This window comes from Phocoena phocoena, chromosome 3, assembly GCF_963924675.1.
Source record: "Phocoena phocoena chromosome 3, mPhoPho1.1, whole genome shotgun sequence".
Classification (NCBI taxonomy): Eukaryota; Metazoa; Chordata; class Mammalia; order Artiodactyla; family Phocoenidae; genus Phocoena; species Phocoena phocoena.
Window position 1 is genome coordinate 170,045,289 of NC_089221.1, and position 69,272 is coordinate 170,114,560.

At 55.0% G+C, this 69,272-nt stretch overlaps 2 protein-coding genes across 2 annotated transcripts; one reads left to right on the top strand and one right to left on the bottom strand.

Annotated features, from left to right (window-relative positions):
* The first annotated feature begins 2,733 nt into the window (after positions 1–2,733).
* On the top strand, positions 2,734–14,308 carry UBXN6 (UBX domain protein 6). The gene is made up of 10 exons (XM_065874732.1): positions 2,734–2,846; positions 6,120–6,283; positions 6,738–6,802; positions 7,836–7,964; positions 11,367–11,464; positions 12,022–12,097; positions 12,802–12,886; positions 12,995–13,345; positions 13,494–13,642; positions 14,149–14,308. Exons 1-10 carry the CDS (start codon positions 2,764–2,766, stop codon positions 14,272–14,274), a joined length of 1,326 nt encoding a protein of 441 aa, XP_065730804.1. The 5' UTR covers positions 2,734–2,763; the 3' UTR covers positions 14,275–14,308.
* Positions 14,309–16,654: 2,346 nt separating this feature from the next.
* On the bottom strand, positions 16,655–43,184 carry CHAF1A (chromatin assembly factor 1 subunit A). The gene is made up of 15 exons (XM_065874524.1): positions 43,024–43,184; positions 40,270–40,320; positions 38,096–38,961; positions 32,489–32,545; positions 30,054–30,274; positions 29,862–29,922; positions 29,458–29,526; positions 26,569–26,795; positions 25,880–26,048; positions 25,641–25,721; positions 25,155–25,247; positions 24,160–24,412; positions 23,003–23,493; positions 17,710–17,806; positions 16,655–17,137 (listed from the first exon to the last, which is right to left on the bottom strand). Exons 1-15 carry the CDS (start codon positions 43,073–43,075, stop codon positions 17,037–17,039), a joined length of 2,889 nt encoding a protein of 962 aa, XP_065730596.1. The 5' UTR covers positions 43,076–43,184; the 3' UTR covers positions 16,655–17,036.
* Positions 43,185–69,272: the final 26,088 nt, after the last annotated feature.

Genomic DNA, 69,272 nt, shown 5'->3' on the forward strand with positions numbered 1-69,272 from the left:
GGACGTTTTATTACATAAGTGCGATAGTTTTATCACAGCAAAGAAAATTCATACTTATGACAAGATATTATTTAATATTCAGTCCATTTCTAATTTTCTTCATTGTTCTAAGAAGTTTTTGCAGCTTTTTTTCTTAACAGGGATCAAATCAAGGTTCTTGCACTACAAGTAAAGATTATATTCTTCTAATCCCTTTTAATTAGAATCTTGTTTATTTTTCACAACGTTGATGTTCTAGAGCAAACAGATCAGTCGGCTTGGAGGATGTCTCACAGTCTGGATTTGTCTATCTCCTCATGAGGCTGGTTTTTTTTTTCTTTTCTTTGGCGGGGGACGGGGCATGCCACTCGGCTTGTGGGATCTTATTTTCCCGACCAGGGATTGAAGACGGGCCCTCAGCAGTGAAAGTCCCAAGTCCTAACCACTGGACCGCCAGGGAATTCCCTTGTGAGGCTGTTTTATTCTTTGTCTATCCCTTGTAATTTCCATAAATTAGACCTAGAGGCTTAATTCAATTGTCTTTTTTTTTTTTTTTTGGCTGTGTTGGGTCTTTGTTGCTGCGCGTGGGCTTTCTCTAGTTGCGGCGAGCAGGGGCTACTTATCCTTGCGGTGGTGCGGCTTCTCATTGCGGTGGTTTCTCTTGTTGTAGAGCACGGGCTGTAGGTGTGCTGGCTTTAGTAGTTGCGGCCCGTGGGCTCAGCAGTTGTGGCTCATGGGCTCTAGAGCACAGGCTCAGTAGTTGTGGTGCACAGGCTTAGTTGCTCTGAGGCATGTGGGATCTTCCCGGAAAAGGGCTCGAACCTGTGTCCCCTGCATTGGCAGGCAGATTCTTAACCACTGTGCCACCATGGAAGTCCCTCAACTGTCTTATAGTTTATTTTATTTATTTATTTTTTCTTCTATTAGTGGAAACTAATGCGGAACATCCCTGCCCAAGAATCAAACCCATGCCCCTGCATTGAAAGCGTGGAGTCTTAACCACTGGACTACCAGGGAAGTCCTTATTTTATTCTTAATTTTTTTTGGCTGCACTGCGAGGCATATGGGATCTTAGCTCCCAGACCAGGGGTAGAACACACACCCCCTGCAGTGGAAGCACGGAGTCTTAATTATTGGACTGCCAGGGAAGTCCCATTCGTCTTGTATTTTAAAATATTATTTTCTATCATAAAAGTCATAGAACCCCATTAAAGAAAACTTGGAAACTAGGGGGAAAAAAGGAGAAAAATCCTCTGTAATCCCCCCAACCCAAATAACCAGTGTTAGAGTTTTGCCCTTCTTCCCTGCCTTGTTTTTCCATAGCATGCTTTCTACCTACTGTAAACCAGTGGGCAGTGTCTCATCTATTGCAGTTTTACTCAGTGCTCTAGTGTGGTGGGCAGGCTTCAACCTGGACCCCAGTGATCTCCGCCTCCCGGCATTCACATTATTTTTTAAATTTTTATTTATTTATTTATTTTTTGGCTGCATTGGGTCTTCGTTGCTGCACACGGGCTTTCTCTAGTTGCAGCGAGCAGGAGCTACTCTTCGTTGCGGTGCCTGAGCTTCTCACTGTGGTGGCTTCTCTTGTTGCAGAGCATGGGCTCTAGGTGCACGGACTTCAGTAGTTGTGGTACATGGGTTTAGTTGCTCTGCGGCATGTGGGATCTTCCCAGACCAGGGATCGAACCTGTGTCTCTGCATTGGCAGGCGGATTCTTTTTTTTTTTTTCTTTCTTTCTTTATTGCCTGCATTGGGTCTTTGTTGCTGTGCGCGGGCTTTCTCTAGTTGTGGCAAGCGAGGGCTACTCTTTGTTGCGGTGTGCGGCCTTCTCACTGCGGTGGCTTCTCTTTGTTGCGGAGCACAGGCTCTAGGCATGCAGGCTGCAGTAGTTGTAGGCACGCGGGCTCAGTAGTTGTGCCTCATGGGCTCTAGAGCGCAGGCTCAATAGTTGTGGCACACGGGCTTAGTTGCTCCACGGCATGTGGGATCTTCCCAGACCAGGGCTGGAACCCGTGTCCCCTGCATTGGCAGGCGGATTCTTAACCACTGCGCCGCCAGGGAAGTCCAGCAGGTGCTATTCTTATCCCCATTTCATAGATAGGAAACTGAAATTCAGGAAGGTTAAAGTTTGGGCGGCACCAGGTTCTTCCATTCTTCCTTAAACTTCGTCAATGCTCTGAGGATAATCTCCCGATCTGCTTAATTTAAACCCCTTGGGGTCCGCCATCGTGGGTCCCCAAGCCCCAGCTCTGTGCATTCTCTTCATTCTCTCCCACACTGTGTGCGTGGGGGACTACTAGGGCGGACCACCGGGTTGGCTTGTGGGGACCTTGAATGCCCCCACATTGAGTTGGAACCTTACCCCGTAACCGCCGGGGAGCCAGGAATGGTTCTTGAGGAGGGAAACGGACAAGGCCAGCGCTTTCTCCGTGGGGTCGTAGGTCTGTCCCTCCCTCTCCTGTCACTCACTCCTTGGGGAACGCGGTGGAAGGCGCCGAATCACAGCCTCCCCCTGGAAGCGCCCTCGTTGCCCCTGGCAATAGAGTCCAGGGGAACCACCGAGACCCGGCCCGACAGTGCAGAGCGCTCACTCCGGGCCAGCAAGGCTCGGAGATCTAGAAAGCGGAGCCTGACCGATTGTCACGTGGGCTGCCCACGGGAAGGCGGGACTTCCGGCGGCCCAGTATTTTCTTTCCGGTTGTTGGCTCCTACCGGCCCCTCCCTTACTGGCCCCTGCGCCCCCCTCCCCCCGCGGCCCCCGCCGCCGGGCCCGCCGCTACCATGAAGAAATTCTTCCAAGAGATCAAGGCCGACGTCAAGTTCAAGAGTGCGGGGCCCGGGCAGAAGCTCACGGAGTCGGTGGGGTGCGTGACACGCGCTGAGGCTTGAGGCCCGGGGGCGGAGATCAGCGGAGGGGGAGGGGCGGGGAGGCCAGTGAAGACGAGAGGCGGGGAGGGGCTGCATAGAGTCAGAGCGTGGGGAGAAACCTCGGGGGGCGGGGCAAGAGGGAGGGAGTGGGAGTAGGGGAGAGGGGAGGCCTCCGGGGGCGGGGCAGGAGGGGGCGGGGCTGCAGGAAGTGAGGGGGGGGTCCCTGGAGAGACCTTAGGGGGTTAGGGCGGGCGGTAAGGGAGAGGCCGGCGATGTGGAGAAGGGGCCCAGAAGAGGCATCGCATAGGGTTTGGGGGAATCTAGGTGACCAGAGATTGGGGACTGAGCCTGGAGAAACAGGTAGAGCTGGGGTCGCAAAAAGTCGTGAGGCTTAGATTCTGTGGCGATAGGGGTCTGGGCCTTGGTTCTGGAGCAGGAGGGAGGACGGGTTGAGGATCTGGAAGGCCAGGGAGCCTGAGGTGTTGTTGGAAGGGTGGTCAGGGACTTGGGAGGTGCGGGTGAACTGGGTGGGTGGTGGGTGCTGCGAGGAGCTAAGGTCTGGGAGGAGAAGGAAGGCAGGTGGGTGGAGATGGGGAGCTGGGGGAGTCTGCTACTGGAAGGAGGTGGGGGGGCCTCGTGGGTGATGGCTGAGTGGCCTGGAGGTTCCGAGGGTGACCTGGGAGGGGAGGAGAGGTGGCCTGCATTTCCAGGCCTCTGTGACTTATCTGGGGAGGACTTGGAGAAGAGAAGGGCCTGGGGCCACACTGGAGACTCCATGGGCAGGTGTGAGGGGCCAATGCTGTGCAGAGGATAGTGAAGAGCTGGAGCAGGTGAGGATGCCAGACTGAGGGCCGGTGGGCTGAGAAGGAGGCTCCACTGGGGGGGATGGGATGAGAAGAGGGAGTTCAGGAGGGGCTGGGGCTGCTACCAGGAGCTACAGAGGGGGCTGGGGGACCCAAGGGGGTTTAGGATGGGGAGTGACTGAAGAAAGAGGTCAGCCTGGGGAGGGTTCTGTGAGGCATAATGGAAGGGATTGTGAAGAGGTCGGGGCTGGGAGGGGGTCAGAGGAGAGGCAGGGAGGCAGGAAGGGGTGGTGAGGGCATCATGAGGTAGTGGGGGTGGGTGAGGGAGAGTGGGTGCGTGGCAAGGACATCAGGGCATCTGTCACGAGGACTGGGGGCCCCTGGGGTTCTTGGGAGGGGACAAAGGAGTAGTGGGACAAACGAGGCCCATGAGGGTCAGATCCATGAGTACGGGAGGGAAGTGCAGGTCCTGGGAGCCTGGGGCGGTGACAGGGAGAGGAGGCCACCTTAAGAGGGGCCCAGGGAGAGCCGTGGGCCAGACAAGGGGGTCCATTCATTTGTTCATCAAGTAGTGGGTGGAGGTGGGGGGCTGGTGCAGCTGGACTGTGTGTGACAGGAAGGAGGTGGGGGCTGATGGCTGTGTCAGACTGGAGGCCTGGGAGGACAGGAGAGGGGAGTCACATGGAGATCCAAGCTTCTGTGATGTGCCTGGAGCCGGACTGGGGACTCAGGGTGCGTGCAAGGGTGTGTGTCCAGCACTGTTACGGCATGAAAATCCGTGCCCTCTCAGGGCTCACGTTGTAGTGGGGAGAGGTGGACAAGTAGAACAATAAATAAACGATGAAAGATCAGCCCTGAAGAAAAATAAACAGGGTCCAGAGAGTGAGCCATGTGGGTGACTGTTAGGTGGTCTGGGAATGCCTCTCTGAGAAGGCGACTTGAGCGAGAGCTGGATGAGGTGAGACTCAGCCGTGTGGAAATCAACCCGTCTCTCTGTCTCTGTCACACACACACACACACACACACACACACACACACACACACACAGTTGAAGCGGTGCCTGTCCCTCCCAGGCAGAACACTCCAGGCAGAAGGCACAGAATATGCAAAGGTCCTGTCATAGGAGGTTGGGTCTGTGTGAAGAACAGGAGGGAGTTTAGATAGGAGTGAACAAGGGAAAGGGGCAGGTTGTGAAGGGCCTGGCCTGTAGCGTGCGGAGGCTGCAGGATTCTGTCCTGCATGGGATGAGAGGGCTTTGTGCAGAGGAGTGACTGGGTTTTAGAAGGATCCCTCTGGCTGCCCAGAGGAGCCATGAAGCGGGTGAGTGAGGGGTCTTGGAAAAATGGCGTTTTTATGGAAAGATGGGGCTAGGGTGACACTACGTGACTTGTCTTTTCTTCGACCTGAAACTCTCAGCTGTTGGGAGGGCTGGAGAGAGGGGCCGGGATGGGCAGGAAGCTCCCAGAGGCCTGGGGACAAGAAAAGAGGGCTGCCCGTGTGTCTGAGCAGAGCGGGAAGCATGAGGGCCATGAACTCAGAGCCTTGGCTCCTGAGAAGGTTCTAGAGATATAGCACAGATGATTCCAACTACTGGCATCGGGAGAGGGTCCTGAGGAAAGGAGGAGGATGAGGCAGGTGAGTCAGACCCTGGTGGGAAGAAGGCCATGTCTGCTGGAACGTCAAGGCCAGGTCGTTCTCGAGCTAGGTTGGGTTAGGAAGCTGCCCATCCTGTGGGATGATCATCCTGCCTACTTCCCAGGGTGGAGGGGAGATTAACCAGATCTTTGTTTGGGGTTTTTTTTGGCCTTGCTGCGCAGCATGCCGGATCTTAGTTCCCTGACCAGGGATCAAACCCGAGCCCAAGGCAGTGACAGCACCGAGTCCTGACAACGGGACCACCAGGGAAGTCCCTAAACCAGACCCTTGTAACACACTCCACGCAGGGCCTGCGTGCGGCCTGGCCCGCTGCCCAAGCTTCCGTGACCCTCTGGTGCTTGTGAAAGGGCGTCTGGAGCTCTCGCTGGGAGGCACGTTGCCATGCGTAATAGACGTGCTGAGCGACAGCTAGCTCCTGGTGCGCTGTCTGGCACACAGTAGGTGCTCAGTAGCTGAAGCCTCCATGTCTCATCCTGGTAGAGAGTAAGGGTGGAGCCTCTCGCTCAGGGAAGGGGGTGAAGAGCATCAGCCCCTGCGGATGGTAGGTGTGCTCTTACCTCGCCTGATAGATGATGACTCCGAGGCCCAGGCCGGTGCAGGATTTGTCCAAAGTGGCAGGCAGGGCGGGGAGCAGAGTCACCGTCTGCCTCCCGAGGCTCCTCCGTCTGCGTTAGACCCGTCTGGTGGCCGTGGTGGCCCCTGGGGCAGAGGCCCATGTCTGTCTGTTGGGGCAGGAGCAGAAGTGGGAGAGGGACAAAAGCTCTTCTGTCTGCCCCCATGTCACCTCACGGTCCCTCCGCATCTCCTTAGGGAGAAGGGCCCCAAAGAAAAGCCCAGCAAGCCGGCGCTCTGGCAGCCCCGCCAGGGACCTACCGATGAGGCGCAGATGGCGGCCGCGGCGGCCCTGGCCCGGCTTGAGCAGAAGCAGCCCAGGGCGCGGGGCCCCACATCACAGGAGTCCATCCGGAGCCAGGGTGAGCCTTGGCCGTCCTTGGGCCACGGGGTTGGGTATGGGGGGCGGTGGAGCGGGCCTCTGCCCCTCTGTCCTCGAGGCTGATCCTTGACTTTTCATGCGTTCCAGGTCCTGTGCTTGGCTCTGGCTGAAAATAATTTCATAGCCAGCGACTCGGGGTGGGAGGAGGGTTTAAATCACAGCTGTGAGCCAGTCCACAAAGGGGCCATGCAGGTGGAAAGGCCAAGGGGGGCTGCTGTGGTCTGGGTGGCACGGATGTCAGGGAGGTTGCGGAGGGGAGGGTTGGGACTCGGAGGGGGGGAGCACGGTGGCCTGGCGCAGCCTGGGGGCATGGAGAGGTTGGTGGGCTGGGAGGACGTTCAGCTGGAAGGACTAGAATTTGACCACACGAGGGTCCATGCCGGGGAATGGTGTGCCTGGCTCACACACTGACCCGTCCCTGCCTCTCCCTCCAGTGAGAAAGGAACTTCAAGCTGAAGCGACTGTCAGTGGGAGCCCAGAGGCCCCAGGGACCAACCCGGTAAAAGCATCACGATGGAAGCATGACACCCAAGGGGTGGCCTGGGGCGGGCAGGGGAGCTGGGAGCCCTTAGAGTGCCCGCTTGGGCTCTCTTCTGTGTTTGGTCTGATTGGTGCCCAGCCCTGGGCGGTAAGCATCTGGTGCTGGAGAGATGCAGAAAGGACATCGGGGTGGATCGAGGTCATCTCTGGCCTCAGGACGCTGGGGATCCCCGTGGTTTAGGGCGGTGTCATCTGGGACCTGTGTGCTTGGCACCTAATGACACCAGGCCCAGGGGGAGGGACTGCACCTCCGTTAAGTCCCCTCCCTCCCCTGTAACCCCATGAAGGTAGGTGCTGTTACAGTTCCCACTTTTCAAAAGAGAAAACAGGTTCAGAGAGGTGAGGCCTGGAGCCCTTGGTCATGCACTTCGAAACCAGCAGGGGCAGGACTGGAACCCCAGTCTGTCTGAGTCCAAAGCCCTTAGCCTTAGCACTGCCCTCTGCTGCCTTCCTTGGATACAGGAGGGCACCATGGAGACTGGTGTAGTCAGGGAGGCCTTCCTGGAGGAGGCAGGCCTCAAAGGAGAACTTGGCAGAAAGGGTGTTCTGAGCAGCACCACCTGTGAGGCCTCACTGAATTTCGGAATGGAACGGACCCTGGATATTACCTAGGAATTGAAGCCCAGAGCAAGGCTGGGACTCATCCAGGGCACCGTGACTCCTCACTCTCCCACCAAAGCCCCTCCCTCACCAGGTAGGGGGGCGGGCAGAGCAGGAACGATCAATTCAGCACTTACACCGTGTCCGGAGCTGCTCCACACTTTCCGTTCCTTACCTTGTTGAATTCTGAGGTGGTCCCTCAAGGACATCTTATAGACCAGAAGACAGGCTCAGAGGGGCCACGGGGTCCCATGGCTAATAGGTAGAGGGGACAGCATTGGGACCAGGATGTCTGGCTCCCAGGGCCACGTTCTCAGGACTGTGGCACTCGGGCGGCTCGGGGTGGCCTCTGTCCACAGTCTAGGCTCAGACACCCTCACCCATCCTCCCAGGTGCCCAAGCCCAAAGAGGAGGGCTCGACCCACCTGGCAGTGCCCGGAGTGTACTTCACCTGCCCGCTCACAGGGGCCATCCTGAGGAAGGACCAGCGGGACGCCTGCATCAGAGAGGCCATTCTCTCGGTGAGTGCCAGCCCTGGTGCAAGAGCCGCCCCCCGGGAGCCTGGGTGGCACAGAGCATATGCTGTGGTTCTGTTTTAACCTCTCTAAAGAGGGAATACTTACCTGAGGGACAGAATTCAAGATACAGAAGGGTAGGCGGGGAAAAGCCACCTCCCACTCACCTCGCGGCTATTCTCCCTGAGGCAGCAGCTGTAAGTAGTCTAGGCCCCTTTTCAGAGATGCTCCAAATATGTACAAACTACCAATACATCTATATCTGCCACACGTGCTGTGTGTTCGTTTTACGTAAAAGGTAATGTACCGTTCACGCCTGACGTGGAAACTGCTAGGTATATCAGTGCAGAAAGAACTTCCACATTTTTTTCCCCCTTAAAACTCTGTATTTGGAAATAATTTCAAACCTAAAGAAAAATCGCAAGGAGAACAAAAAGAACACGTGAACATCCTTTAATCAGGGTGGGAGTGTCCTCTTACTGTTCTGACAGATTACTACGAACTTGGTGCCTCCAGACAGCATGCCTCTTATAATTCTGGAAATTAGAAGTGGGACTTGGGTCTCACGGGGCCACAGTCAAGTTGGCCGCAGGGCAGTGTGCCTTCTGGGAGCCCTAGGGGAGTCAGGCTGTCTGTACTCCATGGCTCCTTCTCTGTCTTCACAGCCAGCGGTGCCAGGCCAGGTCTTTCCCAGCTGCCATCTCTCTGCTTCTCTCTCTGGCTCTCTCTTCCCCCTTTTAAGGGCCCTTGTGATTCCATTGGGCTCACCTGGCTAATCCAAGCTAATCTCTAATCTCCCTATTTTAAGGTCCACTGATCAGCAGCCTTAACTCCATCTGTCACCTCCACACCCCCTGACCCATAACATACTCCCAGGTTCCAGGGATCAGGTCACAAATATGTATGTCATTCTGCCCACCTTACTCACATTTGCCAGTTGCTAACATTTTTACCCCATTGGCTCTGTCACGCCTCTCTGTTTTTTTCTGAGCCGTTCGAAAGCCTGCATTCTCCACAGTGACTGCGTGATGACTCACGGCAAAGAGTTGTTCCCTGACTCTTTAACCAACCCCATGTTGGTGTTGATAAGCGCGTAGGAAGTTCCCAGTCTTTTGCTAGTGAGGACAATATTTATGATGAAAACCTTGTCTGTGCATCACTTTGAGCTGTAGGCTCCATTCCAGAAGCAGAGTTGCTGGGACAGAGGACAGCGTGTAGGGCTTTGGAGAGTTGTCACCAGATGAACCTCCATGTGGGTTGTCCTGATTCACACTCACCCAGCAGTGTGTGAGAAAATACCCATTTCCCTGTCCCCCGTTGTCACTGTGGGTTACCAAACATTTTTTGTCTTTACCAAAACTGATTGGTAAAAATAATATCTCAGCATAGTTTTAGTTTGCATTTCCTTTTTTAGGCTTAGGCTGGCTGTGTTTTCATATGAGAATGCATCCTTTGCCCATTTTTGTGTTGGGTGGTGTTTTCTTTTCTTATTGATTTGTAGGCACTCTTTACATATTAGGAAAAACTAGCCTTTTGCCTATGATCTGAGTTGTGAATATTTTTCTCCAGTTGTTTACTTTTTAGAGTTGGCTTATGGTCATATGTCCATGTAGAAATTTCTAATCTCTATGTAATTCAATGTGTCAGTCTTATTTTATGGCTTCTGGGTTTTGTGACCTACTTAGGAAGGCCTTCCCCACTTCAGGATTAAAACAACTCTTCCATGGTTTTTCTAGTGCTTTTCTGTTTTGCCTTTTGTTGTTTGCTTTGTTTAATGTTTAAAGCTTTGATCCCACTAGAATTATACCTGTGTAGAATAGGACGCATGGAGCTAGTGTTATTCCTTTTTTTTTTCCGGATCGTTATCCAGTTTTCCCCAATCCTCATTTATTGAAACACCTGTCTTTTGGCCACTGTGAAATCTGCCATTATCACAAAGTAAATCCCTACATGGATTCCGTTCCTTTCTGGATGTGTCTGTTCTTTTGTCCCCTTGTCCATTCGTGCGCCCTGGTCCTAATTTAAACGAGGCTGCAGGCTGCCTGGGAACATCTGAGAACAGCATTTGGAGCTGCAGCTCTTCCCTGGGTGGGTGGGTGTGCTTGTCCTGAGGAGGCTGGAGTAGGGGGCGGTCAGCCTGGCTCAGCCTTGTCCTGAGAATGCCCCCCATCTTACTGCTGCTTCTCTGCAGACCCGATTTCTCTGCCCTTCCACGTATTTTTGTCCTACCCTGGCAACTTACTGGCAGACTGGGCTGGGTCCCAATTTGAAGTTCCCAGGAGAGCTGGCCCAGTTCAGATCAGACAACTAAGTGACACAGTGTGGCTGCTGAAGGCTCACCCCAGTGTAGCTGAGGGATGGTAGCTGGGGCAGGGTGGAAGCCCCACAGCTGCCTTCCAGGAGCTGTGGCTGGGCTTCTGTAGGGCTGCCCAGGGGTAGATCTGAGGGGGCCAGGTCTTCTGTGCTCTTGATTCATCACCTCTGGTGACCCAGATGTTCACCCCCACCATTTTTTTTTTTTCTTTTTGGCCACACCTTGCGGCATGTGGAACTTCCCCGACCAGGGATCAAACCCGTGGCCCCTGCAGTGGAAGTGCAGAGTCTTAACCACTGGACCGCCAGGGAGGCCCCACCCCCACCATTATCCAGGCAGAGCAAATGACTCTGGGGCTGACGCGGGTGCCAGCCCCACTCGCCATGTAACTAGTGACTTTCTGGGGCTGCAGAGAAACACCACCATACGGTGTGGCTGTGTGCAGTGGCTGTCCACAGCGTGAGCAGATCTGCTGCCCAGTCTTGCCCCTCGCCTTAGTTTTCCATTCTTAGCCTCTCCTCGCTGGGGTGCTGTTCGCAGGGTCCCATGGGGACCGGTCAGTGATGTCTCCACTATCTTGCCTCCCCCAGGAGTGATCAGGCAGCCACAGGTCACAGACCTCTTTTGCGTCCTGTCTCTGCCACCTCCGTCTGTTTCTAGAACGTCCCTCGTAGGGATGGGGGATGAGGAGGGACGGCAGGTCCGCGGTGGCTGGCGGGTCCCGGGCACTCAGCTGCTGCGCCCTTGGTGGCGCTCAGTGCTGGCGTTGGGCACCAAAGCCAGAGCGGTAGGCAAAGGTCTGTGTCACGCGGACACAAGGGGTGGCGTAACAAGGGCTGCCATCGCCCCCTTTTCCCTAGACGTGAGGGCAAGGCTGAGGCCCCAGGCTGGAGTCATCAAAAGGGCTTTCCTCCTCCTTTTTCTGCTGTTGAGTTTGCTTCCGTCCCACGCTAGGGCCTGCTGTGAGACAGTTCTTACTGTTGTCACCGGTGTCACTGCTGCCACCTGAGTGCTGAGACCTGGCTGCTTGGCTGGCATGGCCTCCAGGCCCTGAGGTGGACGCTTTCTGACTCAGCTTTCCTCCCTCCTCCCAGCACTTTTCCACCGACCCAGTGGCCGCCTCCATCATGAAGATCCACACGTTCAACAAGGACCGGGACCGGGTGAAGCTGGGCGTGGACACCATCGCCAGGTGAGTGGGTGGCCCCCTCCCACTGGGGTGCCAGCTCCTGGGCCTCCATCGGGATCGGCTGAGGGGCCCCAGAGGGAGCACGGCCCTGGGAGTGAGGCCAGGCCCCATCCTTCACTCCCCCTCGCCCTTGGGGAAGGGCCTTGGCCTCTCTGGGCCTCATTTTACCAGTGTTTAGAATGAAGAGGTTTACTGAATCGGGCGTTTCCAACCCTGGCTTCCCTTTGGGATCATCAGAAGAATGTGAAGCAGGCAGGGTCTCACCCGCCGCCGACAACTCCTCTGATGGGAGCAGGTCGGAGGCGGGGCCAGAAGTCTGTTGCTCAGCAACCCCCAAGCCAGCTCTGGGGACCCATCAGCTCTGGCTCTGCCTGCTCCACCCCCACCACGGTGGCTCCTTGGTGCCCTCAGGGGGAGGCAGGACCGAGGAGGAGGCCCAGTGTCGGGGGCACCAGGGGTTGGGCTCTATGGGGTATACAGGGTGTGATGGCAGCCTTCCCGGGGGGTCACTCTTAGCACGAGCCGGTGTGGCTCTGAGCTGCTCTCCCCTGTCCGCCCAGGTACCTGGACAACATCCACCTGCATCCCGAGGAGGAGAAGTACCGGAAGATCAAGCTTCAGAACAAGGTGTTCCAGGTGAGGGCTGCCACCAGAGTGACTTAGCCTGGGGTGGCCGGCGTGGCCGGGCCTGTGAGGCCACCCAGGACCCAGGCTGGCGGTGGGAGCAGCTGGGCTGCAGCCAGCCAGTGGTGGCCAGAGCCAGCTGCAGAAGGGCCCCTGCAGGGCTTGGGAGTTGAGGTGGGCAGAAGGTGCCAGGCAGGGAGGGAGGGCTTCGTGAGCGCAGGACGAGCACAGTACGCGTACACTGTCTGCTCTCGCCACCAACCCACGGTGTGACTCGACTTTTCTTTGAATTAGCTGGGAACACATCGGCACTGGGGAGATTTTTCACGCAAACGCAGACTTCTGGTTTCTGTGGAGAAATCGCAGGGTCCTAGCACTCTGGCCCGTGGTACCCGTGCAGCTGGCGGGGCCCTGCTCTCTCCTGGGGGTCCCCACCCACATCCAGCATCCCAGGGCCTGCCTCCCCCGCTTCTGGGGACTCCCAGCCTCCGCTGTCCTTTGGCTCTTCAGCCTCCTTCACCCTGGTGTTGACCTTTTGGGATCCCAGGCCCTCTGTGAGCTCACCCCTGCAGACAGCTTTTGGGGTTCATCCTGTCCAGGGGCAGTGGCCGCTCTGAGACTGGGGACTCTGGGCCAGAAGGGCGGGGTGGGCAGTGAGGCCGGTGGGGCACGAGGAGGCCTCAAGGGTCCCTCATGACCTCTGGCTCCGCTCTCAGGAGCGCATTAACTGCCTGGAAGGGACCCACGAGTTTTTTGAGGCCATCGGCTTCCAGAAGGTGCTGCTTCCGATCCCCGACCAGGGTAAGAGAAAAAGAGAAGGGCCGTGGCTGAGCCCAGGGGCAGGGGTGGGAGGGGCCTGGCTCGGGGGGTCTCCCTGCTACGGCAGAGTGACATGCCCACGTGTCCCAGAGGGCCCCGAGGAGTTCTACGTGCTGAGCGAGGCCGCCCTGGCCCAGCCCCAGAGCCTGGAGCAGCACAAGGAGCAGCTGCTGCGCGCCGAGCCCGTGCGGGCCACACTGGCCCGCCAGCGCCTGGTCTTCCAGCCCTCGCCCCTGGCCTCCCATTTCGACCTGCCTGCGGACTTCTTCAGCCTCACGGCGGAGGAGCTCAAGCGAGAGCAGCGGCTGCGGTCAGAGGCCGTGGAGCGGCTGAGCGTGCTGCGGACCAAGGCAATGCGCGAGCGGGAGGAGCAGAGGGAGATGCGCAAGTACACGTACACGCTGCTGCGCGTACGCTTCCCCGACGGCTGCCTCCTCCAGGGTGCGTGCTGGGTGCTGGCTATGCTGCCTTGGGTCTGCTGTGCGCCGGCAGGAGCAGGCTGCTCTGGTCTGAGCTTGTCCCGGGGGAGGAGGCTGAGGGCTCAGGGGGGCTCCCACGAGCTCCAGCGCCACACTTGTGCCCCCGCCAGGGACCTTCTACGCCCGGGAGCGGGTGGCAGCACTGTACGCGTTTGTCCGGGAGGCCTTGCTGATCGACTGGCTGCCTTTTGAGCTGCTGGCCTTGGGAGGGCAGAAGTTGTTGGAGGACGAGAACCTGGCCTTCAATGAGTGCGGGCTGGTGAGTGACGGGCTCCCCGCACAGCGGAACTGGGTTTTCTGGGTTCTTGGTGAATCAGCACAAACCCCCGAGGAGGGGGATGCTCTTCAGTTGGAGGTGGCATTAGGGGAAGGGGTCCTGGGGCCAGGCTCCCTGGGTGTGAGTCCCACCTTTCCACTTCCTTGCCATGTGATCTTGAGTAACTTCTCTGTGTCTACAAAATGGGAATGTGCCCAGTGTGTAAGAGTCCTCTGTGGTGCAGAGCCAAGGTGGCATTCAAAATGCAAGGAATTACTGGGGAGGGTGTAGGCGGGGGCTGGAGGGTGGTCAGACCCTGATTCAGGGAGGCCTGGACAGGAAGTCCTGACTTCCGGGGAAGTCCCTGTTATATGAGAATGGACTGAGTGCATGGGTGTGCCGTCAGCGGCGGGGAGCAGTCCCGGCTCCAGCAGGAAGATTTGAATGTGAAGCGGGAGCTCTGTCACATAAAGGCCAGAGCGAGGCTGAGGCTTCTTACCCCACTGCAGGTGCCCTCGGCCCTCCTGACCTTCTCGTGGGATGCAGCCGTGCTAGCAGACATCAGGGCTGCGGGGGCCCAGCCAGACTCATCTGTCCTGAAACCCGAGCTCCTGTCGGCCATCAAGAAGCTCTAATGAAATAAAAGCAAGGTTGGCTTCAGCCCCTGTGGGTCTGTCTCATGCTCTCTCCCTGCTTCCTCCACATTCCCCTCGTCCCCAGTCCCCCCACCACCCCAGGGCCTCCCAGCCTCCTCCGGAACCTCCTCCTGCCCACGGGCACCACAGGCATGGAGAGGGGTGCTGGTTGGCCCGTGGTTGCATGCCAAGACTGCCACCTGGATGGGGCAGCCTCTAGTAGCCTGCTTAGAGAAGCCCGGGCCCAGTCCCCATGTGCTGTGGCCTCGGTGGCTGTGGCTAGCCCTGAGGTGACTGGCACAAGAACGAGACACTGGGCCTGTCAAGACATGGTGTGTAAAATTCTAAACCTGAATAAAGTTTCCCGGTGGTAGGTTGAGGTCGTGGGAGGCGGTGTAGGGTGGCAGCTCTGCAGAGCCACCAGCAGGTGAGGCCCGGCCGTGGCTCCCGGTGAAGTGGGGCCAGGCGGACACCCTGTGGCCACCTGGGCACCCAGGAGCCCCTCATGTCCGAGGTGAGCTCTTCACTTCCCGCACCTTCCTAATTGTTGTCCCCACCGGCCTGATGAGCCAGCCCTGCTGAGCGCTTCCCAGGGCCCCGGAGCCTTGCAGGCCCCACAGGGCAAGCTCCCCCAGATGTCCACATCCTCCTCCCTGGACCTGTGAATGCGTTACTTTATGTGACACAGGGACTTGGCCTGTGATTGAGGATGAGATGGGAGGTGGCCCTGGGTTAACCTGGTGAGTTCTAATGTGTGGAGGAAAACAGAAGGGATGGGGAGATGTGGAGGAAGGGGCCACGTGCCAAGGATTCGGGTTGGCCTCCAACAGCTGCAAGAGGGACAGAAACAGATTCCCTCTAGAGCTTCCAGTGGGAACCAGCCCTGCTGACACCTGATTCTGAGCCAGTGAGGCCCTTGTCGGACTTCCGCCCCCCAGAACTGCCGGTAGAACAAGTCTGGCGGTTTGTTGCAGCAGCCGTGGGGAGCCAACGCAGACAGGGGGACCAAGGCCTGGAGGGTGTGGGCACTCGCCCCCGGTCACACCTCTGCCGGGAGACACCTGAGCCCCTGCTCCTGACCGCTCATCTGGATCGTCCCCTCCCTCTCACCCGCAGCCTGGCCCTGGGCTGTGGCCCCTACTGGACCCTTGCCTTCACAGAGGCCAGTGGTGGCTGGTCCTCTGGCCACTGTGAGATTAAAGCATCTAGGCCCCAGATGTGGTTAAAACAAAATTCCCTGGTAACGCCGTCAGCCACACGTGCTTTGTCTCCCACCTGGGCCGCCGGCAGCTCTGTTCCCACGTGCGGGCAGGACCTAGGCCCATCCTCCTTTGCCGCCTCATCTCCGGAACCCAGCACTGCCTCGGCTTGATACCCTGCTCTCGACTCCCACTAGGAGTCGACTGCAAATTGTCAGGTGGCAACTAAAACGGTTTAAGGCGACGTGACCGCCGTAGGTAGTCACATCACAGGTGGAGTCACACCTGCGTCCTTTCCCTGTGCCGGCACTCAGCTGCACCCCACATGCAGCATCTCGTCCTGGATGGGGCCAGGGTCCTCGCCCCACAACTGGGGTGCTTGTCAGCCCCACCCGTGCAGAGCTGGAGAGGAATGGGACCCCTCCGGGAGGACTGGGGTGCTGCCAGGAGAGGCAGGCCCGGCAGGGACCTGGCCACCACATGGTGAGCTCCCCGTGGCTGGGGTCATGTCGCCCTGTCTCGGGTGCATCCACAGTCAACACTGAACCATTCTTCACAATGAGATGCCAGCCGACTCTTCTCTCTCGGGAACAGCGGCAACAAAGACAGCATGATGTTAAGGGCCGGCAGACAGGAGCCCAGTTCCGATGGAGTCTGTGAATTCTGCCAAAATCTCATCTGCCCCAGGCCCTCAGAGCATGCTCGAACGCCTCTGCAGGGCCTATCACAGCCCCGTCCGAGGGCTGCTCCAGGGCCTTGGAGGCCAGGGCTCAGCAGGCGCCGTGGCTGGCTCCACGCTGCTCAGCTTCAACACTCCTGAGGGGTGGCCTGACCCAGAGGTCGGTTCTGGAAGCCAGGATTCAGCTCCTGGAGGTTGGGAATACCTCTGCTCGCCTACCCGAGGGGCAGGAGGGATTAACCGGCGTAAACCACCAGCCGAGAAGCCCTCACCTTGAACTAGGTCAGTGGGGAGGTTGAGGATTTCACAACAAAGAGGTGGGACAGCGCTTTTGCAAACCGTAAAGCTTTATAGACATGCCACAGGTCTATGCGTGGCAGGGACGGGGGCAGCGGGGTGGGGAGTGGACACCCGATGGCACAGAGCCCCGGGCTTGGGCCCAGGGCAATGGACGCACCACTCACAGAAGTGACGTGTTTGAAAAGACGACAGACATGCTAGGTCAGTCTAGACGATAGTTTATACACATCCATGTCAGGTCCGGGTGCCACGCCGCACCCAAGGGGCTCCAATTCATTTACAAGCATCTCATCACAGTGCCTGCCAGGGGTCTGGAGAGCACAACCAGGGTTTCCCCGTGCAGGTCATCACATCACAATAATGCTTTATTAAGGGACAGAATAATATGCAGCTTTGGGGGGGAAATTTTTACAAATATCAAAAAGAACTAATCAAGCATCCTATATAAAACTTTCCAACCTTCCAGGGAGGTCTGCAAAGCAGGACAAAGTGCTCTTTACACAGGAATCGGGACTTTCAAGTATCTGAGTGGCATTGAAAATACCCTAACCATTCTACGTACATACACGGGCCAGTCGGGGCGCTCAGGAGGGGCCGAGCGAGCTGGAGGCCACGAGGCTCTCACTGGTGTTCATTCCCACAGACCCCCCAGCTCCAGTTGTTGTTCCACACGGGGCCTGGATGTCTGCAAAGCAAGAGAGGGAGGAGCTTCAGCCGCCGTGTCCGCTGTGGGGCCGGGCAGGCTGCCCGCTCCTCACTAGAGCTTCGGCCGTGTCCACCTCGAGCCCGTGTGCTTCCGTGGCACTTTCCAGCGGCTTTACCCTTGACCCTCCTGAGCAGGGGAAGCCCGTGGCAAAGATGAGGAAAGTGGGCAGCAAGGCCCAGTGGCTTGCTGGAGCTCATGCTGCCGAGGATGGCTGGCCTGGGGCTCACTGCCCCTGGGAAGCTTGGTTCAGAGGCTGCCCCTCACCAGTGCCGGTGCCCTACCCCGGACCCTCCCTCCCTGACATGGCTCATCACCACCAACCTTCAGGTCTCTGGTTTCCTAAATGCAGCTTTCAGACCAGGGCAGGCGGCCCAGGGCCTGGGCTGGCGCCTACTGCCCGCACCACCATCAGACCGGCCCGCCCAGCGCCTTCCAGGGCCTCCTCACTCAGTCCCCGTTAGTCACAAGAGGCAAGCGGGAGAGTGACCGTAACCGTTCTTCCCTTTCCTGCCAGCCTGAAGGAAAAGAGGAGGGTTTGGGACCCTTCTCACCCCCAATATCCGAGATGTCCATGATCACACAGTCGCCTTCCTCCTCCTCCTCCTCCTCTGTGTCCGCCTGGAAGCCATCCAGGTCCCCAGCTCCGACCTGAACAGACAAAAATGCATGGCCGTCAGCAGCAGCAGCAGCAGCAGACAGGGACAGTGTGAGCCCTCCCGCCATCCACTTCCCTACTCCTGACCTCCTCTGCCCATCTTGGCAACAAAATTTGAGGAGTCTGTTTGATGGGTTATGATCCAAGGAAACTTTGGGGGAGTTCTCTCAAATGAACTAATTATGTTCAGATTTCTGAAAACTACCCCAATCGTTATTTACCTGATTACAAAAATAATTTATTGTTTTTGAATTAGAACTCTGGGTTTCCGGTTTGGTTTGAAAGAGAGATGGATAAAGCACACACTTTCTCTGAATTGTGATTTGGACTAAGTGGCTGAGAAATTAGTTGGTCAGTGTTTTCTTCTCTGCCCAACAGCTTCATCCCCTCTGCCTGATGCTTGGTACCTCTCCCTCTGATTGAGGCTCCGACCAGTTCTGCCCGTGAGGACACCATCTGCACCCTGTGGACAGGGGTTGGGAGGGGTGGGAAGGCTCTACGGAGGGTGGGATTTACAGTGAGATTCCCAGGCTGTTTTCACTGGCTTCCACCAGAGGGGACAGAGAGACAGACTGTGGAAAGTAACAGGACCGACTTTATACATCACCCATCCACACGCGGCTCACACTCTGTACATGAACAAAGAGCCAGCAGAGGCGGTGGAGTTGGGGCTACTTCCGCGGGGAGGCTATTTCTCAAAACACTCCTGGAGTTCCTCTGCTACAGAAGTCTCCGTTTGCCTGGAAAAGGGACGACAGCACACCGGGGCTGTCCGCCTTGCCCACGGTCCCCCAGCCTGGCCGGCAGAGGGGGCTCAAGCTCGCAGCCCCCTCAATGCTAGTGTAGAAGCTCCACGCTGGGATCCTCGGGCTGGGAACCACCGAGGCAGGAATAGCCCCAGGCAGGCAGGGGCACCACTGGGGATGCCGTGGGCAGTTTCCAGCTACCTGTTTCAAGATAGCTGACTGGCCAAGATGAACAGACAGCGCAGCTCTCCCCCGCGCTGCCCTGGAGGCACTGGTTTGGGTCGGGTGAGCGATGGGACAGATGTGTCTCTTGGAGCTCTCACCAGCCCCCGGGCCCTCCAGACAGGAAGCCAAGGGCAGACAAATGAGGAATTCTCGGAGGAACCACCGCCCACTGCCCTGCAGGCACGCGACAGGTTTCAAGCCTCTGAAGTGAGGGTTCAGGACGTCGCCCCAAGTCCTGCTGCGCTGAGGGCCATGGGACAGCTCGCCACGCTGCTGTCACTACTGCAGGGGAGGGTGCAGCGCCGGAAAGTGAGCCTCCGGAGTAGGAAGACACTGAACCACAAAGCATGGAGACTGGAAAGGGCAAATGCAGCCCCTGCCCATGTAAAAATAAGACCAAGGCCGAAGGGTTGAGCTGCCGTGGGGCTACACACACACTTGGTGGCAGAACTGGCACCTGACCTCAGCCTGCTCGATTCACTAGATCATGGTACCTTGTAAACCCATAAGGTAGCATGGCTACTTTGAACTCTAAGTGAAAAGAGTTTAGAATTCCCACAAATTGAAAAAGCCCAACCCAAGCTAAACTATTCATATGCATTTATAGTTTAGCAACAATTACCCCCAAGCGTGCGGAAGGATCAGTTAGTGGCTTTATCAAAACACAAAGAGAAGCATTCCGCATGCTCCCAGGCCTCCTCCAATCCCGACCTCAGAAACTTCCACCCGTGGCTCCCACTTTATGCTGGCGCCCTGCAGCACAGGCCCTGCTCAACGCACACCCAGAGCTATCCTCCCACCCGCCCTTCCAAATCAACCAGCATTTTGTCGGTCAAGGTCTCATTGAACCAGCCTCTCTTGCAGCTGGGGTGGCAATGCCAGAGCATTCCAGCCAGAAAGATAAGGTGGAAGTCTGCCTCCCCTCCAGCCAAACGGGAATCCTCCCCAGGGTGAGCTTGGCCATCCTCGTCTTGCTGGCTAGAGATGCAGCAGCCGTTCTGCCACCATGAATACAAGGCCACAAACTAAAGCAGGAGGGAGTGCGACAGGAGGTGCTTGGCCCTGGACGACAACGTTCACAAGCTCCGGACTTCTTGTTGCTGGAGACAAACTCCCATTAGTTTAAGGTGACGCAGGGGGCTTTATCCCTGAGGCCTGCACAGTCCCAGGGGACCAAGTGCTGTCACAAGCAGGGTGTCCCACCTTGAGCACTCAGAGGAGCAGCTGGGATGACTCCCCACCACCCTGAAGAGCCGGCGCTCTGAGCTTCCCTTCCTGAGATGCACCCATTGTGCTGGCCCACGCTGTGGTCCTGGGGCCTTCCCACGGGATTCCCTGAGAAGGGGCTTTTAAACTGCAGACTTTAGCACCTACCCCACACCCACTGAATCAGAACCGCTGGGGCCAGCACACCCAGAACCACCAGCTGTGTAGCCTTCCATGCGTCCCCGCCACACCGCAGAGCCTCTTCAAGGCCTGTCAACGGGGAGAAGCCGCACTGACTGCTGTTCACGTGTATCTCGTGGGATGAAAGGCGTCACTGACTCTCATGAATCAACCCCTCTCACCTGAGGAGGGGCACCCAGTTTATGTGGGAGCATCTTCTCGTTCCTGGTAGCTCAGTAAACAACGAAGCACCAATGAAACGTAAGAATCCACGTCAAGTCCCTGGCATGAGGAGTAATAAGGACTAAACAGTCGTTTTCCACGTGAAGAAACACAGGCAATGAACACGCGTGGGGACTGCCACACCAGGAGAGGAAGAGCAGAGAGGGGCTCAAGAAGACAGCTGTGTCTCTTGCGAGAATCTAAGGGAGGGCTGATGGGGGCAGGAGCCCACGAACACTGCTTGGATAAGGACACTAAGGAGGTCTTCCAGACCCAGCCGCTTTCAAACGGGCTCTCTGGCCAGTTTCAGCCAGAGCAGCCACACTCGCGGTCCTGCTAAGATTGTCTGGCTAATGACATCGACCGTGAAAAGGCTCTGCGGCTTGAACACAGCTTGAACACATAACGGATTGTTTTGGGTCAAGGCCCAGGGAGGGAAGTGTTTGTGGGGCTGGGGCCCCCAACTCCTCACCAGGTGGGCTCCCCCAGTACCAAGCCGTGTCCACAGGCCTCACAGGGACAGGGGCTGGGGAGTGGCAGGAACAGGCGGCATGACCACACCGGACGGTTCTGACGGTCCCTCTTGCTGTGACAGTTTAGGAAGCAGGTTTACGTCGCACCCGAGACCTCATTGGTCTGTGGGCTGCAGGGAGAAGGCTAAACATCACTCCAGGAGCCGTTGCCCCCCGGCCCTGCCCCCGGCCTCCTCACCCCAATGGCCACACACTAACAGCAGAGGAGCAGGGGGCGGGGGGGGGGGTGGGCAGGGGTGGGGTGCACACCGGCTCCCCTCTGTCTCCGTCACCACCCTTCAGCACCTTCAGCAGCAGCTCCTGGAGTGGCAGTGCCCCCGAGGAGAGCCCGGGATGTGAGCGGAAGACCCAGCTCCTCCTCGTCAAATCAAGTCTCCCCACATCTCTAGGTCTGTGAGACGCCTGCTTCAAGTGAGGACCCGGTGGGCTTCCCTGGTGGTGCAGTGCTTAAGAATCTGCCTGCCAATGCAGGGGACATGGGTTCGAGCCCTGGTCCGGGAAGATCCCACATGCCGTGGAGCAACTAAGCCCGTGAGCCACAACTACTGAGCCTGTGCTCTAGAGCCCACGAACCACAACTACTGAGCCTGCGCGCCACAACTACTGCAGCGTACATGCCCATGCTCCGTAACAAGAGCAGCCCCCGCAATGAGAAGCCCTCGTGCCACAACAAAGAGCAGCCCCCCGCTCACCCCGACTAGAGAAAGCCCATGTGCAGCAACAAAGACCCAAAACACAGCCAAGAATAAATAAGATTTTTTAAAAACTAGAGGCTTCCCTGATAGTGCAGTGGTTAGGAATCCACCTGCCAATGCAGGGGGTACAGGTTTGAGCCCTGGTCCGGGAATATCCCACATGCTGCGGAGCAACTAAGCCCGTGAGCCACAGCTACTGAGCTTGTGCTCTAGAGCCCATGTGCCACAACTACTGAGGCCGCGCGCCTAGAGCCTGTGCTCCACAACAAGAGAAGCCACCACACTAAGAAGCCTGCCCACTGCAACGAAGAGTAGTCCCCGCTCACCGCAACTAGAGAAAGCCCGCGTGCAGCAACGAAGACCCAACGCAGCCAAAAGTAAATAAAATATAAGGAATAAAATTTATCTTTAGAAAAGAAAAAAGTGAGGACCCAGTGCTCACACCACAAGGTTTCCAGTAAGAGTAGCTACAAGATGAGACTCATTCACACCCACATTCCAGTAAGAGAAAGAACAATCAAACGTGGACCCAGGCCGAGGCTCGGGCCCCAGCCTCTGGGTGTCCAGGCAGCACTGGAGACTTCACTCTGGGGACCAGCGTCTCTCAGGAAGCCCGCCCACCACCAGGCGAGGGCAGGCCTCTCGCAACACGTGTCCCCACGGGGCCACGCGCTTCCTCTTCCACGCGCTGTCAGGCTGCAATCACGTGGCTGGCTTTCCGCTCCACCGACGCCCATTTCTGTCTCCCATTAGATGGTGTTTTGCTCACCACTGTCTACAAGGCCTAGCAGGGTACCTAGTGCAGAGCCAGTGCTTAATAACTGTGTTAAATGAGTGCAAAAACTAAATAAAAGCCACGACCTGGAACGTTATTCAGCACTAAAAAGAAACGAGTTCTCAAGCCAGGACAACACAGGGAAGAAGTTTAAAGGCACACAACCAAGTGAAAGAAGCCCATGGAAACACTAAACGGATGAGTGGCTGCCAGGGGTTGGAGGGAGGGAGGGATGAATAGGCGGATCATGGGGGTTTTTAGGGCAGTGACGCTATTCTGTATGACACCGTAATGCTGGATACAAGTCCTCATACATCCGTCCAAACCCACAGGATGCACAGCACCAAGAGTGAACGCTAGTAAACCACAAAGTCTGGGTGACAGTGACGTGTCCACGTAGGTTCATCAGTTGCAACTGCTACACAGCTCTGGCTGGGGACACTGATACTGGGGGAGGCTGTGCGTGGCTGGGGCAGGGGGCACACGGGAAATCTCTGTACCTTCACCTCAATTTTGGTTAGTTTTGTCACCTCAATTTTGCTGTAAATCGAAAACTGCTCTAAAAAGAAAGATTGTTAAAGATAACAAAGCCGCTGCGGGGTCTCACCTGCCCATCATGCCGGCGCTTCTTCATGAACTGGGTGATGCACATGCTGCCCACCGACTTCCTCTTGAGCGAGACAGGCGTCCCCTGGCTGGGCCCTGCGGCGGGGACGCTGCCACTGTCCTCCCTGGTGGCCGAGGGCACTGTGGTGACGTAACTCCACTGGCAGGGCACGGGCAGGTGCTCCTGGGCAAAGCTCTTTAGCACCTGTGGGTGGACGTACCAGCACATCCTGTAGTCGGGTCTCTTCTCATACACCGAGTTCTCAGAAATAATCCGCTTAAGCCTGGCCTTGGAGGGGACGGCGGTGTCCTCGCCGGTGGTGGGGGTCTGTGGGCGGGAATGGCCAGGGCTCGGGGGGCTGGCGGTGCTGAGCTCAGGGCTGCCGGCGTCCTTGCTGAGCAGTCCTCGGCGGCAGCACTCCTGGAACTCCCGGATGATCACTTTGCTGCCATTCACGTTCCCATGCAGCAGCGGGAGCAGCTGGGCTAAGACTGGCAGGGAGAGGGGGACACGTGGATGAGACTCGGGGCGGGATGGGATAAACGTGGCACCCGGGTTCCCCAACCTGTCACCGACGCCCAGAAACATGGTCAGCTTCGGGTGGCCTTTTTATCCCTTCTGGTTTTATTGAGATATAATCAACACACAGCACCGTGTAAGTTTAAGGTGAGCAGCAAAATTCTTACTGACATCACAAAATGACCAACCACGATAGGTTTAGTGTGGGTGGCTTTTTATGGGTGGACTTAAGACACATGAACTTGCTCCAGAAGAGATTCTGAGAGGCCCAAGCCCCAGGAGGCAGGACTCGTTGCAATAAACTGTCATGTTTCACTTCATGCACCTGTTTCCTTAGTAACAGTCCTCACGTTCTGCTTCTGAGTGGCAGGCCCTCCCCAGCTTTGAAGAGCTAGGGATGTGTGTGCTGGTTGGGCAAACAGGCCGACTGAAGTGGCTGCCCTGTGCTGCTCCCGTGAGTGTCACAGAAAGGACACACGTGCTCAACAAGCGCTGGCTTTGGCTATTTATTTGAAGAACTTCTGAATTACCACGCCACGTGCCTAGGAAGTCTCCTGCCTGCCCCGGGCCTGGAACTCCCTGGGCCTGGAGGAGGTGGGAGCCCGAGCCCTCCGTCCCCACCCGTCCCCGGCACTCACTCTGCTGGTCCTTCTTCTCTCTCTTGGAGGCCTTGGGCGTCTGCTCCTCCTCGGGGGGCGCGGTCTCCAGCAGGCAGGCCGTGAACTGCTGCAGCACCTTCAGGTCAGCTCCACTGTCCCTGTCGGCCGCCCAGACACAGCCGATCTTCACGGGCTGGAGGATGCGGAACCTCTTCCCCTTGGCCAGAAACTCGTCCCACTCCTTGGCCTTCAGTTTCTGGCGAACCTTGTGGTTCTCTGGGTCGGCACACTCCTTGCAGGTTAGAGAGGAGCAGACGCTTGCTCAGGGTCCCCCTCCCTGGCACCCGTGGTCCCAGCCTCTGGGGCAGTGAGGGCACGTGCAGGGGCGGGCCGGTGACGAACGGCGCCCACCCAGCTTCCAGCCCCCGACGGGTGATGAAACAGGCAGAGAGTATTTTCGGATTGAATGATAACTGGCACTTTCCCCCATTTGGTGCCTTAGGTGCGTCTGCCCCCTCTGGCCATCCCTGGGTAGTCACAGGTATTTTTTATTACCTCGCCAGTAGCCTCTTAACGCCACTGTGGGTTTTCTGATTAACATGTGATCCTGAAGCTGAAATCACCATGCCCGGCCCTCTCCCACCCCAGACTGGTGCCACTGTCTAAGGCAGATACACTGCGGGCCCAACGAGACCTGTCTGCCTCGTTGGCTGGGAACGTACGAAGAACACAGGCCCCACAAGTCTGGCTCTGAGACAAGTCACTCCCACAGTGGCATCAGCCCTGTCAGCTTCCCCACTACCCAGACACCACTACCTGGCAGGCCTTCGGAGCCCTAGAAATGGCTCCCTCAACAGTCCCACCATCTGGCAGAAATGAGAAAGCTGGGGTGGGCGGGAGTGCTGAGCCTCTGAGGCTGTGGGGAGCGAGGTCTACGCGGAATCGGCCGTGGGGGTGGGCTGAGACCTATGTCACCACCCCCAGGTCGGCGGCCACCAAGCTCCGGACCCATCCCCTCCCCGTTCACCCCTCACCTCGGTTACTCCTTCATCCTCAGACAGGTACCCATGGGGCACGAAGAAACCATCGTCCTCATCCTCATCCTCTCCCACCTCATCGTCGTCATCCTCAAGAAGAGAAAAAAGTACGTTCATGTGTGGAAACAACACATGCTTCACGTAAAATTTTAACCTGTGAACATCTAAGAAAGAAAAAGCCTCCTACTGCTTCCAGTCTCATTGCTGTGCACACCCTGAGGATCAGCCAAAATCCCATTACCCAGCCCCCTCCCCCATCGTGCTCCAGCGGGGGTGGGGGTCAGGCAGGACACAGATAAGCACGGCCCAGACGTAAAGCAGTGGGAGTGGTGGGCCCCTCGGTGAGGCAGCGAGCAGAGGGGCCCGTCCACCGCCAGGCAGGTTACTGCCACCCAGTAAGGTTTTCCCAGAACAGCCGTAAACCCGGATGCCGTGTGTGAGGGAGCCCGGCCCGGAAGCCGTAAGCAGCCCGGCCGCGCTCACCCCTTCGCTGTGGGAGAGGGACTCCCCTGGCTCATCCTCCTCCCACTCCTCGTCGCTGTCCACCTCGTAGTCAAGGAGGCTCTGAGGGGGCAAACACGCGGTGGTCACTGTCGTCTTCAGGGTGGAAGGGGAAGGCAGAGCACGAAGGCTAGAACACTCAGGGAGTTCCCAGAGCCCAGTGACAAGGGCACACTGGGAACGAAGCGCAGAGGGTCGGGAGCAGCTGCCCGCACGCTCACCCGGTCCTGGGCCCAGGGGTCCCTCGGGTGGATGACCGTCGTCTTCCTGTTCCACGTCCCCCAGTAGGCCGGCCGGTGGTTCTCGGAAAACTGCAGCAGCTTCATCCTGCCAAACCTCCTCCTTTCGGGGACGCCGTCCACTTTGCTGCTCTCCAAGATCACCACGTCGCTGAGGGAAGACACCCCGGCTCAGAGGCCCTTCTGTGGCTCGCGCACCCACCACCAACGACCTTCCCCCCAGGGCAGCAGGCGGTGACAGACAGCCCCAAAGCAGAGGCATCACCTGCCCCGAGGCAGGCTAGCATTTACTCCAGGGGCGTGGCGCGAGGAGAGGGAGGAGCCCGACTGTCCAGCAGCTGCCCCACAGCGCGCACCAAGCCGGCGTGTGACGGGTAAGCTGGCAAGAGCGGGGAATGTCCCTGCCCTGCTGGGAGGCCAGCACACACAGCCTGCCCTCCAAAGCAGGGCTTTCTGCGAAGCCATCGCACCCGGGAGACTCTGGAGGCTCAGGGGAAGCTGGAAGAGAGAGGTCTGGGGAAGCAGCCGAGTCTGGGGCCTGAGGCCCGGGAGGGAGAGGACCGGCCAAGGCCACGGGACACAGGAGCGACCAGAACGCAGGGGTCTGCCCGGGCTGCCCAGGGCTCTCTGACATCACCAACAGGCAAACGGCAGTCTCCGCCTGCACTAACCTGTTAAAAAGTTCTGTGTTCTGGTTACAAACCACGGTGGGTCCGGACCTGAGGGGCCGCCGGCTTTTCAGATCTTTCAGGAAGGAGAATTCACCGCTCTGCTGCCGGAGGAGTTGGTCTAACTGGTCACAGAGGTCTTGGTCGAAGGCGGTCCGACAGCGAGGGGCGAGGACCATGTGCTCTTTGATTTCAAAAGGGGCAAACTTCCCACAGGAACCGGCCAGGGTCTGAAATGGAAAAGGGGCATGATGGCACCTCTACTGTGACAGACCCGCACACAGCAGCGGTGAGGAGGAGCCGCCGGAAGTGAGGCCTGGTGCTTTCGAGTCGTCCAGGTTGGGAGGTCAGAGGAGACGCGTACACAGGCCACACGCTGCTTGATGGCATTTAGGTGGGTTTCTGGAAAAGGCGAAACTACAGGGCCAGAGGCTGTGTCGGCAGCCGCCAGGGCTGAGGTGGAAGGAAGGAGCCGTCTCGGGGGACGGAAATCCTCTACATCTTGATGACGGAGGGAGCTGCAGGGCCCTGTACATCGTCAGAACTTGCTGATCAGTACTCCTGAAAAGGACGGATCTCACTGGATTTTTTTTTTTAAGGATAATTAGACCTTGATGAGCAAACAGAGACCTAGGAGAGTGACCCGCCACACTGTTACAAGATGACTCGAAACAGAGCTGAAGCCTGATGTGAACCTGAAACATGGGTGTCTGTATCCTAAGAATCCTCCTCAGTAAACCCTGGTAGGTTTTTTTTTTTTTTGGCTGTGCCGGGCAGTATGTGGGATCTTAGTTCCCTGACCAGGGATGGAACCTGTGTCCCCTGCAATGGGAGCACAGTGTTAACTACTGGACCTCTAGAAATTCCCAACCCTGGTAGGTTTGAGTTCCCTTCTTAGAGCTCCTTCAGCATCGTGAATGTCTGTGTCAGCGGATCCTGAGGGTGGCAGCAAGTGAGCACAACATGGGGGGTCAGGAGGAGCCTGTACGTCTCTGAGGTTGGGTATAAGAAGGCCAGCCTTTCACGCCAGCAAGAAAACAACAGCTGAGGCCAGCACCCTCGCTGTGGGTCGCATGGCAGGGTCACCCAGGAACTGTTTAAAATCCTGATGCCCAAGCCAGGCCCATCAGGTTCTCTGGGATGGGATCCAGGCTCCAGTGATTTTTTTTTTTTTTTTTTGCGGTACGTGGGCCTCTCACTGTTGTGGCCTCTCACCGTCACGGAGCTCAGGCTCCAGACACGCAGGCTCAGCGGCCATGGCTCACGGGCCTAGCAGCTCCGTGGCACGCGGGATCCTCCCGGACCGGGGCACAAACCCGTGTCCCCCGCATGGGCAGGTGGACTCTCAACCACTGCGCCGCCAGGGAAGCCCCAGGCTCCAGTGATTTTTTAAAGCTCCCTGGTGAGTCCAACACACAGCCGAGGCCAAGAACCAGCAGACTGTTCTCCTCACTAACAGCTGCTGGGAACATCGGGTATCCGTACGGGGAAACATTAGGGCCACGCCCCAATCCACGGGCACAAAGAATTCCAGCTAAGCTAAGGAACTAAATAAACATAAAAAAAACAAAACTTAAGCTAAAAAAAACTGGAAAAAATTAAAACGTGTCTATAACCACAGGATACATAAGGCTTTCGAAGCAAAAGCCAATTACGATAAAAGAATAAAAATGTTCACATTAAAACGAAAAATTTCTGTACAACGAGACACCATCAACAAGGGGGAAGGAATGGACTGAAGGAAGTATGTGCAGTGTACCCCACCAAGAATGAAAACACAGACTATATAAAGAACCAGAGATAGGGGAAAAAGCCTATCCTACAGAAACATGGGCAAGAAACAGGAACTGGCAAGTCACAGAAAAAGAAATAAAATGGCAAGCAAACATGAAAAGATGTTCAACTGCACTGAGAATCAAGGAAAAACGAAGTGAAACAAAGATACGTATTTTTCACCCATCAGGTCGGCAGTTATAAGAAAATTTGTCACACCCAGTGCTGGCAGTAAGTAGGCGGAGAGGACATATTTTGACACACTGTGGGGACGGGAGACTGTCCATCAGCATTTCCTGCTGGGAGGGCACTTGGACAATACAACTCTGTCAACGTTGTGTCCCCCGGACATAGTGGCAAGTCCGCATCCTGAGAGGTGTGCTGGTGACATCCATGCACCGCTTGGGGGGGATCAACAGGGGAGGGGGATATCAACGATGATGCCACCCACACCACGACACTTTATGCAGCAACGAGAAAGAATGAAGAGAGGCCAACATGGCAAGAATCCAAGATAGGGCTAAGCGAACAAAGCGGTAACATAATAAATTCATGATTTGTTACCTACATAAATACACAAATATACGAAGGGATGCACGCGCCCAGAGAAAGATCTGGAAGGACACCCTTGTATCAGAGGGGGTGGGTCACACCTCTGGAGCATGGAGGGATGTGGGGGACGGAGGTCTGGGGTCTCCACAGGCAGAGGATGGCCTAGAAGGTGACCGGATGGCAGATGGGGAAGCAGAATCCTGTGCTGAATCCCACATGTTTTATGCTCAACCTTGTCTCCTATGTTGAGCAGAAAATCTCCGAGGCTGAGGACCAGGTCTTCCTCCCTTACACCTTCCCACACGGCTCCCAGCACAAAACTGTTGACGAAGCAACCTCTAAACGCTTGGCAGTTTCAGCAAACGTGCCACTTTTTGCCTTTTTGAGCACACAGTGAATGACAAGATATCGAACCTCCAGATCCTACCAGAGATCAAAGCTCCCTGAGCAAGCAGAGGCTCCTCTTGATGAAAGCAGAGTCAGTGGGTCAGAAGACGTCTTTTTATTTTTCAAAAGGAACAGCCTGACAAAGGCCAAAAGTAAAGCCAAAGGAAGCCAGTTGCTCACCTTGGGGGCCTGTGGAGTCTTTGGTTTCTGAAAGAACCTCGTGATTTCCGCCTTCTCGGCTTTAATGCGCTGCAATGTAAGAGAAGAGGAGGATGAGGAAGAAATGAAGAGAAACTGTTTTAAAACATGCAAAAGCCCCTAGAACTGAACCCCAAGCATTTTTAGGTTGAAAGCATTATTTTGATGTTAGCTCTCAAAACCCACAAGCGGGTACCAGGCAGTCTCAAAAGGTCAGAGCTGCAGAAGGACCGGGATGTCAAGCCAGCAGGCACGTGTCAGTCCCTGAGCCCCCCACCCCGCTTCCCACTACCTCCGGGATGATATCCGATATCCAGCAGTAGTCAGGCAAAAGACCCCACTTCTCAAACACAGAGGAAGATGCAAGTCCTGGGAGAACATGCTACCTTTTCTTCTTCTCTCAACCGTTTCTCCTCCTCCTTTTTCCGCTTCTCCTCCAGCTTAGCCCTAAGAGACATCAAACTCAGTTTCACCAACCAGCACAGGCCCGGCCCACAACCGGCAATCGTCCGGAGGCCAGGCATGGGGAGGGGGAGGGCAAGGGGAGGGGGAGGGGGAAGGGGGGGCGGGGCACACACTCCAGGGCCTCCTGGCGCTCCTTGCGCCGCTCCTCCTTGCGCCGCTGCTTCTCTGCCTTCTCCTTCTCATCCTTCTCCCGCTTCTCGCGCCGCTCCTTCTCCTTCAGCTCCTTCTCCTCCTCCCTCTTCTTTCTGGCCTCCTCCTTGGCCCGCCTGGCCTCCTCCCTCAGCTTCTCCTTCTCGGCCCGGAGCTTCAGCTGCTTGCCCAGGTGCTCCTTATCCTGCACGGGAGACGGTCCACAGCTCAGCCCCACGGATGCCACAAGGGCCGCACCAGCGTCCGGGGGCGGCCGTGCGCAAGCGGAGGGGAGGCACAAAGGAACCAGCCCCGGGAGCAGCCTGTTGGTCAGCGTCCTTACAAAGAGGGGGCTTTTCAGTCCATTACATTTCCTTCTGTCATGAGAAAGGCGATGAGCGTTAGCCGACTGCCACAGGACCTTCTGGGCAATTCAAAGTAAGATGCGTTTAAGACACCGTCTTCAAACGTGGGATGAGGGTCAATTTTTACTTAATTAAAAAAGACTAAGTAAGCACCTCTAGGCTGCCTACGCCGGGTACCTGCTGTTGGATCTGAACTGCATTTCTGCTCAGAAAGCTGTGGTGAAATAAAGACACAAAAACACCCACAGGTTTTGCCTCCCTACCTTCAAAACAAAAACATTTTCCTTCCCATCCCCCCAAAACTATCCCAGACAATAGGGTTTCTTTTCTTTCTCTTGAAATGGGAGAGTGGGATGAGACAAGGAGGGGGAACCTGACGAGCAAGTCTTAAAAACAGGGGGGAGGAACTGAGACTTCCCTGGTGGCGCAGTGTATAAGACTCCGCGCTCCCGATGCAGGGGACCTGGATTCAATCCCTGGTCAGGGAATTAGATCCCACATGCATGCTGCAACTAAGAGTTCACATGCCACAGCTAAGGAGCCCGCCTGCTGCAACTAAGACCTGGCGCAACCAAATAAATAAACTAATTAATTAAATATTAAAACAACAAAAACAAAAAACAACAGTGGGGAACAGATGAGAACACATTAAAAAATTAAAAAAAAATTTTTTTAATCTTTACAGCCATTTCTCAAAAGAAAAAATTCTTTTTATCTTTAAAACCATTTCTCAAAAAACCAAACGAACAAACATTTCTTGGGATCTGAAAAGGTCAGATGTTAAGAAAGGACCTAGAGTGATCTCTATGACTATGGCAGTGCCGTTTCATCACCAGCAGGAGGAAACAGCTAGTTTCTTGGATATTCTTTAAAGCGGGAACATCTTTAATTACATTAGTTCCTCATTCCAAATAATTCGTATGTGGCCTGGGGCGCTGGGCTATTATATAATTTTGATTTTGTATTAAACAAGTTTCACCTCCCAGACTGAAGGGCATTACCTTCTAACATAGCGCAGGGTAATTCTCAAGGACAGGAACCACCAAAGATGGGCTTCTTCACCTTTGGCAGAAGCCCGACAACTCAGCTTTTGGTATGGGCCTATGATCACGCCCTCGTCCCTAGAGAATATCCTACCCTCTGCCCTGATCAACCTTTGCTTGCTTCACAAGAGCCATGGAGGCATGCTGGTAGAGATCTGAGAAAGTCCTTGCCAGGTACCCTCCGCACGTGACTCGTGGGATACCTGAAGAAGGGGCTGGTCTGGATCGAGTAACTGAGTAAATAACGAGACCAGCCACAAGTGCCGGGTGGTGAGGAGGAGTCTCCCCCTGCTAACAACGAGGACAGGAGGCTTCTGGAATCAGGTCCTCCCCACTCCCGCCCCACAGGTGCCCATCTCTGAAACTACAATGAAGAATGAGATAAACTCTAAAATCAAACACAGCCATGAGGCAGACGGCACAGGAAGTGCCTGGTGAGTGCACAGCCAACTGTCATCAGCGCCCCTTCCGTGAGCTGGTCGGGGAAGAAGGCCATGGCCTTCTCTGCAATTCATCCAGTAAGGAAGAAGGCCCCTGCACTGCTGGGTGTGAAACGTGGTGACCTCCAGATAACAGAATGGAAGACTCAGCAGGGAACCACTAAACAGTAATCACCCATCTGATGTAGGGGCCACCATGGTACAGCGCCTGGGAAGGGATGGAACTTCAATCTACGCGCGTAGGAGGCTGGGGTGCAGGGAGAGCCACTGGGTTCTTTTTAAGGCAATTTTAAACTACAGTGGGGCTGCCCAACTATTACGACACTCAGAACTAATTATAATAAGAGCTTAGAAAAGCCTACGTGCAAAACCTTAGGATTCAACAAACCTAAAACTGATGCAACCCATAAGCACGAGGCCCAGTTATGCAAAATGAAGCAAGAATCAAAATAATGCTCAGAACAAGCAGGGGAGAGTGAAAACGGGGCCAGAGAAGGGCAAAGGGCTTTGCTTCCTATTTACTGCAAAAAGCGCACCCGGGGAACTTTCTATTTCAGGGGACATGTCTTACTCTTTGCGGTCTCATCTTGTTCTTCTCTGCAGAACCTCTGACCAATTTCTTACTTATCTGAAAGGAAAGACATTGATCTGTAAACAAGGGTTGTTTCAATCACTTTAACACGTTTAACATACCGCACAGTCCTTGGGGAGGGCAAGGAGAAAACAATGTAAAACAACAACAGTGAAAACCTTTCCGGGCACCAGTTCCAGCAAACAGAACCAAAACTTCTTAGCTGGGTCACAAACTCCAACGCATGTGGGGATAAAAGGGGAGTCTGGGAGGCAGATAACCAAAAAACGTAGGAGGCTAAGCTGGAAATAAGAAGCCACAGCCAGGGGCCTTGGTGTCAGGGAGACACAGAGTGGTAGGTCTGTAGGCACCTGGAGAGGAGGCGCCCTGGCCACAGAGGACGGAGTCTTACAGGCACGCAGCCCAGCACTGCTGCTGCCCCTTCTGCTTCTCCCCGGAGAGGCTGACAGTGGAAATTTCCTGTGTGAGTACAGGCACACCAACACAATGCCATTTTCCCAACAGCATTTGCTCCCTTTGTGGCTCTGTGTCACATTTAGGTAATTCTCACATTTCAAACTTTTTCATCATTATTATACTTGTTATGGTGATCTGTGGTCAGTGATCTTTGATGGTACCATTGCAAAGATAACGACTTGCTGAAGGCTCAGACAACAGCGTTATTTGCAGTGAAGTATTTTTTAATTAAGGTATGTTCTTTTTTCAGACATAATGCTACTGCACACTAAATAGACTACAGTACAGTGTAAACATCACTTTTATATGCACCGGGCAACCAACAGATCCACGTGACTCCCTTTATTGTAATACTCGCTTTACTGTGGGGGTCTGGAACCAAATCTGCATTATCTCCAAGGTCTGCTGTAATGTCTACAAATCAACACCCCGTGAGTCAAGTAAGACACGTTTACAGGCTGGATTCCCATGTTTGTACCCCCTGCCCAGCGCAGCCCTGCTTCTTAGAACACAGAGTAAACGCCCAGGAAGAGAAGTCAGCTGGCCAGAGGTGGCAATCTCGTCTAGAACCCCTGTGTTCTAGAGCACAGCATTCTCTATCACCCTGCTTCAAATTGAGCATGGGCTACAAGGACTGACCAAGACGCACGGCTGGACTCCCTCACCATGCTGGCTAAATGGTCCCAGGTAGGAATACGCACAAGGAGTCCAGGCTACTGGCCTAAGCTACCTCCAGAGCAGGGAATCCTGGCGAACAGACCATTCATTGCATGGAAGACCAATGGGGAGAGTTCAGGCTGGAAAGAAATACCCACCCGGGCTCATTTTAGACTTGAGGAGGCAGCCAGAAAATGAGACGAGGTGAAAAACCGAAAGCCCACTTCTCTTGAAATTGTCTGACATGCCAACAAAACTATGTAAAAACAGTGCTTCCTCTATCTGGGAAAGCCTTGCCCTAAGACTTCCTACCAAAGAAAACTACAGATTAAGACATCCTTCTTACTCAGGACGCACTGAGTCCTTTCTGGACTAAGCCTTCCCTCAGGAGAGGGCCGCACACCGTCATGTGAAAGCCATGTGATTGGGAGAGCGCACGCAATCCCATCTCACTGCGCAGGCGCGCACAGAAACGCCAAAGCCGTCTTACCAAGGGCTTAAGAAAAAGTATCTGCCTCTCCAGCATCCACGTGGCCTGCCAAGCCTGCGGACTTGAGCCCCACAGGAAAGGATTTAACAGCAGGACTTGTAAGGTGCTGTGTCTATATCGTTGTCCTTTGTGTTCAAAGATGGTAGCACCAAACGTGACTGCCAGACCGCTATATGAGGGTGTTCGGGGAGCAAGACGCATCTGTTCGGTCTTGCCCATACTTGTTGAATTTCAGCTGCGGAATCAGTGCCTTTCACAATTGTCCCCTTTGCTGTGAGTCCAGGAATGAGAGAGTTGACGTGACTACCAAGAGCTGGCTTAACAATATCCAACAACCAGAGCAGTTACGATTTTATTTAAAACTAGTATCTCTATTGCTGTATCAGGCACTCGGATAGACCTTACTGAACAGATATAATTTTAATCTTGACCTTTGGCCCAAGTATTTATAAAACTCTCTCAAAATACAGGCCACACATTTTACCGACCTGGAACTCAGTTACCAAAAAACAAGATCCAGGATTCCACGGTGAGGTTGAAACACACACATCAACTACCCCAAAGAGTCAAGGCAGATATAACCACGTCTGTGAGGTAAAATTCCTGCACTTTATTCGGGAGAATCCTAGGGCCCACTCACTCTGATGTGATACATAAGGAGGTCTAATTTCTAGGCCCAGAGCAAGTAAGCAGCAGTAAGTGAGGGGGGGAGAGGTGGCTGTGGACAGGCCCCACAGCAGCTAGAAACCTGACAGCAGGGGAGGGACAGCAGGCAGAGGGGAGTCACGACCCTAACTGGTCCAGGCATGTGGGGACTGAGAGCAGGCAAAAACTGACACGCCCGTTCCTGTGAGCCTGCAGTTCCACTTAACAACTCAGGGAAGCTCATGACAATTATTGTTTGTCAAGGCCAAGAATTAGAGACAACAGAAATATCCATCAAGGAGAATGACTATGCAAACTGCCGTTTATCCACACCATCACGGGATCATCAGCGTATGATACAGCAGTTAAAAAGAGATCTTTCCATCCCAATGTAAAAAAATTGCTAAGACACCCTGGAATGAAAAAGAAACATATTTACCCTATACGGCCCATGTAAAGAAACAAAAACATACTGTTTATTCCTAGGGATCTCTCACACACATACCACACAGAGAAATGTAAGATGAAGATAGTGGCAACCTGGGGGACAGAAAAAAGCCAACGGGGGCTGCAATGTTTCAGTGATCTTTTTTAAACATGGAGAATTTAATACTTGTATAATTTAAATTATCTGGGAAACAGTTCCAGCGTCTGTACAGAGGCAAGCCACAGATTCCAATAACACCACCATATCCACACAATCCTTTATGGAACAATAATCTTGAGTCATCAATAATGTAGGCTGAATTACACATCTAACTGCAAACAAACTGGAGAAATGGTTCTATCCTAGGTGGTAAAAAGCTCTGATGACAAATAGCCACGTTCTGGCTAATCAAGAGACCCTGGATTATCTCAAAAAGGTGTTCCTAAATTGTTTTTCAAAGTCGGACGCTAGATACCTGGGAGTACTTTAAAAAACAAAACAGGGACTTCCCTGGTGGCACGATGGCTAAGAATCCGCCCGTCAATGCAGAGGACACAGGTTTGACCCCTGGTCTGGGAAGATTCCACATGCCACGGAGCAACTAAGCCCGTGTGCCACAACTACTGAGCCTGCACTCCAGAGCCCACGAGCCATAACTACTGAGCCCGCGTGCTGCAACTACTGAAGCCCGCGCACCTAGAGCCTGTGCTCTGAAACAAGAGAAGCCACCGCGATGAGAAGCCCGCTCGCCACAACGAGAGAAAGCCTGCGAGCAGCAACGAAAACCCAACGCAGCCAAAAATAAATATATTAAAAAACAAAAACGAAACAAAGCTCTCTCAGGACACACACGGACACACACACACACACACACACACACACACACACACACACACAATAGAGGACCAGCAAATGCTTAGGCGTTCCAAATGCAGAGATTTTACGATTCCAAGTCCAGAACTAACGGAGCCCAATAAAAACCACACACGTGACATGGTAATAGGAAACAACCTGTAAGCCTTCAACAAGTGTCTGCCTACAGTCTGGAGAGGAGGAGGAGGAGACAGAGAGGGAAAATGGAAGAATAATAGTATTCCCCACAGTCACAGGGGTCAGGAAAAACTTGGGCCCACAGCAGGGGAAGGTGTGAAAGTCAGGTACCAACCATGAAACCAACCAACCAACCAGGAAACCCAGCACTCGCGAAAGGTGAGGAGCTAAACTGGAAAGCTGAGTGTGTGAGGCTCGGGGTGGGCTGTCTCCGCCAGGCTCTCAGGCACCTCCTGGTGATCATTCCATTTTGCTCTCATACCTGTGTTGTCACCCAAAGTCATGGAGCTCTACTCCCATCCTATGGGTGACTGGGGCAATTTCCTGCCACAGGCTGGGTGGCGGGGGTGGGGTGGGGGCCTGAAGCCTTTGCCACCTGCAGTATGAATCATCTGCAAAGCTGTGCGGTAACACTGTCTTCTAGAACATCTCAAAACTCCAAGCCTGTGTTCAGACCCAGATTGAGTGTCTCAGAGGCAGGATTTCCTACCCGCAGCCCACTTGGTTTCATGTGCTCAGATGTTGCATGGCCACTCAAGCCAGCGGACAAGAAGTAACACTCTTCTGTGACAAGGCCTAATTGCATGGCTCCCCAGTCCTCAAGCTTGGCTATGGGCATAAAAACAAACTTAAAAAAAAATGAAGCTATTAAGGAGAATGGAAACATGTGTACATGTCCTGCTCTCCAGGTTCACTGGCTGTCATGAGTCATGTGACAAAGTAGCTCTGCAAAGCAGAAGCAGCAGTCTGGAAGGATTCTGAGCAACTGGATGGACAGAACAGAACAAGATGGCTGACGGCAAGAAACTCAAACTCAGATTTTGAGAGTCTGGGTAAAAGCTCAGATGGAAGTTTAAAAAATGAGTATGTCAGTCTGCCACATTTAGAAACTTAGAAGGAAAAAAGATGACCCCGCTCTTGATTGATATTTTGTGTACCTAAAGAGGAAGCCATTTTTCCCATTCTCCAATCTCCTCAAGGAGGTAAAAGACAAGAAATGAAACCACCTAGAAAAATAACTAGTCCCTTAGAGATCAAATTTTAGAAAGCAATCAAGGTTGGTGGTTTATGGTCAGATTAAGCAGGTACAGTTAGCAAATGAATAACCCACCCCAGGATCCAATCTTATGTGAAAGCCTGATGTGAACAAACACAAGTGCTACAAAACCAAAAAAACCCCAAAGAACACTGTTCAACATGCTTTGCTATTCTTGACTGATTCCATCAGTTTTACCCACAGGACCTCAAGGACAGGTGAGAAGAGAGACGTCGGCCACTGTGCCACTCAGAAGGCAGTAACAGAAACAGGCATTTCCAAAGTCACCCGTCCAGGTCCTTAAACATGGTGCCAGGACTCTCCTCGCCATTCTGGGTGAGGTTTTTAAGATGGGCAGGTCGTGCTGACAAGAGCTGACCCTAAAGAATGCCCGTTTTATTCTCCTGCCATCTTGGGGTCTCTCCACCAACGCTTACTGACAGCAACGGCCCTACGAGTCTGTGTTGGAACAGGAGGCACACAGGGAGCTGAAGCTAAAGGCTGAGTCAAGGGTCACAGCCGCCCGCTTACACCTGTTAGTCACTAAAGTGGCTGAGATGACCAGCACCGTTAATTAGGTGTGAACAGCGCTACCAGGATGGCGCCGACACACCGGCAACTCACGGAACCATCAGCACATCGCAACGTACACACAACCAAACACCCCAATGGCTTTTGATGCCGGAAAGTCACAGGACTTGGTCTCTGGCGCCACTTGCTCGGCCACGAGCCATCTGGGGGACACAGCGTCCCTGGGTGCAGAGGGAGGGGCCGTACCCAGAAGCCTCTGGATTCCGACGGCACTGATTCGGGGGAGATACTCACTCTGCGGACGGGTGTGGAGGCGGGGAGGGGGCTAGGGCTGCTGTGCTGCTTGGCGGGTGCAGACTGCCCCTCGGGTGAGCTGGTGGGAGAGGAGGAGCTCAGGGACGAATGGCTCAGGACAGAGTCCTCTTCGGGGCTGGACTCCAGCGCCTCGCTCTCGGAGGGCACAGCCTGGCCCGGAGGTGTGGCAGGAGGAGACTTGGCTCGGGGTCTGGCAGCCAGGATATCCTGTAGGACAACCACGGGCACCTTCCCTTTGAACAGGATGCCCCTGGCCCCGTTCCAGCCGTCCTGGTCCTTCTCTGAGCACGTTCTCAGGCCACCGGTCAGCTCAGGGCAGCTTTGGGGCGAGCCCTTCTGTGAAAGTCCCCTCCTCTCCACGCCCCCCGAGTCAGCACCTCCCACCTCCGTTTTGCACGGGAGGTTTGAAAGGGCCTCTTCGGGAAACGCCAGCTCGTCCTTCTGACTGACCATTGGCAGCCCCCTGTCATCTCCAGCTTCATCTGTGACCCCGTTTACATTCTCCTGGGAGGGAGAGGCTGCAGAATTTAGCTTATCGTGGCCCATGGTGCCGTCCGGCGGGTCACTCGAGTCCTCCGTCAAATCGATTATGACCACAGTCTGGTCAATACTGGTTTCAACTTGACTTCTTAAAAAGTTATCTAAGGGGCCCTTCCCGTTGACAAGTTTCGGCCTAAAATCTATGTCGGAGCCCATGTGACAGCTGTCCTCCAAGTGGTCCAAAGAGGTCTCTAAACCAGGGACATGACCCTGCATAGGAGCACCCTGAGCGCCCCCCATGTCGTCCAACCCGTCGTCGGTCTTCTCCTTTGAGACAAGATTCAGGCGCTTGAACGGCAGACGAGCTGAAACCAAAAGAGAAGGAGGCCGTCTGTTGAGTGAGAGTGGGAAGAGTGACAATCAATGCTTTAATATTCCACATGCTCAATGAGTAATCGACCTTGCTGTGCTTGGGAGTGGGGGGAATTTCTAAAGTTTAAAAAGGGGTTATCTTCTCATTATGTACTTTTCCAACATCCTAATTAAAAGCAAAAGCAACAAACAAACAAACAAAAAACTGACAAGCTTTCATAGCAGGGACACTGCAAGAATTTCAAAGAAGACACTTTCTGATCTGTTTGAGATTCAGCTCAAATTCCAAAGTTATTTATTATGGGTGGAAATCTCGTTTGAAGATAAGTGCATCTGGCTCTGAAAAGCGAAAGAGATAGATCCATTTGAGGAAAGACTTCGTTCTGCTCCCAGCATCCCAAGCTGTTAGCTCTTCTTGCCAATGAAACAAGTACCCTCCCACTGCATGCCAGCCTTCTGGCTGGTCCCAAGAGATACACAGCAACACCTCAAGAGAGTGAGGAAGTTACACCTCAAGAGAGTGAGGAAGTTCAGGTGAGTGACTTCCCAAGAAGTCCACAGGTACTCAAATGCCCAAACATCTTATTAACTATTTTCTAATATAATAGACTCAACAAACAAGCCTGGTTTTGGTCAGTTTATAAAATTATCATGCCCTTGGATTCTACAGTTTGCCCCTAATTCTTTAACCTCAGAAGACGGTTGCCCTTCTTGTGATTCCCACCAACACCAAACCTGCTATCAGTTGACACAGGAGAAGGCAAACTGCTACAGGGGAACCAGATAACCAAGCTTTGAAAACCAGAAACCATCCTTGTTTATACAGTCCAGCCACTAACCTGGCCTAAGGGTAAATCCACCCCCCTTTTTACGCGAAAAGATTTGGGGACACTTCCTGTAAAACGCTGTTCAACCAGGGGCAGCTGTGCCTGCCATGTCTGGAGACATTAAACGTCACGACTTGGGAGATGAGGCTAGGAATGCTGCTAAACTCTCCACAGTATACAGGACAGCCCCCCATGACAAAAACATTACAAAATGTCAATAGTGCTGGAGTAGAGAAATCCAACTGTAAGGGCGGCAACCTCTGGATATGCTCCTGGCCAACAGCAGTGTAATGAAACGGGTTTCCCAGCTTCCAGTTGTAAGATGCAACTGTTTTCTCCCCTTCAGCCCCTTGGAGGCTTCTGCTGGGGACCCCAAGAGATGGCCTCTGCTCAAGGGGAATGGAAAATATAATTGAGAGGACAATGAAGGATATAAACCAGGAACAAATATTTAACCCATTCCCAAAAAGTTACCTTGTATTAACTTCTTGACTGGAAAAGCTGGTCTGTCTTTGCAATCCATGGCTGTGAATAAGTGTCAGAGGATAAGTTATTAAGTGCTGGAAATAATGAAGTAGCAAACATACATGCAGTACCTACTGTGTACAAAGTGGTTGTCCAGTGTGGCTGATTTCGCCCCTAATCCCACCTCCCCAGGAACATTTGGTGACGTCTAAGGACATTTCTGGCTGTCATGACTGGAGAGAGGGCGCAAACAGCATCTAGTGGGTAGGGGACAGGGATACTGCTAAATATCCTGCAACACACAGGACTGCGCCCCACGACAGAGGATTATCTGGCCCCAAAATCTTAATGAGTTGAGAAATTCTGCCCTGGACACCGTCACAGCTCGTTTTATTTTCCTTGAGCACTTATCACTCTGAGACTTCTGTGTTTATGTCTCCCCCCACCATCAGAACGCCAGCTTTATGACAGCAGGGAAACTTGTTCCACACTGTACCTGTGGCACGGGCTTAGGGCCTGGCACATAGTGGGAAACCAATGAACACAGTAACAGGGACAATGAAAAGAAGACTGAGCAAAAGTAGAGATGAGAGAAAACATTGTATCACTGATTTCACCATTCATATGAGCCCAAATCATCCTCCTCCAAACCAACCCCTCCCCACCAACATACCTGTAAAATTAGAATAGGGCTTATTTTCTTTCAAAACAGAATTTATAAAAGGTAATACATCTTAAAGCATTTCAAGCTTGCCAAGCTGGAGCTCAAGTGCTGTCAAGAAGTGATAAGGGAGAATGTTTTCCTGCACGCACACAAAAAATCTCAAAAAAAGCATAACGATATCAAAGCTGATGCAGAAATGACTATAAATAGAACCAAATCTTTGGATAAATAACTTCAAATGTCTAGAATAAGTTTAGAAGCTGACACCCGCTAGATCTGGCTTGGAAAAGTCTAGTTCAGTTATTTTGGCCAATCTACTTTTTTTTTTAAAAAGATACATACAAGTGAGTTTTTTTGTGTTTTTTTTTGCGGTATGCGGGCCTCTCACTGTTGTGGCCTCTCCCGTTGCGGAACACAGACTCCCGACGCGCAGGCTCAGCGGCCATGGCTCACGGGCCCAGCCTTTCCGCGGCATGTGGGATCTTCCCGGACCGGAGCACGAACCTGTGTCCCCTGCATCGGCAGGCGGACTCTCAACCACTGCGCCACCAGGGAAGCCCCAACTGAGCATTTTTAAAAAGCAGATCAGGGCCTTTTAAAAAACTCCGCTGCCCTTAGATGAAGCTGCTCTCCCCACTTCCAAGCTTGGAATATAAGTACTCAGAGACTCACATTTCCTTTCTACCCATTTAAAGATACCATTCTCAAGTTTTCAGTTACCAAAAACATGGATTTCCCCCCATCAGCTGAAGGACACATAATCTTTAGCCACTTAAATTTATTTTTAGGACAACCACAAGGACTTATTGGCATGGCCCTGAGTCACCAGCTTTGATGCAAGTGGAACAGAGGTGACCCGGGGCCCAGAAACAACCTCAGGTCGACATAAAAAGGGATCCCATCCAGGGATTCAGATTGTTCAAAGGTACACATACAAATTAACAAATACTTCTGTATAAACTTACCACTGCTCTTTATCCTGAGATTATACCCCTCCTAATTTTAGCTGGCATTAAAACATCTTTCCCTTTTATGGTGCATGGTTAAAACAGATGGTGCTTTTAAAACTTTTAAATTAAACATGCTTAATGGGTCAAATGACAATCAGTCCCAACTTTATTTATATGAATTCTATGTCTCTTTGAGATCCCGAAGTCTGGAAACAATTAGCATAGTGGTTCTCAGCTAGGGGGCCCCTTGACAATGCCTCGGATACACTTTTGGTTGTCGCAACTGGGAAGAAGAGGTTGCTACTGAGATCTAATGGGTGGAGGTCAGGGATGCTGCTCGACCCCCTACAGCATACAGGATGGCCCCAAATGTCAGTAATGCTGAGGTTGAAAAACCCTGAACTAGACTAATTGATGTCCCTACCAACCCTTAATTCATTCAACCAACCCATCTTTATTGGGCACCTACTATGTACCAGGCATTGTGCCAAGTGCTGGTGGTAAAATGGGAGTCAAGCAGGGGAGACAAGCCGTTTGGTCTTCCTTGGTTCACCACCCCACGTTTTGGGGGCCTGCCAGGCGCCAGAAAGCCCCCTCCCAAGACACAGGAAGCAGAAAGACAGGTCTTCACCATGCATATCCGGCAGCATCAAGAACCCGAGACCCCTACCATCCGGGCCGCTTACCTGGGCTGGCCCTGACCCGCAGACGCAGTTGTTCTGGTCCCCGAGCCCGTGTGACCCCGGACCTCAGTTTCCCCACCCGGCCACAGGGCCGCTGCAGGGTTCAACTTGTCCAGGGGACACAAACGCACTCGGTAACCTGCAAACCCGTCCCTTTCGCCTCCCTGGGCCTCAGCTTCCCCTCCTGGCTACACGCACACCCGTCACCGCAAAGCGCTCTGGAAGGACAAATTGACGCAAAAGTGCCGGAAAAAAAATGGTTGCGGCTGCAACAATAACGTCAAGGAGGATGCCCTTCGGACTGCAAGGCCCTTCCTCGGGATTGTTAACGGCTCCACGGACCGAACGCCAGGCGGGGAGGAGCGGGCCCGGGGCCGGGAGGCCCGTCCGCCCCCAAACCGCCGCCTCAGTCCGCACAGGCCGCGCGCCGCGACCCCCCTTCCCCTCGGCGTGGGCCGGAACCGACCTGCGGCCGCTCCGCGGGCGCCCGGCGCCCCGCACTCCGGCTCCTCCAGCATTGCTCCGGCGGCGTCTCGAGCTCCCCTCAGGCGGCGGAGGCGCGGGCTCCGCTCAGGCGGCCGCTGCTGCTCGCCCTCCCGCCCGCGCCGCTACTGCCGCGGCCGCCGCGCTCGTATTTGGCGGGAACCGCGGCGACCCCCGCGGCCCCCGCGCGGATTGGGTGAGGCCGAGTCACGTGACGGTCCTCCTCGGGAAGAGGGGAGCTCCGGGAGCATCCTCGCGAGAGCCGAGGCTTCCATTGCTCCCATGGCTCCCCTATTGATATTCCCGCGGTGGGCGGGGCTTTTTCTCGGCCGCCTGTCGTTGGCAGGGAGCAGGCGCCCTGCGATTGGTGGTGGGTGGTGTCAAGTTGAGGGTCCGACACTGTGATTGGCTGAGCTCGTGGGATACGTCTCTGGGAGGAGGGAGGGTCAGGCTCTACGTCATGACGAAACGCTTTACGTAGGGCGCCGGTGACAACCTGAAGCTGCAATTGAGCTGAAGACTAAAGTTTTTTTTATCCTAATGGGACGTAGGCCGGATACAGCCACAGCAATTTAAAATTATAAATTATTTTTATATTAACAATAAAAATAAAATTAAACTCTGGGCATCGCTTCAGAAGCATTTGAGAGGCAGTAAATATATTCAGAGGGAATGAATGAAATGGATATTTCTGGTTTAATCCTCAGGGTTTTGCACATGCTGTTTCCTCGCCTGGAACACTTTCCGCAGCTCTTTTCCTGGTTGATTTCTACCCAACTTTCAGACCTTAGATTGAAACCCCAGAGGAGCCTTTCCTCCCCAACCCCCAACAAGATGAAGTTCCTACAACAACACTGTTCTTTTTCTTGGAGCAATTACAGCTTTTGTTTATCTATTAGCGTGTTATTGGTTAATGAATTCATTTCTGTTTTTGTCATTAGCTCCATGAGGGCAGGAATTGTTTATCACAGTATCCCCAGGACCTACCCGTGACAACCATTAGTAGGTACCCAATAAATATTTGAGTGAATACATAAATATCATTTAATTGAACTGTGTGATCATGTAAATTAAAAGCCTCACATGGAACAGAAACCTTCAGAGTCAGCCTGCAAGCCTTAGGACAGGTTTTCTTCAGCACCAATTTAACCTCTCAAGCAGAGCAGAAGTGAGGAGAGAAGAGTGAAATTTAGCCCAATTTTGGAATTCTATTTATCCTGTAGATTGGATAATTAAATCAGTAGAATTGGTTGGAAATAATGTGGAAAATAGGAAATTTGAGGACATCACTTTGGGCAAGTCATGTCTTACTCAAGGCCTCAGTTTCCTCATCTGAACCATTAGGATGTTTTCCCTTCCTTCTCTGACATTCTGGCATCTGAAATGATTTAGACCAGTGGATTACCATTCAGGGTGCCCATCAGAATCACATGGGAGATTTTTCAAACTATTCATAATAGCCCCATCAGGATCTTGGGGAAAGATGTTGGGGCATGCATATTCTAAAGCAATCCTCTGATCTAGTCCTTCTGTTGAGGCACTTGTAAACTTCCACCAGTCCTCTGCTTTACAAAATCACTCAACTCTGTCAGATATTTCAGCACTGAAGTTGCAAGCACTTTAGCTCTAGTCACGTTACTGTTCTTTTTCTGATCGGTAGTCAGACACGTTATCCATTGTGCAACTGGCCCCCACCCTGTTTTTTTTGGACTCATTTACTCATTTCGATTCATTATTAATTTCCAATTTATTCAATAAAAATAACAATTGATGAAAAAATCAATATCGGTAAACATGTATCAATCTGGGAAGGCTTCCTGGAGGAGGTGACATTCCAAATAGAGTTATTTTTTATGCACAAGGGACGGGGGAAAGATTGGGGAAGAATGTGCATGAGAGGAATAATGTTAGCAAAATCCGTAGGCAACAGGGACCATGGGTTATAGAAGACGAAGAGAGCCGAAGTTAGACAAGGTGATGGGGCCAAATTATACAAGCTTTGTAGTCCATGTTAAGAAATTGGGAGAGTATGCTAAGGCCAGTAGATGGACTTTAAACAGGGGACTGATGTGATCTGAATTGTGTTATAGAAGCATCATTCTGGCTGCCTTGTAGAAGATGAATTGGAGGAGAGAACCTGAAGGTGGGCACACCAGAGAGGAGGGTGGTGGAATGGTCTGATCAGGGCAGAAGACAGTTGGGGTAGTGGAAAGGAGTTATAAGTGATAGCCTGATGTCTGACTTGGGCAACTGAATGGATGAACACGGGGCCGGACGCGATGGTGGTGGGAGACCACAGAAGAATTGGGTATAGCTGAGATTACCGAACAGGTATCCGAAGATTTGTAAACCCAGCCTCTGGAGTTCTACCTGCCCCTTCGCCTCCCCAATCTCTGCAAAAAGGTGTTAAGCGCCTTTCCTAAGACGGCAGGCCCACCTCCGGGACTCGAGGGGTCGCTGCAGCCGCCACAGCCCCTCTAGGTTCTCCCTGGTCCACTCACTGGGCTAGGCGGCCGCTCCATCCGCAGGCGGAGTGCGCGTGCGCCCCCTGGCCGGCAGGGGGCGCGCGTGCGCAGACGGGGCCGGGGGGGGTGGGGGGGGCGCGCGCGTGCGCGCGGCGGAGGCCGGCACCGGAAGTGTGTGGTTGCCATGTAATATCCTGGCCGCGCGGGCGCGCGAGGGGCTGAGGCGGCGCCGGGGCGGGCGCGGAGCTGGCTGGAGGGCGGCGGAGGCGGTGCCGTAGGGGCCCGCTGAGGCGCGCGGGGTTTGGCGGCGCCCGGAAGCCTGTCGCTTGCGCGGTCCCTCCGGTTCTCTGAGTCCGTGCGGGAGGCCCGACGGCGGGAGGCAGCATGTCGGTAGCGGGGCTGAAGAAGCAGTTCTACAAGGCGAGCCAGGTGAGCGGAGGCCGAGGCGGGGGGCGAGCTCCGGGCCCCAGGATGCTTGGAGGGGTTCCCGGCCAGGCCCTGACTCGGGAGGGAGCCGTGGGTACTGAGGGGGCGGCGTTGGCACTCGTCCTACGCCGGGTGGGGACAGCCTAGGAGGGGCGGGGGTCTGCGTGCGAGGTGGCCCAGACCCTCCCCGCCATGTGGGCTCCAGTCTCCTCGAGACGGGTGGGCAGACGCTTTAGAGGCGTGGAGGTGCACCCAGAGGTTGGCCCCGGACGTGGACCCCTCTCCTCCCGTCCTTCCCTCTGAAAGGGCGGGCGGGCGGGGGGGGGGTGTGGGGGGGCAGGGAGAGAAGGGGAAGAAGCAGTCCCGAGCTTGTCGACACAGGACTCTTGCTAGAGAGCCCAGGGTCAGGGAAATTTTGTGTCTAGAACAATTCTTTTTTTTTTTTTTTTAAAGATAACAAACGAAAAAACCTTTTCAGTGGGCCCGGTACAAAGTTGAAAGGGTAGAGTGAAAAGTCAGTTTCCCACTTCAGTCCCTCAGGCATCCAGTCCCTCTCTCCAGAGACAGGGACTGTCACCAATTACCAAAGAGAAGGGTATGCCTGTCCTTTAAAAACACACACGTAGCGGTAACATCATCTACACAGAACCGTGTAATTGATGTTTTTCATTAAATGTGTCTCGGAGATCGCACTAGAGCTAGAATTCTCCACCTTGGGTCATTCTCTGTTGTTGTGGCCCTCCTGGGCACAGTGGGGCGTTGAGCAGCATCCCTGGCCCCTAACCAGTCGATACCAGGAGCTCCCCCCACCGACCACGGATGTCTCCGGATGCTGCTAAATGTCCTTAGGGGAAAACCCCTCTCCCTTCCCCCTCCCCCAGAGCTACACCTAGAGCCTCTTGTATCTTTTTAATGGGTATGTAGCATTCCGTTCCATGAAGTCTGTCATAATTTATTTAATTAGTTGTCCATCGATGGATGTTTAGGTTGTTTCCAGTAGTTTTCTGCTGCAAACGATACTATCGTGAATAGCCAGTGAATATCTCTGCTCACAGGTGGGATTGGATTTAAAGGATAAGTTTCCAGAAGTGGAATGCAGAATCCAAGAATATAAGTGTTCTACTTTGACAGATAGAATAGGTGTTTTGGAAAGTCCAGGCCCCATTGCTCACGAGTGTGGTGAAAGCTGAGTGGATCCACTCTTCAGAAAACTGGGCGAATGCAAAATTCAGTTTATAATTTCAGATCCAGGAAGTCCCAGATCCCTTGATCCTATGAGAACCTTAGATCTGGAGTTTGTGTGGATAGACTCCAGGAAGGAGCGAGCAACAGTCATAGGAGTTGCTTGGCCTGCGCTGGCGAACCAGACTCTGCCCACAATTTGGAGAGGTCCAGTGGGAGGGAAGAGAGATGAGTCCCCAGTAATACACAGCTGGGACCTTTTGCCCTTTGAGGGGGAAAACTAATGACCCTAGTAGTTGTCTAGGGCTAAAGATATTTGGGGTCTATCTCTAGACTCCAGGCCAAACCCTGGAGGAAGAGAGGTTTAATCCAGAGGGATTCTAGGATTGTTGCTGAGAGTACAGCCCTTTGCCCCAGCAGGATGGAATTAAGTGAGCTGGCCCTGGGTTAGACCTTGCCCAGCAGGCCTCAGACCCCACCCCCGCACACTTGACCAGAGCACCTTGGAGGGCTGCTCACTATCTTGGGCCCTGATGTAGCCCCTCTCGCAGGAACTGTGGGTCTCGGAAGAATTCCTGGGCCACTTTGTTCCTTCATATAGACAGGTCTCTGGAAGCCCTCCGCGCCCCGCCCCCAGCCATGAGGGCCCGTGCTGGTGGCCCATGCTGTCCCCAGCAGATACGCTGTGCCGGAGGAACTAGCTGGGCCTCAGGCCATCCACCGGAGCCTTTCGTCTCGGGGAAAGAAGGTTGGCCTGCATTCAGACCTGTGGGGAGTGCTTGGAAATCTGGAAAGCTCAGAGCAGTGCAAGCTGGTGGTGCGGATCACTTTATTATCTCGATATTCTGAGGCCCAGTCCCAAAGAATTGCTGCGACACGTCGTCCTCTGAGAGCTGTCGTCTTGGCCTCCTGACCGATTCCATGTTGAGTTGTCCTCTCAAGAATCACCCTGGCTGTGTTCCATTCCCTTCTGCAATAGTTTCCATAGACCTCTGCTGTTTATCTGGATGTGTCCACCTCTTTGTGTATTACTTCTCTTCTCTTTTTTTTTTATAAATTTATTTATTTATTTATGTGGCTGCGTTGGGTCTTTGTTGCTGTGCGTGGGCTCTCTAGTTGCGGCGAGCGGGGGCTACTCTTAGTTTGCAGTGCACAGGCTTCTCATTGCGGTGGCTTCTCTTGTTGTGGAGCACGGGCTCTAGGCATAGCGGGCCTCAGTAGTTGAGGCTCACGGGCTGTAGAGTGCAGGATCAGTAGTTGTGGCACAAGGGCTTAGTTGCTCTGTGGTATGTGGAATCTTCCCGGACCAGGGCTCGAACCCGTGTTCCCTGCATTGGCAGGCAGATTCTTAACTGCTCTGCCATCAGGGAAGCCCTGTGTTTCTTTTCTTGATCTTACGAACACCTCTTTCAAGTAGGGTCGTCTGTGTCAGGTAACATTCTTGTTAAGTCGTAATAATATATATTGAGTTTTCACTGCGTGAACAGGTGATACTCTTTAAACCAGTCGGTCTCAATTGGTCTCACTTGTCTGGCCTAAGGTAAACACTGTCCCCTTTTTACACAAAAGGATTTGGGGGCATTTGTCTTCCTGTAGGACAGTAGTTCTCAACCAGGGCCAGTTCTACCCTCCAGAGGACATTGGCAATGTCTGGAGGCATCTTGGGTTGTCACAACACGGTGGTAATTAATTATATTACAGCGCACTGGGTGGCCCTGCACAACCAAGAGTCACCCGGCTCCGACGTCAGCGGTGCTGAGGTTGAGAAACACTGTTTTATGGTTTGAGAAAAGTGAGGATAATTTTACCCAAACAGAAGAACAACAAAAAATCCTTCCTGGGCATTATTCTGGCAGCTGCCTGCTTTTTCTCATTCTCGAAATGCAGATAACCACATATACGCAGATGGACATGTGCGTAAAATTCAGCATCCAGACACCAAGTCTCCCCCTCCCAAGTCCTCAGGAAAACCCCAGAGTGTTTTTTGGCATCTGGCATTTTTAAGAAGGTACAAGCTTGCATTGGTGCCTCTCAATTAGGGGCAACTAACCCTCCCCTCTCCCACCCTGTGCACCACCCAAGGGACATTTGGCAACGTCCGAGACAGTGGCACGCCTTGGGGAGAGGGTGCTACTGGCACCGAGTAGGTAATGGCTGGGGATGGTAGTTAAGCATCCTACAGCATACAGGACAGTCTTCTACACGACAAAGAATTATCTGGCCGCACATAAGAGAAGCGCCAACGTTTCTGTAGCAAGAAACCCTACTTTGAAACGGGTTCTTGATTTCCAAGGCTCGTAAGAGCATCATTTCTAAATTGAGAAATAGAAGCCAGGTGGATGTGTGAGAGAGAGCTGGGAATAGAGAAGCTGGGTTTCTCGAAGGTGAGGCTGTGATGTGAATGAAAAGTCTCTACCTCCTTGGTGACACTGGTAACAAACCAGGTCCCAGTGTCTGGCAGTATACTGGCAACTTCCACACCAGTTCATCTCTGGTGAAAACTTTCAGGTCTCTAATAAAAGCGGTTTGAGCTTGAGTGGGAAGTTTGTGGGTTTTTACTTCTTAATAGGAACTGGTCACCTGAGCTGAGGAAAGTTGAATGTATGGAGTGAAGCAGCCAAAGAAATGGGCGTCTGTCTCAGGCCCGTGGTTTTGGTCCCCTCCGGCCTCGCCGTGTAATGCCACTCCATAGCCCTCTGGTACTCATGCACACCTAGAATCTGGGGAGATGCTTTTATGAGCCTTTCTGAGGAACTGAGGTGGGTAGAGGAACCCAGTAGCGAGATCTAGGCTCAAAAGTTCACTTGTCATTGTGGTGTGTTTGGGTGACATTAATTTCCAGGCCTAACCTTCTGACTGGTTTCCTGATAATTCTTGTGGCTGGGCTGTGTGGAGATTTGAGAGTGTAACTAGGGATAGATCTGGCAGCTGCCTGGAATGCTGGCCTGATTTTTTTTTTTTTTTTTGCCTGAAAGGAGGGAGAGAGTTTAAACTGAAAGATTGGTTCCGTCCGAGCTAGGAGGGAAATTCATGACCGTCATATCCCGTAGCTTTGACGTTTGTTGGATACTCACTAGGCTCCGGGTTTGTGTCTAGGAGGAAAGATCGAGCTTCCTGGGAAAGGCATGGGGTGGGGGTATGACGGGGGGCCCAGGACCCCAACGTGTTGGAGTAAGCAGTAGCCGGGGGAATGTCCGATGTCCCCAGATACTGCCTGCTCTGACCTTTTTTTTTTTTTTTTTTGGCTGCATCAGGTCTTAGTTGTGGCACACGGGGTCATCATTGAGGCGTGCAGGATCTTCCACTGCGGCGCGGGCTCTCTAGTGTGGCATGTGGGCTTTCTCCCTCTAGTTGTGGCACGAGGGCTCCAGAGCACGTGGGCTCTGTAGTTGCGGCACGCCGGCTCTCTCACTGAAGCACGCGAGCTCAGTAGTTCTGGTGCACGGGCTTGGTTGTCCCGTGGCACGTCTTAGTTCCCCAACCAGGGATCGAACCTGTGTCCCCTGCATTGGAAGGAGAATTCTTTACCACTGGACCACCAGGGAAGTCCCTCTGACCTATTTTTTAAACTTCATTTTATGGGATCATGCTTTTGATTTCCCAGTAAAGTTCTTGGCCTGCTAAGTAGTGGACATGGAGTGATCTTAGGATACAAAAATCTGGAATTTGTAACCCCTTAGTCTCAGCACGAATCAAAGTGTGGAACCTGTGAGCTGGGAGCGACAGGTGTCAGGCGAGGTCTGGGGGTGGGGGTGGTCCCTGGCCCAGACCCTTGAGCTGAGCAGCTGCAGGCTGACCTCCGGAAGACCTTCTGCCTCGGGACAGCAGACCTGGGAAGGGCCTTTGGCCATTGCCATGTCCACGTGTGATGGGAACTGGGTTAAGTCCACTCTTACAGGAAGCCACTCTGCTGACTCATTTTGTAGGAAGACCCTTGACCTAGTGGTGTCCCTGTGGGACTTGGACAGAGATGATCCTGTCCTGCTCCATTAGTATTCCGTCCCCAGCTTGCTGGGTGGAGTAACCAGCCCTGTGTTTTAGGCTGAACTGTGGAGCTACAGAAGAGATTTGAGACTGCCCTTCCCAAAGGGAGCCAAGGGGCCTCTTTAAACTCCACCACTTCCCAGTCCTGTCTGTAAAACCAGGTTAACCCGACCTCCTGGGCAGGACCCGCTGTTTGCAATCAGGGAGGCGCCCTGTAACCAAGCAGCATCCTGCATACTCTTGTTATTAACATACCAGGACCAAGGGGTCATCATATTCTGTTTCTGCTGCCCGTGACTGCGGTACATCAGACCTAAAGTTCACCTCTGACTCAGAATCCTGTGTGTAGTAAAGAGCAGTTCATCAAAGAGGTCCCGTGGGAGCTAATCGCCCTGCTTATCTGGGTATGTTTTGAGGCAAAGCTGTAGGATACTTAATTATATTCCGTGTGCCACTTAATAACAGCCTCTGTTTGGTTTCAGAAATTGGAGGCTGTCACAGTTTTGCGACCCCAGAACTGTCACTGACTTAGCAAGTGAAGTAAGGAAATGGTGCTGTTTACCCACCCACCACCCATCCACCCAGCCTCCCTCCGGAGCCAACATCCAAGCAAGCACTTAGTGCCTTCGGGGGCCTGAGCTCTCCGCCCGCCCGTCAAGTGTCCATCTGAGCATCTCTTTGCTTCTTTCCTCAGAGGACAAACTGACAGGCTTTGACCGGGCCCCTCAGGCCTGCCATTTGCCTCTGGTGTGCGTGTCCCATGGCCTTTGACCCTGGGATGTGGGCCACAGTTAGCTCTGCCCTGGCCTCTGTCTCAGCCCTCTCCACTTTGTTGCCAGTATTTTGAAACGGATCCAATCTGGGGAAAGTTAGTTTTTGATTTGGGGCGTGCAGCCAACTTCTTCGGTAGGATTTCAGAGGCATCTGCACGTTTTGACACTGCGGGGCTGCCGCGGGCCGCGGAGGGGCAGAGGAAAGTCAGATTGTCTTCTGTTTCTGGTTTTCGAGGTCATGGCGGGGGGTGGGGTGAGGTTTCTGAGGTTTAAGGAGGGTTTGATGATGGAGCCTTCCAGCCACTGGAGGGGTGAGCAGGCCCGTGGAGGCATCTTTACCCCCTGTGCTCAAACCCTCCTGGCTTTTAAGTGCCTGGGGAAGTATCAGGGGCGATTTTTTCTGGTTCTTTTTTAAAGCTGTCCCTGGAAAGCTGAGGAAGGATGTATCAGACTGTGGAGCAGCCGGTTCCTCTCTTCTCCCCTCCTCTCTGCACCCGCCTCCTTCCTCCTCCTCTTCTCCTTCTTTCTCTTCCCCACCCCCCCACCCAAACTTTTTCTCTCCCCGCCCCTCTCCCCAGGGCTGGATTTGCAGCCACTTCTCTTGAGCGCTGCAGTTTGGGTCCAATTCTGCTCATTTCCTGTTAAGCAGTAACCAGGGCTCCACAAACTCAGGCTCCCAGAGGATGGCCTCATCTTCCTTTTCCACTCAGCTCCTAGAAAAACCTGCTGACTGGGCCCGAGAGGGGGGTCACGCGGAGACTCCCAACCACAGCAGGAAAATAGATGTGCGATTTCCTCTGAAGGACCTGACTCAGCATCAGCCGTGGCCGCCCTGGGAAGAGCCGCTGCCTGGATGCTCAGATTTCCACACCTGGGCATTAAACCCCTCCAGCCGTACCACGCCCACCCGGGCTGTCACAGCCCAGTGACGTGAGCTGCCCCCCGGGAGGGGGTGGGCGGTGAGGAGGACAGTGGGTCGCTGTCCCAGGAACTCAGTAAAGGTTAGCTGGACGGAGTTTGCCCCACATCGTAGGTCATGAGAGCGCAAAAGCCGGGCGGCCGTGTGGGCGCACCTAGAGAAGACAGGGCTGGGGTCTGCTGAGGGGAGCGTCCCCCGCCGATCTGGGGTGCGGTTCCAGCTCCAACCTGGCATTCAGGACCTTCCGGAGCCCCCGCCCTGGTCGCGGCTTTCAATCCCACCCTCCCCCTCGCAGCCAGCACGCCCCAGTCCAACAGGTCTGCTCAGGCTCTTACCTTCCCTCCTCCTTCCCCACCCCAGTCCAGTCTCCCTGTCCACTTCCTGTTTGCCCTCAGAGCCCTGCGTGTATCTTCCTATATCCTTGCCATATCCTGGGTCCCCCGCCAAAAAATATTTCTCCACCCTCCCTGGTGGTCTCCTGCCCACGTGCCACACACCCAGCACATCCTCACACCCAGTGTGCTTTTCTTCTCATTGGGTGTGAGCTCCTGAGGGAGCAGGCTGCCTGGCGGCTGGTGACAGGCCCGGGTCCCCACGGGTCGTGGCTTGCTGGCCAAGTCGTCAGAAATGGTGGACTCCTTCTCAGAGCGGGAATGGGGCTATCCGGTGCCAGTGGCGGTGCCCATGCGAAGCCAGGTGGCTGGCAAGGCCATGGAGGCCTCGGTCAGGAACAGGTCCGACTGGTTTAAAGAATAAGAAATCAAAGCTCAGAGGTTGTTCCCTTTGGCTTAGCATCTGTCTTGAGGGCTCCAGGCCGAGGGACCGGCGCTTGACTGGCCAGAGCGGCCCAACCTGTGTCACGGGCAGTCTCTGTCATTTCAACCCCACAGCCAGGCCAGGAGGTGCCCAGCCTGCTGGGAAAAGGAGTTCCCTGGCTCCACTTTCCCCAGGCCCCACCACTCTGGCCTCAGAAGCCTGCTCTCTGCCCCTGGACTTCTGACCTCTTAGACTTGACCGGCGTTAGCCCGGGTCCTGTGTGCAGTCCCTCCCTGGCTTCCACACCTGGCCGCCCTTCTGCCTCTTCTCCTGTGTCCTGAGTCAGCTGGCCAGCTCTCTCACCCCCTCCTCCGCTTTGCCCTGTTGGTTCCCCCTGTGGGCTTGCCACCCTGCCTCTGGGCCTTCTCCCTCCAGGACCTGAGGGACCTCCCTGGCACCTGCCACTGCTCGTGCACCTGTCCTCCAGATCTTTGTCCCCAGTCATGGCACTCCCAGCCACCCTCTAGATGATGGTCCCTGCCCGTCTGGCTGGTACTGGAAATGCAACAAGCTTGTAGGCCCAGTGCACCTGAGGCCAGCCTCCTCACCTGCGGGCCCTAACTTTCCCTGTCCACACCCTGGGGCCCAGGGAGCCCCGCCACCTTCCCCGAGGTGCTGCGTCCATCACACCAGCTCCTGGGCCTGCAGTAAATACCTGGAACCAACCACCTAGCCTATGACTTGAATCAATTAGTTAACTTGACTTTCAAATAGACTCACTTTTTAAATTTATTTTAAAAGGGATCTTGATGTTATTTCTTACTCTAAGTCATAGTAACTGGATCACAAGATACAACAGAAACAAAGCAGTGTAGTTGATTCCTCCTGGATTCCTTACCTCGGAGGCTGGGGTCTGGTCCCTCTTTTTTTTTTTTTTTTTTTTTGCGGTACACAGGCCTCTCACTGCTGTGGCCTCTCCATTGCGGAGCACAGGCTCCAGACGCGCAGGCCCAGCGGCCATGGCTCACGGGCCCAGCTGCTCTGTGGCATGTGGGATCTTCCCGGACTGGGGCACGAACCCATGTCCCCTGCATCGGCAGGCGGACTCTCAACCACTGCGCCACCAGAGAAGCCCTGGTCCCTCTTATTAAAGAGTCGCTGAAACAATAAGTGCCCACGAGGGACTTCTTGGCAGTCCAGTGGTTACGACTCTGCACTTTCACTGAAGGGGGGCATGGGTTCGATCCCTGCTCAGGGAACTAAGATTCCACATACCACGTGGCACGGCCAAAAAATAAAAAGCAAAAAAAAAAATTAAAAAAAAAAAGTGCCCACTGGAAAGTTTTTCCTTGCCAGAACGAGGGGTACTGAAAGAGCATCGCGGTGGGAATAACTTTCTCACTTGTCCCTGGGTTACCTCTTTTCTTGTCACCCCCTCCCCTGCCCCTCATCGTTTTCCCGTGGAGCCAGGAAATCCTGCAGCCTTGAATTAAGGCTCAGAAGAGAGAGCTTTGGGGTGAGGGTGCATTTCCCAAGTGTCTGGGGAGAGGCCCGACAGTAAGTGGCACCGTTCAGTCTGTGTGTTTAGTCCCCCAACACCACCTTGGCCGATAATTCAGATGTCTTTGGCCAGCACACCTCAATCCAGTCCCACTTTCTCTAAAGTGGAGTAGCTGACTGATGGTTTTTCCTCTGTCGTTTTGGGTCTCAGCCCCAGGAGTGAGAGGAGACTTAGGACGCCCCCGGGGAAGGAAACTGGGAACTTTATCACTCCCGAGGCCCCCTCCTCATCTCCTGCCAGCTGCCTCCCCAGGATGAGGCCCCTCGGCTGCCCCTGGGCAGGCACGCAGGCAGGCAGGCAGGTGTCCATCAGCTTGATGGCCTCAGGTCATCAGAGCTGTGATTGTCTGAAGTCGGGAGGGCAGCCCTGGCCCTTCAGGGTCAGCCTTTGTCCAGAAGAGGGCGGCGAGCGCACGGGGACAAGGGTGGGATTTCTCTGTCCCCTAACCCTAACCTCCTGGCCTAGGGTTGTCCTTTATCTCCTCTCCCTGGGGTGTTTCCTCCAAGGTTGAGAATCCTTGCTGTCCCGCCAAGTCAGCATTTCACCCTTGAGGAGTCTTGGAGCTGCTGCAGCTCCCCACTGATTGCCCCAATACAGTTGTGTGTGCTGCCCTCAGAGGTTGGCTCTGAGGTTTGTCTTTTGCCCCCAGCCTTGATGCGTTTACTTCACGGCTGAGGAGCCTTAGGTGTTTCTCCTGGGATCTCTGGGAAGTTCCACATCACCATTCCTTTCCCGCCAGTGGACTCAAGGGTAGCTGAGCACTCTCTCCGCTTTGCTTCAGAGTATCCCATGCCCTTGGCCTCGGCCCAGGGTGGGCAGGAGGCACCGGTCGGCCAAGTCCCTCTGCCGCCTCCAGACTGTCAGGATTGGGAGGCTTCTGTGGGAAGTTGTGCAGATGGGGGCGCACTGGGGACCCGGGAGTCCGGGTGTGCTGGTTCCGGGGAGTGGGGAGGAGGACCTTTTGCCCGGTCTCAGTCCAGGCGTCCTCTCAGCTCTCAGCAGAGCCTGGAGGAGAGTCCACCGCCGTCTAGGGGAGTTTGCACTCAGCTAGTTCCCCGCACCAGGCAGTGCCAGTGCATCATAAAGGGCACGTCCCTTTTCAGGCACTTGAGTTTGTGTTAAAATGTCTCAGCTGTAGAGAGAGAGGTGAAGAATGGCCAGCCGTTAGCCAAGCGCCCACAAGAGCTTGAGTAAACACGAGCAGCACAGTTAGAGTCGAGGGCCCCTCCCTGATACATCACTGCACACGAATCTACCGCTAAAAAGTCTGCAGCTTTGTTTTGCAAGTTTACACCCCTTGAAAATGGTGTCACATGGCAGCTTTCTTGGCCTGCTCTTTTCGCTCAGCACCGCTGGGGCACTTCGTCCACACTGAGCGTGTGGCTCGAGTTTTTTGCTTCCACAGCTCCCTGCTGTCCTTTGTGTGCGGACAGCGACTTGTCCTCCCTCCGCTGGCAGTGGGCATTTAGGACGTTGCCGCGTTTTTGCTCTCGGCGTCACAGTGAGCGGTCACATGGATGTCCCCGCAGGCAAGGTCCAAGTGTTTCTCTAAAATCCTGCCCATTTAATGTGACCGTGTAGGTTTTTGAGCAGGACCAGCCTGGAGAACACCACCACCTCTTCTGTTCGCATGACCCCGGAGTCTTGATCAAAGCTGCTGGGGGTCCTGCGTCAGGGCCCTCGTCAGGGGTGACCTTTCTGCTAGGTACCGCCTGAGCCAGGAAGCTGGGTGCGTGGGGCGGGGGCTCCCCAGGCACAGGGTCCGCTTGGTGGAGGCACAAGCCAGGGGGAGGACCCAGGGAGGCCCACCTGATGAAATTGGGCCCACCTGGTCATCCAGGGCGATCGCTTCCACCTCCCGGTCCGTGCCTCTGTTAAGAAACCTTATTTAATATACATTACTGATTCATTAGCATTGGATGCACAGCCAGCAGCACCTGAACTCACCATCGGTCCATCATTGTTGGCGGGCTTGCGTTTGCGGTTTCACCTTACTTGCCGAAATGTGTTTGTAAACCCCCCCATCAGTACTTGGGGCACCTTCGCAGGTATTCGTGAACATGCCCAGAGTGACAAAAATTTTTGAGTCTCCCAACACATTCATTCCCACTGAGGCAGAACAAGACTGTAGACCAGCATCCTTTCCACGGCTTGTTTAGTGACACGTGTTTGTACCTTTGTGCTTCTTGCGGGTGTTTTCGCTCTTGGTCCCAAGCATGGAGCTGAAGTGCTGGCTAGTGTCCCAGGCACAGGAAGGCTGTGACGTGCTCACAGAGCATGTGTGAGATGAGCTCCGCTCAGGCGAGATCAGGTACTGCTGGCCGTGCGTCCAGTGCTAATGAATCAGCAGTGTATATTAAATCAGTTTTCTTTCATTTTTTAAAAATTAATTAATTTATTTATTTGGCTGTACCGGGTCTTAGTTGCTGCACGCGGGATCTTTAGTTGGGGCATGTGGGCTCTTAGTTGCGGCATGCACGTGGGATCTAGTTCCCTGACCAGAGATCGAACCCAGGCCCCCTGCATTGGGAGCTCGGAGTCTTAACCACTGTGCCACCAGGGAAGTCCCTAAATAAGGTTTCTTTAAACAGAAACACACGTAACATGAAATTACAGGTGATGAGTTGTGACCAGAGGCTCACAGGAGCCTAACCCCTGCGTGTCCCCAGAGCAGTGGCTCAGTATTTACTAGTTCGACGTCTGGGCGACTTTATAGCACAGAACCACTGTGAGTAACGAGAGCTGACTATTCCCGTGGCGGGCAGAACACCACCCCCCTACCCTCCACCAAGGTGTCCCTGCCATTATCTGGAACCTGTGAATGTGTGACCTTACTTGGCAGAAGGGACTTTGCTGGTGGAATTAAGGGCATGGACCTGGAGGTGGAACCAATGACCAGGTGGGCCCAATTTCATCATAATGGCCCTTAAAAGTGGAACCTTTCCCTGCCTGGTTGGAGGGAGACAGGACCGTGGAGGAGAGAACCAGAGGGCAGGTGGCACGATAGGCCCACCTCGCTGGCTGTGAAGACAGAGGACGGGGCCACAAGCCAAGGAGCGCGGCCGCCTCTAGGAGCGGAAAAGGCGGGAAAGTTCTAGAGCTCCCAGAAAGGGACACAGCCCTGCCAACACCTTTGTCTTCGCTGGGGAGAGCCATGTCGGACTTCTGACCTCCTTCAGATTTTTGTGTGGCTTAGGAAACGTGTTTTGAGTCACTGAGTTTGTGGTAATTTGTTACAGCAACTGTAGGAAACTCTTACAGGTCCCTGCTGTCTTAAAGCTTTGTCTGGATAAAGGTTTTCAGCTCAGCATTGAAGAGTGTGTGTGTGTGCGCGCATGCATGCACGCGCATGTACACACGAGCACGTGTGTTTCATCTTCCCTTAGCTCTCACCTCCAACTTAACGGCTGGGGTCAAAGAGGAAATAGGAGCGATTCGCTTTGCCAAGCTGATGGATGGGTGCTGTGGGAAGAGCGGGCCTCCCACCGAGCCATCTTCGTTTCAGTGCTCCATGGAAGTCATCCCCTGGTTCTTGGAATCCCACCTTGGTGACTTACGAGCTAGTGGACCGATAGGGAATCCTCCATCGTCAACTTGAAAACCGGCTCTGTGTTCAGGTTTTATGCAAAGAGCGCTGTGGCCCGTCTAAACCTCTGGGAAATGCCACAGTGGGATTTCGACCAGCATCACTTCCCATCCACTGTAGAAAGAGGTCGGCAGTTCTCGAGCCTGATACCGTGCCTTTCTTCCCGTCACGGACACTAGAGCCTCGTGCCAGGCAGCCTTCACTAATCACTCCCACACCTGCAAAGGGGACGCTTCAGAATCACATTCTGGGAGTTGGTTTCCAAGCCCAACTTTTTCAGCGCCTCTGTCCTCTGCATTGGTGCAGACCCCGCGTCCTCCGTCTCTGCCTTTCCTCACGTCATGTCCTTTTCTCCTTCTTGCCCCCAAGTTCAACCCATCCTTCAAAGCCAAGTCCAGGGACATCTTGTAACTCCTACCTGGTTCCCTCCCCACAAGGAGGAAGGGGCTCCTTATCTTAGGTCCTTAAGGTAGTGCCGTTTTTGTGTGAGCTTATAGTATTTATCTCTTTTTCCCTCTACTATACCTGGCACATATAAATATCTGTTGAATGAATAAGGGCAACCTTCTCAAGTGGGGAGCTGGCCTGCTGACTTTGACCCCAGACATTCAGCCCCATCCTGCTCTGATGGAGCAGGTAAGCTCAGGGCAGGAGAGTGTCCCAGACACGCACAGTGGCTGAGCGATTGAAATAGGGCAGATACGGTGACACAGGGTCCTATGACACGCGCCCTGTATGGAGAAACCAGGGATGACTCACGAGGGGGTGACCTGGACCCTGGCTTTGAATGTGGACACGGGAGGGAGAAGGGAGAGGAGGATGCAGGTTGTCCCCAGCAGGCAGCAGAGCGAAGCCCCCAGTGCTGGGGCCTCCGGGTCACTGGCCTGCCCTACTGTGTTCTTGTTCCTCATCCAGGAATCCAGACACTGCCTGTCTGTGGGCTCAGTCCTTCTAGCGGAGCAGAGGTTGGCCTGGGTGCGGGGGGAGGCCCTGGCTACTAGACCATCGTCATCAGATGGAGAGAGATTTGAATATGCTTACGGCTCCTAGCTCAGCAAGTGGCAGCACCAGACACACGTCACACGGTGACAGCGGAGAAGCAAGGACGAGGGCAGGGCTGCTTTACTCCTGGAAAAATCAACATAAAAAGGCATTGGTGAGGGAATTCCCTGGCGGTCCAGTGGTTGAGAATCTGCCTACCACTGCAGGGGACGCGGGTTCCATCCCTGGCCGGGGAACTAAGATCCCACAGGCTGCAGGGCAACTAAACCTGCGTGCCACAACTAGAGAAGCCCGTGCACCACAACTAGAGAAAAGCCCCACAGTGAAGAGCCTGTGCACACAATGGAGACCCAGTGACCTGTGTCATCATGGGTCGTCATCAGCACCCAGTTTTACAGTTGAGGAAACAGAGGCTCAGAGGGGTCCACATTCTTGTTAAGTGACAGTGCGGTGACAGAGCCGGATCCAGTCCCTGTGCTGTGGTCCACACCCCCACTGCTCCCCTGCGACCCCAGCCCTACCTCAGGACCTCTTGGGCACACCCTTGTTTTGGCCTGTTACTGACACACCTGACTGGCAGTGTTCTTCCCTGGGCTCCTAAGGGCGAGGTCTGCGTTATCTCAGCAAATACTGATTGCCCATCACCTATTGGGCGTCAGGCCCCCTGCTGCTCTACTAGCCCCATCACAGCAGCTGGCAGCCAACGGGAAGTCAGTGTTTGAGGACAGGGTGCATTTGGGTGGGGAGGCGAGGCTCTCCCAGGTGCTGTTGCTGGAATGAAGGTGAGCTGTGGCGGAGGAGACGGCCCCTGAGAACTGCTCTTCTCTGTCTGTGATCTAGGGCGGGGTCCCTGGGAACCCCTCAGTTGGGTGCTCACCCACCACTGGGGCAGTTACAGGCAGTAACATCAGGGAGTGTGTGCGCCAGGCCTGATGTGCGTCCTGAGAAGCAGAAGGCCCACCCCCTCTGCCACTGCAGGATGGATGGCAGCCGGGGACAGGAGCGGCGGCTCTGCTGCCCACCTGGCCCCAGCAGGCCCCTGTTGATCTCCTCATCTGTGTGCTGAGATTCCTTCCAGTTCAGGGTTTCCAGGACTGACTCTGCAGGTTAGAAGGGCAGGTGCCCCTGGACAAATAGGGTGGGGGTCAAGAAGAGGAGCGGCCGTGCAGGGTGACAGGGTGCCGGCATCTAACACGTGGCCTAGTGTCGCAGTGCCCATCACTAAACTTCAGAGGGGCTGATGGCGTCACCTCCTCTGGCTTGCCGTTTGCTGTCCTGGGATCATGACCCACCCGGGTGCTTCTGGTAGCCACGCCTGAAGACACTGGTCTCAGTGGCCCTGAGTCACCTGGTGTCGCCGCCCTGGAGTGACAGGCGAGCCGTGGAGCCAGGTGAGGGTATGTTCCTCAGCGCCCACTCAGATCTTCTTCCTGGAGCTCTCTCGGAGGAGCACCCAGGCCAAGCTCTGCCCTCCCCGAGAGGTCGCCCCCGATGATCCTTGGAGAACCTAGGTGTGTGGCCCGTACGGCTCCAGCCCGGCCCATTTGGGGGCCATTTCCCTCTGGCCTTCAGAGCCTGTTTGCCTGTCAGCCTTCCTTTCCCGTGTCCTGTCCTCCCAAACTGCAGGCACATGCCTTTCACAGGGGGTTCCTCCTCTGGGAGCGGGGTCCTCTGGATGCAGGCCAGCCTGGGCCCAGCTTGCTCAGATTTTTTTCCTTTGCAAACTTTCCCTTCACATTCTGGTGAGGGGGCCAGCTGTGGGCAGACCCTGGGTGGAGAGTGGGGAATTAGACTGGCAGCCCCCAGGCAGAGTGCCGCCTAACTTGAACTTCCCATAAGCAACGCAAAGGAAAGTTGGGGATTCAGGGGTAGGGGGTGCTGTCATCCGGCTGGCTCCTGGGTCCGCAGCCCTCCCAGTGCTTAGCCACTATGGAATGGCGCCATGAGGTCAGACCCCTGTGAGGTCGTTCCTTCCTCCCATGGGGTGCTAAGTATCAACTAAGCACTGCCTAGTCTCAGACACCGTTCCGTGTGCAGGTACAGCAGTGCTGGGGTCGCTCACTTGGAGTTCACAGTCCAGTGGGTGGAGGGCTATAAACAAACAAGAGGAGCTTGAGAGAAGGATGAGTGACGGGTGGGTCAGGGACAGCCCCACTGGGGAGGGGGGAACCAGATGGACAGGACCCAACCACGGGAAAGTCTGGGGCAGAAGGGACAGCAGGGCAGAGGCTCTGACGTGGGGTGAGGTGGGTGCCTTTGTGGAGCCTGGTCCAAGGTGAGGTCCAGAGCGGGCGGGGGTTCTGGCCTCAATGGAGGAGGTGCCAATAGTGTGCTGGGAGAGGTGGCCAGTGGCCAGGTCACTCCCACCTGGGTAAGGAGGCGGGTGATGGAGAATCAGGAGGGCTTCCTCGAAGAGGTGGCTTCACATTAGTTAAGTGTCTCAGAATGGAAGTGGTCGTAGAGATGGGGGGACAGCATCTGTGTTCCAAGGAGGCCGGGGCCCTGGGCTTTTAGATCGTTCTGTCACCTTAGCTTGGTGCTGTTGGGGTACACATGGCCCTCCGTGAGACTCGTGACCTGGTGCCTACAGCCTCTTATGTAGTAGGCTGCGGTGATGGTGTTGGATACAGGGTCAGTTCCGGTGCTTTCTGGAGGCCGCACAGCTGTGCACCTCACAGGGTTTCCAAGTCCCGTTTCCTGTCTCTTCCTGAAGGGCTGCTCTTGCGTCAGCTCTGCCATTGACAAAAGGTGAGTTTGCAGGACACCTCATTTACTCTCCTGTGGGGACGGAAGTTTGCTGTACTGCCCTGAGAGGGGATCTGCGGGCGGTAGCTCCCCAACAGCACACCCCGGCACAGCACATGGTCAGCGGTGCGGAGTGGGCGCGGCAGGACTTGGGAATTTATTACCTCATTTGTTTGTGGGTTGGGTGTTTCTTTTTATGAGTTTTCATCTGAAATTGATTTTCCCGGTTGTGTGACATGCAGCCTTCCTGCCTTGTCCCCGAGATGAGAAATTAAAATGCATGAGGCCGGTTTATACCCAGGCTTCTCAGCTCTGGCAAGACTTCCAGATGAGATTTGTTCCTAAGAGATGAGCCTCAAGCAATTGCTGGCCTCTCGGTCGTCGGGTAAAAACCCTCGGCACAGCCTGAGGTGCCGGCTGGGATCAGGCCCCCCTTAGAGCCCCTTAGAGTTCAGTGGGCTTGTTCCCTCCCTGTGTCCTGGAGGAGGCAAAGTCCTGAGCCCACACCCCAGTCTGCCGCCCAGATTCCTCAGCCAGGCCCTGAGGCTTTGGCCCTCACCTCCCCCGATAACATTTGGGGCAGGGCCCCTCTGCTTCTCCCCCACATGAGCTGCATCATGTCCTGCGCAGGGGTCTGTGTGTGACTGGTGTCCTCCTCCCTGAGCAGCTCCCGGTCCGGGGTGCCACTGGTATTCATAGAAAGCTCTGTGCTATTCCAGGGGCTGTGGCCTCATGCCATCCTGGAGTGGTGGGTATCGTGTGAGAGACTGGAGTTCCAGAAGGCTCAGGGCAGAGCCGGCCCTCCAACGCATGCCTTCCGCCTCCAGGCTCGTGCACTAGGTGTGGTGTAGGGTGTCATCCTGGGTGGTCGTCCCCCACTGTCACTGTCCAGGAGCAGCTGTGGTCCTCTTGACCGCCTGCTCCCAGGGGCTGCGATGTGGCCTCACACTTGCTGGGACGCTTCCCCAGCCAAGCGGGAGGGGCGGGATTTGTGGCTGGATTCTGAGGGCTGGGCCTTGTCTCCACAGCACCCTGACTGCCCTGGCCAGTCTTTGAAAATGAGGAAGCAACCCAGGGAGATGCAGGGCAGCCTCCAGAGCAAGGTGGTTTAAGACTTTGGGGACCCAGTTACCCCTCCTGTATGGCTTGGTCTCACACACTACACTACACTACACTGCCTGGCCCTGGGAAAGGCGGGCGGGTCACCTCCTGGGGTGTTAGTTGCTCCATTTATAAGGTGGAGATAACTGCCCAGAGGCTGCAGCTGGGCCAGATGGGTGCTGGAGGTCCCCAATGGCTCTATCTCTTCCTTTTGGGGCTCCATCCCTTCCTCAAGGTTGACAGAAGGGCTGACAAGGCCGCGGGTCCAAGGAACAATGCAGTCTCTGCTGCGTTTCATAGAAACATTAAAAGATGCACATTCTGTGGTCCCTTCTCCCCTCCAGCAGTCCTACCTCCCCCCACAAGCCAGAAGTGCTTCAATTTGAAGCCTGCTTTCCACACCTGTCCCAGCACCCAGCAGGGCCCACTTCCTCCCCCAGACTCTGCCAGATGACCTGGGGAACTGGTTAACCATGAATGGAAGCAGGGAACACTTTTTGTTAAGTGCTTCTGCTTTCTTGTGGAAGAACTCGGCATCTTAATGGGAATCCCAGGACCAACCATCATCAGAGTCGAGCCCGGGCTAACGCTCTGGGCGGGGGGGTTGGTCCCCAGAGGAAGTGCCCACCCCTCCACAGCACACCGGGAGGGCACTCAGGCCTGTGGCTTCTGGCCAGACAAGCTGCGAGGGGAAACACTGGCCAGCCTGGGCCCTTGTGGCCGACACTCAGCTGAGCTCCACGTGGAGGTCGGGCCAGGCAGGGAGTGAGTTCTTTGTCACCCCATCTCCAAGGACTGCTGGGTCACCTCGGGGTGAGGGAGGCATTTTCCTCAAATAGGGCTGAGGCAACAGGAAAGGCACCGCACAACCACCCGTGTCTGCCCAGCCCCTCACTCCTCCTCCAGCTTTGGGTCCTTCTGAGCTGCCACTCCTCTGTGAGGCCAGGAGAGGACCCCCCCAAAAGTAAGGGGCCTGGGTGCTTGGTCAGATGCACTGGGCTGGGTGATGGCGGAAAGCAAGACACACGAGGTCCCTGCGCTCGGAGATGAGCACGGGCGCGTGGGAAGCTAACGGGGGGTCAGGCCAGGCCTCAGCCTCCAGCCCCTGCAGGAGGAGGGGAGCAGTCCCGGGATTGCAGGAGCCTGGAGAGGGCACAGACCCTGACACACAGAGGGTTCTGGACCCAGCTCTCGGGGGGCTGCCGTGGGCAGGAGGCCCAGCAAGGCCGAGGAGGGGAGAGCAGCCAGGAGGGGTCCTGGGGAGAAGTGAGGAGAGTCTGAGCCAGGGCAGGGCAGGCCTGGTTTACACGCAGGGGCCCTCGTGACGGATCCGGGGTGCTTAAAGCCAGTTTGAGGCCCCATCGGGAAAGCAGTGTCACAGCAGTGGGAGGTCTGGCAACTTGGTCATCAGCCTGGGGCTGAAGGGGCAGCTCTCTGGGTGTCTGCCCTGGGTGAACCTCTGGCTGCTGGTACCGGGACCCACAAAGCCTGCAGATGCAGAGGTCGGGGCTTTGAGATGAGGCTGAGGCTACACCTCAATCCATCTCGGGACCGCCGTCCCCCAGCTCGTCACTGCCTTGACAGTCACTGAGCGACTGTCCCCACGTGCCATTGCTGCCTTCCCTAGTCCATTCTTTCCGACGACAGGTTCCTGCTTTGCTCCCACTGCCCGTGCCGTGTCCAGACCAGACTATCAGATTAAGCCGGACGTGACTTTGAGGGGATTTTTCTCATGTAACGGTTTCCCCCCTCATCTTAGCAGCATGTGCCACGCAGGGGAGCAGCCACTGGGACTCACATGGCGTTCAGCTTGCTGCCCACCTAGCCAGCCCTGGGAAGGTTTGGGCAGGGAGGCGGGAGGGGCACCACGGGGCGGGGGCAGAGAACCAGGGGGGTTCAGACTGCAACAGGCTAGCTCAGACCAGGCCCCCTGGCCTGTCTCCTCTCCACAGAGACAGCCAAACGCTTCCCCCGCCACCACCTGGGGGACCCTGCAGCTGGCTTGTGCCTGCAGCCTCGGGGACCTGAGGGGTTCTGCTTCTGAGCCAGTATCTCAGCCGCTGGCCTCAGGCCAGAGGTGCCGTCCCTCCTGCTGAGAGAACACCTTGGGCTTCAAAGCCGCTGTCTTTGTGCTGCCACAACTAGGTTCCAGATACACCCCGACACACTGCTGTGTGGAGGGGCGTCTGTGGGTCTGTGTTTGCCCCTTGGGGCCAGACCTGGTGGTCGTGGTGCCCGACTGGGGGTTTTCACGGGAGAAGTAACTTCAGAAGCCTTTTCCTGCTTGATCATTTCCACTGCTCCCGTTCACAGAGCTGCTTTTTAAAAACCGCGTAGGGCTTCCCTGGTGGCACAGTGGGGGCTTCCCTGGTGGCGCAGTGGTTGAGAGTCCGCCTGCCGATGCAGGGGACACGGGTTCGTGCCCCGCTCCGGGAGGATCCCACATGCCGCGGGGCGGCTGGGCCCGTGAGCCATGGCTGCTGAGCCTGCGCGTCTGGAGCCTGTGCTCCGCAACGGGAGAGGCCACAACAGTGAGAGGCCCGCGTACCGCAAAAAAAAAAAAAAAAAAACCGCGTAGCTTTGATCCCTAGGAGGAGAGGAAGTGTGTGCCCGGAGGCACGAAGGGTACCAGCAAACCGGGAAAATTCCAGAATTCCGGGTATGCTGAAGGAAGTTCTGACTTGTCAGGACACTTCCCTCTGCGGAGCTTGACAAAGCGGGTGGTGACTTATTCTCCATCAGCTCACAGATATTTACTAAAGACCTGCCACAGATGAAAGCTCTCCTGCTGCCAGAGCCCTCAGGCTTCCTGCTGGCCCGCCTCCTTGGGCTGAGGAGTTGGGTATGAATAGTGTTTCTGTGGCCTCTGCTTCAGTGGCACCTTTCCCTCATCCCTTAGGGCGGTGGCCCGGCCCCACACCTCATGGCCTTTACTCTCAGAGCCACGTGGGATCCAAGCTGCCTGGAGTCCAAGTGCCACCCCCGTCGGCAAGCATTTCGTACTCACAAGGGCCCAGGCTCTGGAAATCATCCCGACATGGGGGCCACTGGAGGTTTCTGGGCAGGGACGGACAGGAGGCTTCAGCGTGGCAGTGCACCGTGCACATTACCTCCCCAGAAGCACCCTTGGCTCGCCTTTCCAGAAAGGGCGTCAGTTAGCCAAAGAGTGCACCCTCTGGTGTGTCTGCCAGCAGCTCTGAGTCAGGGGCCCAGGGCTCAAGCAGAGAAAGGAGACTCGAGAAAGCCAGCGGCTTCGTGTGTCGGCCGGGTAGCAGGCCAGCCTGGGCTCTGCCTGTGTCGTGGGCTCTCCAAGTCATGAGACAGTAGGCCATAAAGGAAACTAGAAGGGGCTGCTCTGAGGTGTTTGGCAAGCAGCTCCCAAGTGTTGGGAGGCCAGCAGGAAGGGGAGTAGCAATTGGAAGGGATGTAGAGGCGAATGAGTCCATCCCTGTGTCGCTCCCTCCCGTCCCTGTGCCGTCCTCCCCGTTCAGGAATTTCTTAGCCCTGCCCGGGAGTCATTGCAGTTACCTCCTGGGACCTCCCATGTCTGGGCATTCTGCACATAGGCAGTCTGCCTCCTCCCCACAGCCTCGGAGGCCCCGTGCCCTTCTGGCAGATCCTGCATTGCGGGGAGCGGTGAGGGACGGACCGACCAGTCCAACAGCTCTGGGCACAGCTCCCAGCTTCACTTTCAGCTCGCAGCCTTGCTGTTCCACCTCTAACCCTGGGGGTTTCCTCATCTGTAGAATGGGTGTGCAGGTCCCTGCATTGTCATCGCAGAGGGGTGACAATCAATGGCAGGATGTATGCAAAGCGCCCGCACAGTGCCTGGCACGTGGAGGATCAGGAATGGCAGCCCCTGTGCCCCCGAGCCTGGGTCTCACCCAGAACACCATATGCTTGCCTGGCCAGGCTCTGCCTGCTGGAACCCTGCCCTTTGAGGTCCAGCTTGGACAGCACTGGCCCCCGCAGCTCACCCAGCCAGGAGCATGTTTGGCGTGTTTAAACCTCCCTTGCAGCTCTTATCACTGTGTCTCTGTTCTGCCTGATGTTCTTATCTCCCTCGCCAGAGGAGCGCTCCTCAAAGCCAGCACAGCCTCTCCCCTGACAGCGGGTAGCGGGCTTGCCCACCCGCTCCCGACGGTGGTCGCTAACTGGAGCCGGAAGTGCTCACACCTGACAGCCTTGGGTCACAGCGCCTCAGCCACAGGGCATTCACTGGCCCAGACCCGAGGATGGCTGGAACAGGACCGCATAGCAGGGCAGCTGGGCCTGGACCCCAAGGCTCTTTCACCCCCATCGCTTTTTCTTTTCTTTTTTAAATTTTATTTATTTTTATAAATTTATTTATTTGTTTATTTTTGGCTGCATTGGGTCTTCATTGCTGCACGTGGGCTTTCTCTAGTTGCGGCGAGCAGGGGCTACTCTTCGTTGTGGTGCGCGGGCTTCTCATTGCGGTGGCTTCTCTTGTTGCAGAGCATGGGCTCTAGGCATGTGGCCTCAGTAGTTGTGGCACGTGGACTCAGTAGTTGTGGCTCGCGGGCTCTAGAGCGCAGGCTCAGTAGTTGTGGTGCACGGGCTTAGTTGCTCCGTGGCATGTGGGATCTTCCCAGACCAGGGCTCGAACCTGTGTCCCCTGCGTTGGCAGGCGGGTTCTTAACACCTGTGCACCACCAGGGAAGTCCTTCCATGCCTTTTGGTCCAACTCTCCAGCCAGTGCCCGAGAGCAGCTGCCCCCAACGCGTGCCCCCTCTGCCTGGCACTGGGCTCCTCACCGCTGAGGAGGGAGGGAGAGGCGGGGGCTGCTCTGTTGTAGCGCGGGGTGGGGGCAGGGAGAAGTTAGCCAGGCGGAGGGCAAGAGGGGAGTTGGGGGAGTCGGGAGAGGATGGGGACCTCCGCTGTTAACCTGGAGCGTGGCAAGCGGCCCCACAGAGCATATCGGCTGGACGAGGCGCAAGGGTGCTGAGCAGGATGTGCAGAGCATCCATCCTGCATTGCGAGGCCCTGAGCATCCCTGCTCTTCTCTCTCCCGGCTCCTCTGTGCCAGCCTCCTCCTGCTGCTCTTTTTACTTAAACTCTTAATTCATCAAAGCGGATCGTCTGCCCGGGTCACGAGCCTGCAGATCGGCTGTTTATTTTCCATATCATATTGATCAGGTTTCCCCGCTGAGATGACTCAATTACAAGGCCTCCTTTTGGTGCAGGATTCGAGCTTCCGCTGCCCCCGAGGGGCCACTGCAGCGTGCCTGCCTGGTCTGGGGCAGCCGTTAGTCCCCACGTCCCTCCCTGGGGGAAAGAAGGTTCTCCTGCCTTCCTGCTCTCTGCTAGGCTCCTGGAGCGGCTGTGCTGCCGGCTCTTGGCAAACAATGTCTTGTGTTTTCGGATTGCTCCACTGCGCGTTCTTTGTTTCTCTCCTGCGTGTCAGATTCCTCACTCCTCTCCAAACATGGCCAAGGCTAGAAGGCTGAAGAACGCCAGTCCTTGAGAGAACAGCCCCTTCTCCGAGTGGTCTTTATTATGAGTGCCCACGGGTGCCTTGCATGGGTGGAGGTCGTGTAGGTGCTCAGGGATGAAGGCCCATCTCCGTTCCAAGTTCGCTCACTTCCCAGGTGCCTGGGGCAGGTGTCCTCAGACCACACGGCTCCACTGCTCCTCTGTGTGAGAGCCTGAAGTGGGTGCCCTCTGCCTGTCGCAGTCACTTGGGGGTCGTGTCGTCGTAAATCTGACCATTC

Excerpts from the sequence above, each read along its gene's own strand:
- UBXN6 (XM_065874732.1), top strand. The coding sequence starts at position 2,764 with ATGAAGAAATTCTTCCAAGAGATCAAGGCCGACGTCAAGTTCAAGAGT. Across the intron at positions 6,284-6,737 it reads GGAGTCCATCCGGAGCCAGG|TGAGAAAGGAACTTCAAGCT; the intron begins GTGAGCCTTGGC and ends CTCTCCCTCCAG. Across the intron at positions 12,098-12,801 it reads TTCAGAACAAGGTGTTCCAG|GAGCGCATTAACTGCCTGGA; the intron begins GTGAGGGCTGCC and ends CTCCGCTCTCAG.
- CHAF1A (XM_065874524.1), bottom strand. The coding sequence starts at position 43,075 with ATGCTGGAGGAGCCGGAGTGCGGGGCGCCGGGCGCCCGCGGAGCGGCC. Across the intron at positions 40,321-43,023 it reads CGCCCGCGGAGCGGCCGCAG|CCATGGATTGCAAAGACAGA; the intron begins GTCGGTTCCGGC and ends ACTTATTCACAG. Across the intron at positions 32,546-38,095 it reads CCTCCACACCCGTCCGCAGA|ATAAGTAAGAAATTGGTCAG; the intron begins GTGAGTATCTCC and ends CTTTCCTTTCAG.